At 49.2% G+C, this 64,779-nt stretch overlaps 1 protein-coding gene and 1 pseudogene across 2 annotated transcripts; both read right to left on the bottom strand.

Annotated features, from left to right (window-relative positions):
- Positions 1 to 41,106: 41,106 nt before the first annotated feature.
- Copz2 (COPI coat complex subunit zeta 2) lies at positions 41,107 to 54,165 on the bottom strand. 2 transcript variants are annotated; one of them, XM_040749576.1, is made up of 9 exons: positions 54,013 to 54,165; positions 53,266 to 53,340; positions 49,457 to 49,538; positions 48,837 to 48,928; positions 48,358 to 48,413; positions 47,487 to 47,564; positions 45,658 to 45,709; positions 44,572 to 44,610; positions 41,107 to 41,445 (listed from the first exon to the last, which is right to left on the bottom strand). In XM_040749576.1, the coding sequence occupies exons 1-9, from the start codon at positions 54,112 to 54,114 to the stop codon at positions 41,398 to 41,400; spliced, it is 624 nt and encodes a 207-aa protein (XP_040605510.1). In that variant the 5' UTR covers positions 54,115 to 54,165; the 3' UTR covers positions 41,107 to 41,397. The 2 variants fall into 2 exon arrangements, with proteins under 2 accessions (XP_040605510.1, XP_040605511.1); XM_040749577.1 differs by lacking the exon at positions 45,658 to 45,709.
- Positions 54,166 to 60,619: 6,454 nt separating this feature from the next.
- On the bottom strand, positions 60,620 to 61,031 carry LOC101832725 (annotated as a pseudogene).
- Positions 61,032 to 64,779: the final 3,748 nt, after the last annotated feature.

Genomic DNA, 64,779 nt, shown 5'->3' with positions numbered 1-64,779 from the left:
CCGAGGGCTGGTCAGGGGCATGTGACCCCTGCTCAAGTAGAAGCCATCTGTTCCCTTTGCCAGCACAAAGCAGGAACGAACTGCATTATTCAGATCAAACACAAACTCACCATCCAAAGAATGCAATCACCTGCTCCACCCCGGGGCCTAGAGCTCAGGCCAAAAGGCAAGCTCACCCAACCCAGGGAGCGGAGTATGGGACTGTGGCCCTGCTCAGTCTCTTGCCCTCCGTCAGCATCCCCAGATGTGCTTACAGAAACCATGTGCTGTGGCTCTCTGCCTTTTCATACACTCCTGCCTGTCCTGTTACTAATGTGTATCTCATCTTTTGACCACCATTTGTGTATTCTCTCCAGTACAAGTCCATTTAATCTAATAATAATGGGAAGACACTGGGAGACAGCTCCGTGACATAGATGTAACCTATGTGCAGAAGACCCTGAATTCTATCTGAGCACCAATAGCATGAATTGGGTATGGTGGCACATGCTTGTAGTACTTGGCACTTGGGGGTGGAGGCAGAAGGACCAGAAGTTCAAGGTAACCATTGGCTGTAGTCTGAGACGAGTCTGGCCTACTCGAGATCCTGTCTCAGGAAGCAAAACTATAACAACAACAACAACAGTGTAGTGCGGTTATAGACTGGGCTCCTGGCCTGAGTCCTGTCCTTGCTGCTTGTGTGACCTGAGACCAGCTTCTGGACCCATCTGTGCTTGCTTTCTGTAAAACAAGGAAAGGCGCTGCTGACTGTAGGGGCAGGGTGGGTGGATAGCACTTGGAACAGACCTGACATAGTAAAGCCCAAATGTCAGTTGTCATTGTGTTGTGCCAGTGACATAGGGGAAGAATGTCCTAGACTAAAGCTGGCAACTTGCGTCTGGTCCTGGTCCCAACCTAAGTTCATTATCCCCATCCATACTCCATCTCTGATACTCCCCATCTCCTCCCAGTCTGTTGGGTTTTTTTTTCTTTCAGCTGTGCCTTTTCTGTTACTATGGCCCTTGTTGCCCTATTTAGATGGTCCTGCTCATTTTCCCACGGTCTGGGATTACAGGTGCATGGCCTCATACTTTGGACTTATATATTGCACCCATTTTAACTGAAGCAGAAAGATCGTGAGTTCCAGGACAACCCAGACTACCCAAGGAGACCTTGTCTCCAGGAGTTAGGAGTGTGGGAGAGGCACAGACATGGCGGCACGGTCATTAATCCTAGCACTCCGGAGGCAGAGGCTGAGACAGGCAGATGGAGTTCCCAGGCAGCCAGGCTTCCATAGTGAGAGACCTTGTCCAGAAAGTAAGCAGGGAGAGGGCTGATTGCGGACACGGGCTCAGTGACGGAGTTCTTACCTAACATGTTCCATCCCCAGCACTAGGGAAAATGGCCTCATTGGCCAGCTTAGACTATACAGTGAAACCCTGTCTCAACACCCCCACCAACCCTCACCAAACACACAAACAAAGAAATACAAGCAAACTAGACTGCATTCCTGTCACCAGTAGGGAAGGGAGAACACGGCCTCCAAGAACCTCTCGGTCCTGTCTCTCCTCCCCTTTCCCTGTCTGAGGAGAGCAAAGGGCTAGTGCTTTGTTCTCCTGGCAATACCGTTGCCGTATAGGCCCAGTTTGGCTGGCAACGCTGGGTCTCACGAGTGCCACCCACACGCTGCGCTTCGGACTGGCTGCACTGCGCTTTGAGCCCCAAGCTGTCTTCATGCTGCCATCCTGCCTGGCAGAGCCCAGCGCAGCAGGGGGGGGTGTCAAGCCTGCAGCAGGGCTGTGGACCCCAAGAGTACCAGCTGACCCAGATCCTGCCTGTGTCCTCCAGATGCCCTTCCTCTCTGGTGACAGGGTCGAGCCTCTGAATAGACTGGCCCTGAGTAAACTCTACCTAAGCCACCCTGCCACCCTCCTCTCCTTCCCCAGGCTCCAAAGAAAACCAGTTTGAATATTTAAACTTCTCCTGTGTGTCTAATAAAAAGTTCTGCACTATTTAACTTCCCAGCTATCCATTACTGTCTGGAGCTGCCCTCTCCTCCCAGTGTCCCCCTCCCTCCCTCTCGCCCAAACCATGGCGTACAGCAAAGCCATTTGTCAAACTGATCCCGCCGCCGGCTGCGCTTGGCTGTGTCTGAAAGGACAAGCCGCCCCACAGGGGAAGGTAGGAATGAATAAAGGGGCTATGCAAATTGCTGCTTAATCTGCAGAGAAACACCCAGGCTTTGGGGAGACGCTCATTACTTCTTTTAACTGTGATTAACGGGCAAATTAAACCCAAGCCCTTAACTCTCTCCTGGCAGAGGACTTGAACGCAGAGCCCCACGCCGGTGCCAGTGGCTGGGGTGTCTCCTCTATAGTTGCTGGTGTCTGCTGCGGTGAGAAGCAGGAGCTTGGCCTGCACTCAGTTGCCTTGCGAGGCAGGCCTGAGGTGTGCAGACCCTGCCAACTCACCTTAACTCACCAAAAGGGAGAACTTAGCTGTTCTTCGAAGTTTTTTTCAGACATTCAAAAAAGAACAGCCACTGGCTGATGGGTGTGCTGACATCCTTTCCCTCTACCAATGATTACCAGAAAAAGAAAAAATGTTAATCATTAACCCCGACCTTCAATTGCATGTTGGGAGTGGGACGAAGGTGGCTTTAGCCACCATGTCTGAGTTAGTTGCTAACCAGTTGCCAACTTCATCAACTCCAAACCTGGCTCTGGAAAGGGACGTATAGAGCCCCCCAGTACATAAATCTAAAACTGTGCTCGAGGCCTATTAACCAGGCATGTGAGGAAGAGACCGACGGGGTGGGGGCGGGGAGAGGATTTCAGTATGTTTCCAGTACAGACCCTGGGAAGACCTTGCCACAGGGTGCACAGGTCATAGGCACACAGGGCCAAACGCAGACACTGAGAGAGACTGCAGTTCCCAAATATCTTTGTTATTTACTCTGTCTGTGGGCTTTTGATGTAAGTTGTGCATAATATAAAACTTGTCATTTGATTCTTCGTAGGCATCTAGGTCAGTGGCATCAGCACATTACCACTGTCCACGCTGCCTTTTCACGGTGGCTAGCTGTCCTCCCCAGCCTGTATCAGTTCTTGCAAACACTGCCGCAAAGACTTGGGGCTAGAGCTCAGTAGAGCACTTGCCTAGTGGGCCAGAGGCCCTGGGTTCAACTCCAGCCCTGAGTTAAGGCTCTCTATAGAAGAGTGACCTGTCTAAAATCCAAAAAATCAAAAATGCCACATGGAACTTGGGATGTGGCAGGGGTGGCTTGAAAGAGGTCATCGTTTGTTGAGGGAGGAAATACTGTAGGAACTCCCGGTTAAACACAGGTTTCCCCTAAGCCTGAGTGATTAGGAGGTGAAAGATGACACACGATGGTGACAGGCTGTCTGTCAACCTGATGGGGCCGAGGAGAGACACGGTCCCCTATTTTATTTTGTCGCTGAGTCCATCAGTGGGTCTGTCATAGAAACCGGGCCTGACAGCTCCCTCAGCCGCTCCGCTCTCTTTTCCTAACTCCTGAAGCCCTGCTCTACCATCTATTAAAACATCCTGGGCTGTCAGGGATATTAAAAGGCTCTGTCACTCCTTCTTAAAACAGTCATAAATACAACCTGGACACCAGCATTTGGGCAGAAGCCTCGGTGTTAAATGAGAAGAGGCGCACAGCAGGGCTGCCTGCCGCTCTTGACAGCCCGGGAGTCAAAGCTTCACCAGTTCTCTAGATGCAAGAAAGGCTTCCCCAATACCTGCTGGCACCTGGTGCATTGGAAGGCCCTATTCCTGAGCATGAGACTCAAGCATTAGCTTCACCAGTTCTCTAGATGCAAGAGAGGCTTCCCAACACCTGCTGGCACCTGGTGCATCGGAAGGCCCTATTCCTGAGCATGAGACTCAACCATTAGTGCTGTAACCACAGGTACCAGCTCATCTCTGGCTCTTCTGCTACCTACACTACACCTGTTCTGCCCAAGGAACCTGCTTCCCAGGCTGGTCCAGACGATGGGACTCAGGAAAGGAACAGAGGGAACACGGGAGCCAATGCTTTCCTCTAAGCTGAAGTTTGCCACTTTTTCCCTTCTATGTTCTGTGTCCAACTTGACCCACCTAGCCACAAAGTCTAATGGGGGCCAGAGGCCTCCCTGAGGCTTCCCAGAGAGTGGGCAGGAGCTTGTCATCTTGCTACTGGAGGACCACCATCACCTCTGAATCCTTGAACATCTCCAATATCAGGCTGAGCATCACCCTAGGATAAACCCCCTCTTCTACTTCCAGTAAGAGGAAGAAGTCAGATGCTCGCCAGGCTGTCCTCCAAGAGCGCCCCAGTGGAGATGGAGGAAACTTCTCCAACTTTGCAAGGCTACCAAGGCATGGAACCACAGAGTGTGAACACAGGTCCTGCACAGGGGCTTTGTGCATCTCACCCAGGACGCCAGCATCTTCCCGCCCAGTGTTCCGTGGCCACAGTCACTTCCCACTCGAGGACTTTCACTAACCTTTAGATCTTCTCTAAACTATGGACTGTGACTCCCCACGCCCAGCAGTTGTCTCCCCAGGTGGCCTTTTTCAAATATTTCACTTCAGGAACCCTCAGACTTTTGTCGTTCCCTCTAATGTTAGATGCCGAGCTGTGCAGCCATGGGTTCGTGAGACTGTCAGAAGGAGACGTATTTCCACCTAGTGGAAGGACGTCCTCTTTAGCAGCCAAAGGTGCCTCACGAAGGCACAGGTAAACGGACCTTCGGCTGACATCATATCAACATTTGCTAGGGTGCTGAAGATGAGGGTAGGTGGAAGATGAGGGTAGGTGGAAAATGAGGGTAGGTAGAACGTCTCGAAGAGTCAATGATTTGGGGGCACTTGCTGTTTCTAGGGCTGGGTGAAGCCTAGCAGCTGTTCTCCAGCTGTCCTCCATGTAGCCATCTTGCAGTTTAATCCCAGAGAGTCAGACCCCTTCATCCTCAAAGGTCACAGGCCCGACTCCAGCACAGCGAGCAAACCTTTCTTTGCCCTCAAAAGCCCCAGGCAGTGTCTGACCCAGCAGGCCGGACATGGAAGGGAAACTTGGAGACCCCCACCAGCCACTCTAGTTGAGAAGGGCGGGCAGGAGTGTCAGTGGTCGTGTGGCCCCCTCCCCCTGCCTCTCCCCCCTCCCCTGCCGCTTTCCCCTCTCATCTCCTCCCCTGCTTCACCTGCCCTTCTTTCTCGTCTTTTGGCTCTGTACCACACAGTGCCCACCCCTCATCTCCATGGCAATAAAAGGGGAGGTGGGGTGGGTTGTGCCCTGTATTTTTAGCCGGTCCATAATAGCCCTTTTCTCTGGAGACACAGGCATTGCCTGTGGAACTAATCTCCTCCTGTTCCTCAGCTCACAAAGGGGCAGAGAGCCCCTCCCTCTGCCTAGGCCGCCCTCAGTGACCCCAGCCCGTTTCCGGGTGTGCTTTTGCCCTCCAGGCCTGCAGCTGGGCCTCTCTCACGGGATCCTACACACAGGCAGGGTCACCCCGGCTGACCTCCCCAGAGGACAGAGGTCAAGCCCCTCTGGGGTCTCTGATGTGAGATTGGAAGGGAGCTGGGGTAGGGAGGGAGGGGGAGGAATGTGGGGGGAGGGGACCTTCTCTTTTAATGTAGAATTAAATGACTCCTTGTGCCTCCTTGTCTCTGTCTGTCTCAGGGCTTGAAATCCCACCCTTAGGAGTCCAGGCATCATAGAAATACTTAAACTTTTGTACTGGAGTTTGGTAAGTTGAAGCCTGTGCTATGAGAATCATAACATCTTGACAGGAGAGTGAAGGAGCTATATATAAAGGGTAGTGGGCTCTGCTTTGTCAACCCTGCTTTTGAAGCTAGACTTTGCTTGCTCTTGGGGCAGGATAAAAAGATAAAGGAAAACGTGGGGACATGGAGAAGGAAAGGAGTCCTCAGGCCAGACTCTGGTTGAAGCTTCCTCCCAGCCGAAAACCAGATTCAAGCTGTCACAACTGCCAACATAGAGGCCATTTTTTGGTTTGTTTGTTTTTGTGTTTTGAGATAGGGTTTCTCTGTAGCTTTGGAACCTGTCCTGGAACTCTCTTTGTAGGCCAGGATGGCCTTGAACTCACAGAGATCCATCTGCCTCTATCTCTGGGGTGCTGGGATTAAAAGTATGTGCCACCACCACCACCTGGCAAGGCCATATATTTTTAACTAGAGAAATATTTTAAGGTAAAAATGTTAAAGTAGCTAAGCATAGTGGCACACACCTAAAATCCCAGCACTTGGTAGGTGGAGACAGGAGGGTCACGAGATCAACATTATCGGAGGCTGCTTTACAAGTTTAAGGCCAGCCTGGGCTACATAAGACCCTGTCTCAAGAGAGTAGTAATAGAGAAGGTTTATGCACATGATCTTGGGTGGGGTCTCCTGTTGAGAGCATCTCTGGGCATCTTGCAAACGAGGCTGCTAATTTTGATTCCGGTGACAATGCCCTAACTTCTTGCATGTAGAGTTTTGCTTTATGAATACCTAGCTTGAGACACCTCCAACCGGGACATACTTATCTGCTTATGGGAATAAGATCCACACATGGTTAGTGTACTAACGTACAAGTCAGTTCCTCAGTCGGGAGGACAGTGGTGGCACACGCCTTTAGTCCCAGCACCCCAGAAGCAGAGGCAAGCAGGTCTCTGTGAGTTCAAGGCCAGCCTGGTCTACAAGAGCTAGTTCCAGGACAGCTAGGACTACACAGAGAAACCCTGTCTCGAAAACCAAAAACCAAAACAAACAAATAAGCCAGTTCCTCACGACGCTCACCTTGCAGAGAGACACATGTCTCCTCAGCTGCAGCTGTCAACCAAGACAGAACATTCTTGATCATGACAGACAGATAAAGTTCCCTCCCTAGACAAGCCTATTCTATACTATCTAGTGGGTGGAAACAGACCAGCATCCAGTCAGCCTGGCCGAACCGCACTCCAGTCTCCTCACTCCTGGCTGTGAGTGTGGCTCTCCTCAGGTCAGAAGCGACTAAGGATTAGAGTACCTACTGCCTAGGGTGAGAGGATCCACGGCTCCCACCTGGAAAAGCACTCAGGAAAGAGCCCACCCCTGGACGTGCCACGGAAGTGTCATCAAGTCTGTGGATCTGATTTCCCAGAACAGAGCTCATTCCAAATACTCCAAAAATCCACCCCCCCTCTCTCTCTCTCACACCCTGTGCATGTTCTGATTTCTGATAAGAAGTAATACACGATCGGCCGGGCGTTGGTGGCACATGCCTTTAATCCCAGCACTCGGGAGGCAGAGGCAGGCGGATCTCTGTGAGTTTGAGGCCAGCATGGTCTACAGAGCTAGTTCCAGGACAGCCTCCAAAACAATACAGAGAAACCCTGTCTCGAAAAGCCAAAAAATAAAAAAATAAAATAATACACGATCATTCTTGTTGGATGATGGGAAAATGCCCATTTTGTCCTTGTCAACTGAGGCTCTCTGAGAGATGAACACAGCTATCCCAGAAGGGAGGAACTGGCCCAGGACAAAACAGGACCAGGCAAAAGACACATTGGAAAGGTCAGCAGAGGTGGTCACGTAGGCCATGCCAACAGTGATTCTAATCTGCCCAACTTATTACTGGCATCATTTCAAGAGATAATTCAATGCTCTCCTCTGTGGCCCCATTTGCTCCTGAAGGGAAAAAGCAACCACCACTAACATTGCACCCAATCCCTGTTTTATTTGAACATCACTTGCTTGTTTCTAGTGCATAGTTATTAATACCCTCGTCCCGGACCCTCCTCTAAAGCTGATCACCAAGGAATTATGGACCTCGGATTCTAGTTGCTGCTGCCACTCCTACAAAGCCTTCCACACTGTCCTACTGGAGGGAAGAACTGGACTCCTCTGCAGATGGGGTGCAGAGCTCAGGAGCAGCTGGGAGCACAGAGAATGAGGGAGGCAGGACCAAGTCAAGGAGCAAGAGAGACTGGGACTCCCGTGCAGTCTGGGAGTTTCAGCATCTTAAGCCCTAGGATCTAGCCGGCCTCCTCAGTTTCCTAAATTTCACTCCCTTCATCTGCAAGACAGAGAAATGTTTTTGAGCATTTCATTTGTTTGTTTTGTGTGTGTGCCACAGAGAGAATGTGACTGAGGGTCAGAGGGTGACAAGTGGGAGTTGTTTCTTTCCTCACCATGTGGGCTCCCAGAGTTGAGCTCAGGTTGTCAGGATTTAGAGTGGCAGGTGCCTCAAATGCTGGCCTCTTACCAGCCCGACCCAAAAGAGGATTTTTTAAAAATAATCTAGCCTCACTGGGCAGTGATGGCACACGCCTTTAATCCCAGTACTCTGGAGACAGAGGCAGGCAGATCTCTGTGAGTTTGAGGCCAGCCTGGTCTATAGAGTGAGTTCCAGGACAGCCAGGACTACACAGAGAAATCCTGTCTCGTAAAACCAACCAACCAAACAAACAAAAAAGAATCTAGCCTCTGAGTTTCTCTTTTTTAATTTTACTATTATTGTTAGTGTGTGTGTGTGTGTGTGTGTGTGTGTGTGTGTATGACATACCATATGTATGTGGGTTCCCTTGGGGGCCAGAACACAGTGTCAGATCCCCTGGACCCTGGAGCTTGAATCACACAGGTAGTTTTAAGCCACTCAACTTAGTATTGGGAACCAAAAATCTGGATCCTTGGGAAGAGCAGGAAGTGATCTTAACTCCTGAGCCATCTTTCCAACCATATATATAGACTTTTTTTTTCTTTACAAGATCTCTCTAAGTGGCACAGAGTTAGAGGCTCTTGGATTATAGACATGAACCACCATACCAACTTCCATGGATTTTTAAAAAGTTTTATTTTTATTTTTTATTTAGATGTATACATGTGCGTCTGAGTGTGTGCCACATGTGTTTGGGTGCCCATGGAGGCCAGAACAGGGCAATGGATACCTTGGAGCTAGAGTTACGGACACTTGTGGGATCACCTGATGTGGGTACTGGGAACTGAACCCAGGTCCTCTGCAAGAGAGGTACATGCTCTATACTGCTAAGCCATTTCTCCAGCCCACTGGATATGATGCTAATTTAATAACTTAATGAATACTATCTATATAATTTAATAAATGCTAATTTAATTGTTTAGCATACTCAAATCCTGAGATATTAAGAAACATACTTAAACTGGGTATGGTGGTAGACCCCTCTAATCCCAGCATTTAGAAGTTAGAGGTAGGGCCGGGCGTTGGTGGCGCACGCCTTTAATCCCAGCACTTGGGAGGCAGAGGCAGGCGGATCTCTGTGAGTTCGAGACCAGCCTGGACTACCAAGCGAGTTCCAGGACAGCCTCCGAAGCCACAGAGAAACCCTGTCTCGAAAAACCAAAAAAAAAAAAAAAAAAAAAAGAAGTTAGAGGCAGGATCTGGATGGAGTTCTAGGCCATCTTTGGCTACTTAGTGAGTTCAAGGCCAACCTGGGCTGTCATGAGACCCTGTCTCAGAAGAAAAGGACAGGGGTGTAGCTCGCTGGCACAGCGGCACTTAGAAAACACTGGGTCCTGGGTCCGTTATTCAGCACTGCATAAAAGACTTTCAAAGATGCATGTGCATAGAGACACCATGATGAAACCCATTGCCTTGTATATTAGCCTACATTTTTTTGTTGTTTTTTTGTTTTGTTTTTTTGAGACAGGGTTTCTCTGTGGCTTTGGAGGCTGTCCTGGAACTCACTCTTGTAGGCCAAGCTGGTCTCTAATTCACAGAGATCCGCCTGCCTCTGCCTCCCAAGTGCTGGGTTTAAAGGCGTGCGCCACCAATGCCAGGATTAGCCTACATTTTTCATTTTAAAAAATTAAAGAATTCATTCAGCAGGCATATTGTCACATGTCCTATAATCCCAGCTACTGGAGAGGCTGAAGTAGGGCTGTGAGTTCAAGGCCAGTCTGGATTATATGATTAGACCTTCTCTCAAAAACAAAAATCCAAAATAAATAAATGTTCACTTCCTTTTGTCTGGCAGTTGTGGCTAGACAATAGAAGGGAGGGATGGGTGTGCTCCTGTTCTGGGTCTTTCTACCTCTATCAAGGATGTGGCTGTTTCTGCGCTCACTGGGTCATGCTGTGTTCTGAGGTGGCAGTGGCAGCATTAAAACGGGCCTCTGGTCCACTGAAAGGAGGGATGCTGCTGTTTCATGCTCCCTGGGTCCCTGGAACCACACAGAGCTAACAGCTTTGGGAAGGTGAGAGCAGAAAGGTTCAGCCACAGCGGAGAGCTGTAAGCAGCGGGCATGCTTGCAGGAGAGCACAGAAGGACAGGGATCAGCCAAGGTCTGGGACCAACGGCCTGAATCTCAGACAGGCACAGGCTTGCAGGCTTCCTGTCCTGCCTCCTGGTTCCCCTACCAGCGGGGCCTCCTCCCCAGCCCACCAGGCCATGAGTTATCCTCGCAAGATTGAGGACCTAATGGAGGCGATCAGCACCCTGGGGAAACCTCTCCATCCAGGCTGAGATGGAGAGCAGAGAAATGCTAGCTAGCTGGTTCTTGAGCCCATCCTGAAGTGGGGGTGCTCTTGAAGGGATCCCTGGAACTGAACTGAGGAGGGGTTCCCAGTACCCCCCAACACACACACACACACACACACACACACACACACACACACACACACACACGGTTCCAGAGGCTTCATGGCAACAATCCTTCTTCACAGAAAACTTTAAACAACCTGGGTACCTCTAGAAAGAAGAGGCCATGGCCAGCTCTTGCTTTCAGGTTGGAATGAGGGTTGGGGAGAGGGCTGGTGGGGAGGGAGGACTCTCATCCCTCCTTATGGTTTGCCTGCCAGTTGGGCAGCATTGGGGCCAGCCCTCCACACCCATGGTCCCCTCAGCCAGGAGTACAGGGCAGCACATCCCCTGTCACTCCTCTGACTTCAAAGGCCATCATGGTCTAACTCTGGCCATGGTGGGCCTCCTTCCTGGGAACCATGACAACCACTTCCCACCACCACACAGCACTCAACAAGAGTCCCCGGGAGGGAACAGAGGAGACCCCAGAGGGGTCCTGGGTATGAAAGAGCCCAGGGGAGGGAAAACTCAGAAGGAGCATGCCTGGGGAAAGGCTTGGGCCTGGGACAGAGTCAGCAAGGGGATAGCCAGGATGGGACGGATGCTGCTGCTAAAGGCTTCCCCGCACCCAGATGCTTTGCTTTTCACAGGACTGCGGTATTTTATCTTCCCAGCGGCTAAGAACCAAGCAAATTGCTGGGTGGTGGTGGCGCACGCCTTTAATCCCAGCACTCGGGTGGCAGAGGCAGGCGGATCTCTGTGAGTTCCAGACCAGCCTGGTCTACAAGAGCTGGTTCCAGGACAGCCTCCAAAGCCACAGAAAAACCCTGTCTCGGAAAAACAAAACAAAACAAAACAAAAACAAAAGCAAAAAAAAAAAAAAAAACAAGCAAATTGTACAGATCGAGAGAAATCCGCTCACAGTGGTTCAGTAACCTACTCTGGAGTCACACAGCTGAACTAGACTTCAATCCACATTGTGGATTCTAGAAACTTCTAACCTCAGTGCTGGGCCACTATGCTAGGCACCCAGCTGGGAGTGGGGAGGACAGACAGTAGTCACAGGTAGACATCTCGAAACACAAAGCTGACTTTCTACACGTCTATGCTGTAGGTGTTGCTTGCCAAAGAGCATGTGGGAATCTCATAGGTTCACTGAGCTCACAGACACAAGGAATCATTCTTTCCACACCTTTCTCTACTCCTGGCCTAACACGGTCTTCCACCATCTGCTCCCAAGATGGTAGGTCCTGCCTACCTTCCTTCCCTGGGGACGGAGGTCTAGGGCTCACCCCTCCCCCAGGTGCTGTAATTTGAGGGGCTGCCCAACTGGAATGGACCCAGGGCCTCCTGAGAGTGCCCTCCCACCACTGTGAGCTTGCTGGCCTCTGCCCTCTGCCCCCTTCTGCCATTAACCCTGTCACCTGCTGGACATCAGCCCCCAGGCTCAGTCTGTCATCTGTGGCCAAAGATGGATGGGGGGCGGCTGGGAAGCATAAGCAGCGACCCTTTAATGAGATCTGGCGGGGGAGGGCTGGGCTCTGTCAGGCAGTGGCAGGCCCAGGGTGGCAATAACAGGCCCTTGTTGAGTGTGACCCATTTTCCTCATGTGGAAAGGAGACCCTGAAGGCTGGAGGGGCAAAGGGCCCTTTTGTCACCATTCCTCCATCCCTGAAAACCAGCCTGGGGTGGGATGGGCAGGAGCTGGGAAGAAAGATGACCCCCCTCTCATTCCATCTCCTGGGTGCGGTTACCCAGACTCCAGAGGAAGACTCCCAGGCGAATCACAGGGAAGCAGACCAGCTGCCTAGCTGGGGCAGCTCCATGTCTCCTGATCACATGCAGAGCGATCAGGAGGGAGGGAGCCAGAGTGACGAGACAGGCATTGTCTGGGATGGGGAACATCTTCAGAGGTCTAAGGAAGAGGTGCTTCTATAAGCACATGGGGGTGAGGGCTCAGAAACAAAGGCGGGTTTCACTGGTGGCTTCCTTAACGATTGTCCCCAGGCTGGTGACTGGAACTCTGTTTCTTCCCTAGTGTTTTGTTTTGTTTTCTTGAGATAGGGTCTTTCTGTGTAGGTCTGCCTGGCCTGGAAATTATTCTGTAAACCAGGCTATCCTCACACTCACAGAGATCTGCCTGCCTCTGCTTCCTGAGTGCTGGGTGTAAAGGACTGTGCCACTATGCCCAGATCGTGTTTGTTTTTCCTTTCTTTTTCAGTTTTTTTTTTTTTTTTTTTTTTTCTGAGACAGGGTATTTTCCGAGACAGGCTGCTCTCAAATGTACTATGTAACCAAAACTGGCCTTGGATTGTTAATCCTTCTGCTTGTGCCTTCCAGCTACTGGGATTATGAGTGTCTCTGCTCTATGCCTAAATGGAATTTTAAAAGAAGGGGTCAGGCAGAGTGGCACAGGCCTGTAATCTTAGCACTGAGGAGCCTGAGACAGCAGGATCACAATTCCATGCCAGTTTTGGCTATACACTGAATTCTAGGCCAGCCCTAGATACATAGCGAGGAGGCCCTGGCTTGAGAGAGAATGACAGATACACGGACAGACACTATGGGGATGACTCAGCTGGTAAAGTGCTTGCCTTGCAAACACGAGGACCTAAATTTGATCCCCAGAACCCACATCGGGTGCAATGGCACACAAGTGTGTTCCCACCCCTGGGAAGATGAAGACAGAGGGTCTCTGAGGCTGGGCAGTCAGTCTAACCTAACTGGTGAACTCCAGGGCAAGGAGAGACCCTGTCTCAAAAGAGGACGATTGTGTTCCTGAAGATGGCATAGGAGGTTGTCCTCTGGCTTTCCCAATACACACACACACACACACACACACACACACACACACACACACAAAAGATTAACAAAAAAGAGAGAGTCATTGGTTAAGATAGCATGCTGCAGGGGGCTGGAGAGGTTGCTCAGTGGTTAAGAACACATACTGCTCTTCCTGAGGATCTGACTTTGATTCCCAGCATCCACATCAGGTGGCTTACAACTGCCTATAACCCCAGCTCCAGGGGCATCTGGCACCTCAGACATCTGAGCACACTTGTACATGTGCAGTGTGCACATACCCCCCATAAACATAATTAAAATAATGAAAATAAATCTTAAAATCACATGCTGTTCTTACAGAGAATCTGAGTTTAGTTCCCAGCACCATGTTGGATGGTTCACAACTGTATTTAACTCTAGTTCCAAGAAATCTAACCCCTCTTCTGCACCTGTGGGCACATACACATACCCACACAGAGATACACCACATATGCATAACTGATAAATATTAATCTGAAAATTTTTTACTTAAAAGAGGGAGGCAAGAGCCAGGCATGGTGATCACACGCCTTTAAGCCCTGTACTAAGGAGTCAGAGGCAGGTGAATTTCTGTGAATTTGAGGTCAGCCTGGTCTACAGAGTGAGTTCTATTAGTGAACTCCACCAAGGAAAACATCTGACATCAGCCTCTGGCTTCAACATGCATGTAAATTCATGTCTCTGTCTCTCTCTGTCTCTGTCTCTGTCTCTCTCTCTCTCTCTCTCACACACACACACACACACACACACACACACACACACACAAGACAGGAAACGGGGTGGAAGTAGGGGAGTAGTAGATGCTGGACAATTCAGTCCTAGTCTTTCACTGTGAATATGGGGAAACTGAGGCTGAAGGGAAGGGTAGATGCCCTATTGAGTAGCTGGGCCAGAAACAGAATCCAGGGCTCTTAACAGACCCAGTCCTCCCCTTAGCACTGCCAACTTGCTCCTTCCTCTGGGAGAAAATACAACAGCTGTCCAAGTCATCAGTCCTGGATTGTCTGCTCCTGCCCCATCCCTTCCTGGGCGCACATACCAAGGTCACCCAGGGCTGTGCCTGGGTGTGGGAGACAAACATGGGAGGAGGAGACATAGGAGGAGCCTTGGATGGATCATGGGTGGGGCTAGTTGAAAAGCTTGCCTGCTGATGGTGAAATATGAATTAATACAGCCCCAGTGGAAATCAGAATTGAGGTTCCACCAAAGTGCTAAAAATAGAACCACTGTACAATCCAGTGATCCCACCACCTGCCTGCAGGGATCTAAGTCAGCGTAAGAAAGACACACACTGGCACATCTGGGGCTACTGTACCACTATTCACAATGGCCAAGTTGTGGCCTAGAAGCCCAGGAGGAGTGGCTAAATAAACATAGTATGAATGCACAATAGAGTTTTATTCCTTCATAAGCATAAAATTATGACATTTGGCCAGGCAGCGTTGGTGGCGCACACCTTCGATCCCAGCACTAGGGAGGCAGAGACAGGTGGATCCCTGTGAATTTGAGACCAGCCTGGGATACAGAGAGTTCCAGGACAGCCACAGAGGGCTATACAGAGAAACCCTGTCTGGAAAAATGAACAGACAAACAAATGACGTTTGTACTGAAACAGGTGAGACTGAAGAGCATCGAGTCAAGCGAAACAAGTCAGGGCCTGAAAGGCAAATATCCGTGTTTCCTTTCAGGAGCAGATTCAGCTGGGCGGTGGTGGCGCACGCCTTTAGTCCCAGCTCTCGGGAGGCAGATGCAGGCAGATCTCTGTGAGTTCGAGACCAGCCTGGTCTACAGAGCGAGTTCCAGGACAGCCTCCAAAGTCACAGAGAAACCCTGTCTGGAAAAACCAAACAAACAAAACAAAAAAGCAGAATCTAGGCTGAAAAACTGATGTGGAAGTACTAGGGAGGAAATTTGGGAAGAGGAAAAGGATGGGGTAAGGAGGTATTAATATGATTAAATGACATTAAATACATTTCAACAAGAAAAAAAGTGGTTTTGGTTTTTGTTTCCTTAAGTTTGGGGAGTCACCCTCCATGAAGAATAAGAAGAGCCAGGCACATCAGCACAGGCTTGTCATCCCAGCTACTCCAGAGACTGAGACAGGAGGATGGAGGATATAGATCTGCCTGGGCTTCAGTGTGAATTCAGAGCTAGACTGAACAAGCAATGTAGTAAAACTGTCTCAAAAGAAAAAGGGTCTGGAGATGTACCTCAGTGGCCAAGCATAACAAGGCTCTGTGTGTGTGTGTGTGTGTGTGTGTGTGTGTGTATAATTTATTTTACGAGTGGGTGTTTTGCTTACATGTATGTCTGTCTGTTCACCACTTGTGTTCATGGTACCCAGACAGGTCAGAAGAGGACGTTGGAATCCTTGGGACTGGAGTGAGTTATAGTCACATGAATGTGAGCCACCATATGGGTGCTGGGAATTGAACCTTTGCAGCAGTGAGTGAAATGGACATGATCCCTGACCCCATAAGGCTTACAGAGGCCATGAGGGAGTGGGATAGCCCAATCAGTAACAATAGGGTTTTTGATAGGGGAGATGGAGGGACAAGGAGGATGTTAGAATGGGGAAATGTTGCAACGGAGGATACTGGCATGGGGTGGGTATTGGGATGGGTGATGCTGGAAAAGGGGAAATTTGGAGGTAGAAATATTGGCATGGGGGTGGATGCTGAAATTGGTCGGGGTGAGGGAATTGGAACAGGGAACATAAGGATAGGAAGGATGTTGGGATAGGGGATGCTGCGGTAGGGATATTGGAACACAGAATGTTGGGTTGGTGGGTATTAGGTTGGGCAGGTGGGACAAAGGTAGCATCCCAAATAAACGAAGGCTTGAGCTGGAGAGATTGCTGAGTGGTTAGAGCTCCTGCTGGCCCTGCGGAAGACCCAGGTTCCACTCTGGGCACCCACATGGCAGCTCACAAGTGTCTAACTGCAGCCCAGGGGTCTTCTGGCCTCTTCTGGCCTCCGTGTCCACGGTACACACATGCATGCAGGCAAAACACTCACACACATAATAATAAACACATAAATAGTAAATATGAAGAGAAATAATGACGCAAAGGCTTGGCTATGACCTAGGGACAGGTAAAAGGCTAGTCCAAGAAAGCAGCCTGTGAGGGTGGGAAGCATAGTTCCTGGCAAAGAGACCACAGGCGCAGGACTGAAGGTGAATGAGAAGCCCCAAGGGAGTATGAACCCTGAGAAGCTATGCCCCAAGGGAGTATGAACCCTTGGAGTCTAGCATCGTGCCTCATAAACCTTGTGTCACGTATGTTTACAACGCTCTCCAGAATCCTCTGGAAACTCCTTCAGGACTCCAGGCCTCACCAAGCCCAGAGCAAGACAAAAAAAATGGTCTGAGGGGCTCAGAGGTTGATAACAAGCCTTGGTGCCTCTGGCTTACATGGCGTGTAAGTGTGCCTCTACGCGGCTGACTCACAGACACAGCTACACAGGATGCTGTGTCTGCCCTGGGGATTTGGTTTTCCTTCCTAACTTTTCTTTCAGTTTTGAAGAAAAGAAAAAAAGCTCTTCTTTTTGTTCTGTCTCTCTCTCCCTCTCTCTCCTTTCCTTTCAATCTAGATTGTGTGAGTGCGTGTGTGCGTGCGTGTGTGTGTGTGTGTGTGTGTGTGTGTGCCTGCACAGCAATGCTACACCTGCTGAGGTCAGAGGACAATTTACATGAGTTAGTTCTCTCTTTCCACCATATGGATCCTGGGGGTCAAACTCAGCACTGAGCCATCGCGCCAGCCATCATTTTGCGTCTTTCTTTAAAGTAGAGTATGTTTGAGAAGATGGGGGTTTCTGAGCTATCTGCTTTCCTAGGCAAGGGTGTGTCTTCAAAGAAACATATCTAAGATTTGGGTAGAGAGCTGGCCTGTCTAAATACCCACACCTTAGGCTGTCAAACCAAACTCTCTGTCCCGCCAGGCTGTTGACCCCGTCCGTTCCCATCCATCCCACTTGTAGAGGAAGTAAAGGACAGTGTCAAGGTCAGATGGATACTGACAGGCCAAGCAGAACGGAATCTGTGCACATGACTCCTGGAACAGATACTGGGTCTGTGTAGTTCCCCAGTTGAACCAACTAGCTCTCCCTAAGCCCGACAACCCGAAGGCTCAGTATCCCATGATTCTTCCTGAGACACCCCCCCCCCCCCACACACACACACACGCCAGAAGCAATAGTGATCCGGTAGGAATTCCCTGGTCAAGGCTAGTTTGACGCGTGGCAGCAGGAAGGTTGGAAAGCGGTGGGCACAAGGCAGGTGTGCTTGGCTTGGCCCCTGGGAGCTGAGCCAGTCCCAGCCAGGGAAGAAGGCTTGCTTTGGCATTTGTTCCCCTGCAGTTACCAAGCTGCCCCGCCTGCCAGGCTGCTGGTGAGCAGAGCACAGCCCCCTCCCCAAAGGGCCCCTGAGAGGGGCCTGGAGTGGGGGGAAGGCCACCCGTGGCCTTGTGAGGCTGAAGCGCCAGCTCCTTCCTCAGCTGCCAGGGAAGAATTTAATTACCAATTAAAGCCCCCTCCATCTGTTTCGGGCCTGCCAGAGAGCTCTCTCTACCCTTTAATTACATCTCTGACAACAATTTAACTCAATTAGCTAGTAAACACAGCAGAATGCAGGCAACCCAGGGCACCCTCTTGTCCCTGCCATCTGTCTGTCTGTCTTTCACTTTCCCAGATCGCTCTCAGTCTGTCTGTCCCGGGCCTGCTTTCTCTGTCTCATTTTGACACCAGCACCTCCCCTTCAGGTCCTTTTTTTTTCCTCCTGCCTCCTCCGCACCTCGTGTCTGTTTCACACCAGCTGTGCCTTCTCCAGGCTCTTCGGTGTTCTGTCTCCCTTTCCCATCTGCTGTCTGTCCGTCCCTTTCCCTGTTCTGCCTCGTTCTCTCCTGCACACTCTCCTCTTTTTCCCTGCCTCGGTCTGTCTCCTGCAAGCCCTCCTTTCCCACTCCCTGGCCTCTGGCCAGTCTTACTCCCTGTCTGCCCCGGCCTTGCCCTCAGCAGAGCCATCGCCTGCCTGACTTCTTCCTTGCTTCTGGGCTCGCACTCACTCTGTCTGTTCCACACAGACGAATGTGACCTCCAGGGTCACAGCTATCATATTCTGAGCACTCACTTTACTGGTCACTGGCTAACAACTTTATGTAGGTGATTTTGTTTGCTTTTGTTTCTGCTTTTTTATTCTGTGACGTAAAAACTGGTCACGATGGTACACGTGTGTAATCCCGTCTTCAGAGACGGAGACCGGAAGATCTTGAGTTTGAGGCAAGACTGAGCTACATAGTGAGACCCTGTCACAAACATAAATAAATAAAAACTAAACTTGTTCCAGAGACATGATGGTTCCTACTTCACAAAGACAATAAATGATGCTTGAGGTATTTTACAACTTGCCAATGCCGAAGACCATAGAGTTTATAGCTGACAGAACCAGGTTTGAAACTCAGGTCTACTGGCCACGCCTGGTGGTATAGGTCTGTTATCCTAACTGCTCAGGAGGCTGAGGCAGGAGGATTGAGGGTTCACTGCCTGCCTGGGAAATTTAGCAAAACTCTGTCTTAAAACAAAAGGTAAGGCCCGGTGCACACCTTTAGTCTTAGCACTAGGGAGACTGAGGCAGGGGGATCTCTGTGAGTTCAAGGCCAGCCTGGTCTACATAGTGAATCCCAGGCCAACCGGGGCTTACATAGTAAGATCTTGTCTCAAAATAAACAGCAACAACAAACCCAAATAAATAAATAAGGTAAAAAGAAGGCTGGGTGTAGCTCCGGACAGAGCACTTGCTAGAGTGTGTGAGGCCCTGGGCTCAATATCTTATACCCAAAGTAAAACAGTACAACACAGCAGGCTACTCCAACACTGAACAGAGAGGTTGTCTTTCCGAGGACAGCAGCTGTGTTCGTACTGAAAGAGCCTGAGCATTTAGGGAAAGGCTCTGGTTGCTAACTGAAGGGCAGAGCAATAGGCAGAGCAATGGGTTCCTACTTAACACGGGGAAGAAGGTAACAGAGAGGGACAAACAGGAAGGATGGCTGCGGAGAATCGCACCTGTGAGTTCTGCTGAAGGAAGCCTTCCCGATTCTAGCTCCTCATGGTGTGGTTGAAGTGACTCAGCCCCCCTAAAAAGGAAAAAAAAAAAGAGAATAAAAAGATTCTAGGACCCAAAGGAACGGGAAGAGAGAAAGAAACAGGCAGGCTATAATTATCCCAGCAACCTTCCCCTGGAACGGAAGGGGCAGGCCAGCAAGAAGGGCAGCCTGATCCGTCTTGTGGACAGGTAGGGACATGATGGAGACCCCAGGTCAGCCAGGTAGTCACATGGCTACAGCTCAGGGAGACCCCAGCCAGATAAAAACACATCTGCTTTCTCCTGCCGTCCTTCCTCAGCTGCCTAATCATTCTTCCAGTGGTTAAAACAGGAAAGCCTAGGGGACAACTGCAGGGTCTTTGATGATTTCTCTGGCGTCTTTGTTGTTGAGATGTGCTGTCCATTCTCGGGACCTAGAACTCACTGTTCCTCCCATCCCACTACCCCACTTCCTGCCATTTGAGCAAGAGTCTGGGCCCCTAGTTTACTTTTTCTTCTTCTCCTTTGTTTTATTTATTTTTAAATCTTGCGGGTCTAAGAGTGTTTTGCCTTCAAGTATGTATGTGTACCCCATGTGCCTGGTGCTCTAGGAGGTCAGAAGAAGGTGTAGTTCACTTGGAACTGGAATTCCAGATGGTTGTGAGCCACCATGTGGGTTCTGAGAACTGAACCCCAAGTCCTCTGCTAGAGCAAGAAGTGTTCTTAACCACCTCTCCGGTCCCGAAGTTTGCTTTTGTAAACGCAAAAATTATGCTCTGAGAGTAAATGACAAATACAGTCAGCCTCAGGAGAGAAGGAGCTGGATGGGTAGAATTTACTGCATTCCAAATGTCCAACAGGGAAGTCCTGTCTTGAAACAGGCATGGAAAGTTCTAGGCAGACTAGCCACGGTTGGTGACTCAGGACTGTAATCCCAGCATTTGCAGGACTAAAGCAGGAGGATCATCATGAGTTTGAGGCCAGCTTGGGCTCTACAGTGAGTTCCAGGCCAACCTAAGCTACATAGTGAGTGAGACCTTGTTTTTTATTTTGTTTTGTTGTGTTTTAAAGGGGGCTGGGGGGCTACCTTAGCTGGTATAGAGTGCTTGCCTGACACGTACGAAGATCTGGTTTGATCCCTAGTATCACATAAACCAGGTGTGGTAGCACTCGGGTGTGGTGGGAGCAGGAGGATCAAGAGTTCAAGGTCATCCTCCAGGACACAAGAAGTTCAAGGCCAGCCCCAAATATATACCCTGTCTCAAAAAAGTCCTGGCCAGAGATCAGCCAGGGACAAATGAGAGACTGGTAACAAGTCTGGGTAGGAAAGCCGGAAATTCAAAATGAGGGGTCTTCTGTCTGGGGTTCCCAAGTTGGGTGCAATCAGTGGGTTTGTGGGCAGTTTCTGTAAACTTGATATAATGCAGACCACAGAGTAATGAGGCTGTGGCTGGTTCTTATTTCTAAACAGAGACATGATGGTCTAGAATTCAGAGTTCAGCAGACCCAGCTAACCAAGGTGCGTCTTGTTGCAAGGGCTCTTATTATGGTAACCCTGACAATGTCCTTCCTCAGCTACTCTGAGTGACAAGGTAACCCCTTTCCAGTTTTCAGACTATAGCACACACTAGCCTCTAATTCGTATGTAGCCCAGGAGTGGCCTCAAACTACCTTATCTAGTTCTGAGTGTTTTCTTTTAAATTTACATTGTATGTACATATGTATGCATGCATGTATGTATGTATGTGTACATGTGGTGGTGGCATGCACCTGCCATAGCACTCCTGTGGAGGCCAGAAGACAACTTGCAGGAGTTGGTTCTTTCCTTCCCCACATGTTCTAGAGGTTGGACTCAGGTCATCAACAGACTTGACTGCAGGTGCCTTCTCGAGTTCTCCAGATAGCCCTGGTGACTGCAAGTTTTCTTAATGTAGTTTCTATACTGTAGAAGCATATGGAGGCTGAAGAACTAGGTAAACTCCTTCCCCCATCTAATCTGGATCAACGCTTTAGCTGATGAGTACACAGCTTTTAGGGTCTCCTGCTATAGCCCTCCGGTTGGCCTAGAACTTGCTGTGTAGACTAGGCTGGCCTACACACCTTGACATCCAGTTCCTTTATATCTCATACATCTCAAGTCAAGCAAACACTGGTGCCGACAACTGCACTCCAATGTTTGGCTTCTGTCAATATCCCCATCCTACTGAGCTCCTCCCTAGTCCTCAGCCTCTCATGCCATGTGCTAAGTCTCTCAGTTCTGCGTCAACTGCATAGGTGATGGGCATGTTTTCCCTGTCTTCATCTAACCCTGCTGGATGGTTAAAGAGCACAGTGGATCATGAGAGAACTGTCTGGAAAGAATTGTTTCACACAGAGTCTATAACCAGCTGTGGTGACGACTCACGCCTGTAATCCCAAAGAGCCTGTAGTCCCAGCCGCTGTGAGACAGAGGAGACGGAGGAGGACCATCACAAGTTTGAGACTAGCCTGGCCTACAGTGTGAGACTTGATCTCAAAGAGGCAGGTGGATCTCTGTAAGTTCAAGGTCAGCCTGGTCTACATAGAGAGCTCCAGGACAACCAAGGCTATACCGTGAGACCCTGTCTCAAAAAGGAGGAGGAGGAGAGCGAGGAGGAAAAAGTAAGGAATGGAGGGGAGGGAAGAAAGGGAAAGAGAAGAGGAAACACTATGAGTCTGCTGTGTGTGTGTGTGTGTGTGTGTGTGTGTGTGTGTGTGTGTGTGTTTGACAAAGTCTTGCCCCGTTTCTCAGGATGGCCTTGAATTTCTCAGGCACCCCTCCTATCCAACCTCAGCCTCCTGCAGGCACCACTCTTCCCGGCTATGATTTCATTTCAACATTTTGCCATTGTTAAAAGCAACCTGGAAACTTCATTTTTTTTTTTTTTTGGTTTTTCGAGACAGGGTTTCTCTGTATTGTTTTGGAGCCTGTCCTGGAACTCACTCGGTAGACCAGGCTGGTCTCGAACTCACAATGATCCGCCTGTCTCTGCCTCCCGAGTGCTGGGATTAAAGGCGTGCGCCACCAACGCCCGGCTTGGAAACTTCATTTTTGAAAGATGTTAGCACTAAACCATCCCACTTCCCAAAAATGTAGATCTAGAGCCTCCAAGGGGATCAAACCAAATGTGCTACAACTGAGGATAGTTCCCCCAGAGCCTGCCCACATGCCTTCAGCCACGGAAGCATCTGGAACAAGTGCAGCCTCCTGGGGGGGGGGGTGGCACGTTGGAAGGGATATCCTCCAAGACAGAAATGGCTCCTGGGGTATTTGCTTATAAATTTGCCTCATTACTTGATAGTCAAACTGCACACCATCTTAGAGTTGCAGGTCCCGGTGGACAGGACCTATGTGATGGGCACATTCTTCTTGGCTCATTTGTTAAAGTATTAGACTGGTGGAGCTCAGCCTTAAGCCCCCCAAAAGGGCTATTTATATTCACCACGAGACGAACCCTCAACCTCTAAGATCAGTCATGGGGAGGCAGGTGGACAAAGGAAGATATCCAAGGTGATCAATTCCCAACATCTCAAAACACGTATCAGACTGATGGAAGTCGGGTACCATTGACTTCCTATCATAACGGATGTGCAGGAAATATGAAGCCATGATAAGCTCATGCAGTGATCAGCTGAACTGAGGCAGCTTAGACTCCAGCCAGAGCTGAGGAAGGTTGACTAAACACTGTTTCTTTGGCTTTTCTTCCCATCACTCAAGTTCAAAGTCTTAGGGCTCAGTGCCTCTTCCCTCTCTCCCTAACAGGCATTCTGTCACCATGCTTTGCCCTGTTTCTGCAATCAGTCTTTATTTTCTCTTTTGGCTCATGTCTTCCTTTGCTCATTCCTGATTTCCATTCTCCCCCTCATAAGTGTATTCTAGACACCACCATAATACTTCTAGATTCATCTTCCCCTTTAAAAAAAAAAAAGGAAAATGAGCTGGGCATAGTGATGCACACCTTTAATCCCAACACTAGAGAGGCAGAAGCAGGTAAATGTAATTTTGAGGCCAGCCTGGGAGTGGAGAGTTCTAGAACATCCAGGGATACAGAGAGAGACTCTATCTTAAAAGGAAAAAGAAAGGCCGGGCGGTAGTGGTGCATGCCTTTAATCCCAACACTTGGGGAGACAGAGGAAGGTGGATCTCTGTGAGTTTAAGGTTAGAGTGGTCTACAGAGTGAGTTCCAAGACAGTCAGGGTGATTACACAAAGAAATCTCATCTCAAAAAACTAAAAAGAAAAAAAAGAAGAAATAATAGAAGATTTGTGGTTATTTATTCATGGAGATGGCACATATGCCATGGACTGTGTGTGTAGGTAAGAGCAGAGCACAGCTTGAGACAGTTTTCTCCGTCTACCATATGGGATCTAGAGATCAAAGTCAGGGTTTTTTTGTTTTTTGTTTGTTTGTTTGAGACAAGGTTTCTCTGTGTAGTCCTGACTATTCTGGAACTATGTCTGTAGACCAAGGTGGCCTCAGACTCAGAGATCCACCTGCCTCTGCCTCCCAAGTGCTGGGATTAAAGTCAGACACCACCAGTGCCTCGCTTTCAAACTAAGATATTAAGACTTGGTGGTAAGCACCTTTACCCAGTGAACCATCTCACTGGCGCAGTTTGTAAGTACTTCCCCTTTTTTCCTTCCTTTTCTTTTTTTACAGTGGAACTTGAAGATTGGTATGGCAGCATACATATGTAACCCCAGTACTTTCAAAGCAGAGACAAATAGAGTCAGGAGTTCAAGGTTATCCTCAGCTACACAGAGACTTTTAGGTCAGCCTAGAGTACATGAAACCCTAAGGAAATGAATGAAAGGATGAATTAAGGAAGGGACTGAAAAACCCTTTAGAGGTCAGAGTTGGGTGTGGCATCTCTGGCACCCGAGAATTCCTAAGGTTGAAGCAGGAGGATCTCAGGGTGCTTGCCATTGGTTTCATGTGGAATGAATAGCTCACATACCCCTTCAACCACCCGAGGAATGAAAAGCTATCACAAAGCCCATTTTACTGACAAGCAAACTAAGGCTTAGACATCAGCTAGCGAGAATGGAAACCAGTGTTGAACTCGGTTTGATATTAGCCCATACCCTGCTGCGGTTACATTTGAACCAGGTTGCCCCTTCACCCCAAGACTTTAGCAACAATGGTGTTGCATTGCTGGTGATAGTGTAAAACTTCCACAGGAAATGAAGTATGATCTGCTTAAGCAACTGTTTGGTGTTTAATAACGTCACTCTTTCAAAGCTCTTCATGTGCATGGATGCAACCCTTTCTTGAGCAAGCAGGGAAAATGAGCCACAAAGCTCATGTTAGTGCTTGTGTTGGGCTTTAAAGGGCTGCGTTTTTCTCTTCACTTTATATTTTTAGGGACATGGGATTGTCAAGAGAGAGCCTCTGCTCAGAGCAGCCTGAGTTTTGGAGACGCCTGTGTTTCTGAGTCCCAGGCCTGGCCAGAAGTCTGTCATTTTCAGCTTCTAGGTACCTAGTCGGCTAGGGCTGAGAAGCATCTGATGAGAGAGCAGCAAAGGGGTAGGGTTGCATTCTCTCAAGAACCTGGTCAAATTAGGGTTCCAGCGGGAACCTCAGGGTCTTCACCGCTTCAGAAAATAGTAAGCATTGCATGTGCTCAGGCTCCCCAGACGGCATCTTAGCAAGGCAGGACCGAGCATAGGCAGCTGATGTCACCCAGCTGGGGCGGAGGAGAAGGAGGAAAGAAACAATAGCAGAGACAAAGAGAAAAGTACGCAGGAGGCACCAACGTCCAGACAGGAAGGCCACAGAGGGCTTGAGTGGAAAGAGAGCAGGAGGCAAGGGACAGACTGTTGGCCACCTTTCCTTTTCAACCCTAAGCTTGAGCCTGCCTGTGATTCCGAGGTACCTGCACCGGCACCCTCTGGTGCCAGTCTCTAAGACCCAGAGGACAATAGGGGGGTAAGGAGACACTTGTAAACAGCCAGTGCCATTTTCCTATAGTTTCCCCAGGAGTTGTCCGTTTCCTAGGGTCATTCCCTTGCAACCCTCCAAGAGTCCCCTCCCCAAAGATCCCCAGTCAGGCTCCTACAGTCCTGTCTCCTCGATTCTCCCATTGCTCTGAAGGGCTCGCGTCTCCCTAATGTTCTCCAGTGTCTGTCTGAGCCATCCATCAAGGGTGGCAGGCGGAGGGAAACATGAAAAAGAGCCTATTTGGCTATTAACATCCCCTCCCGCTTTGTTGTCTCTCTCCTCCCCACTCCCCTACCAGCCCCCTACTCCCCAGCTCCCCATCCCCCCTTTGCAGGAGACAAAACCAGACTGACAAGCTGAAGACTCAAACATTAATCAAACTGCGCTCCGGAACAACCTTTCCCTCGCATTAATAAATACATTTGCGGCCCCTCATTGGACAGTTGGCCTAATTTGTTTCTTTTTCGCAGGGTGGGGGGAACCACCGAGCCTGCGCCCCCCCCCCCAACTCCCAGCAGCCGGGCGCAAAGCAGATGTTCGGCCGCGGACGCCGAGCAGCGCAGAGCCTAGCGCCCCGGAGGCCGCGGTTGCCATGGCGACGGCCGGGCCGCCTGCTGTCGCGGAGCACACTGTCTCGCCCGTTCAGTGATTACCTCCATCTCTGCAGCGTTCGACATACGGCCGGGATTCTAATCAGTTCCCCTCCCCCCTCCCCTCCTCTGCCCAGCCCACTACCCCTTCAGCGCCCGCATCACCGTCCTGGGGACTCATTAAGAGCTGCGGCTGAATCCCAGCAAGCGTCCAAGCAAACAGAGAGCTAGATGCCCTGCGCTCACCTCTCTGTTTAGCAATGCCTGGCCCTCGTGTGGAAATGGTTCTGCACCCCACCCCCCTCCCTGGCCATTTTTGGTAGCACGGGGTCTCCAGAGCCCAGCTTCCAACACTGTCTCAGGACATTCCATCTTCTGGGTTACACGGAAGCAGGTTCCTTGAGGTCCCTGGGAGAAGAAAGACGGGCATGGTTACCCTTCTTCCCTCTAGGCCAGTGGCTGTCAACCTTCCTAACACTGTGACCCTTTAATACAGTTCTGCACGTTGTGGTGGCCCCCAACCATAAAATGATTTTCGTTGCTGCTTCTTAACTGTAATTTTGCTACTGTTATGAATCATAATCTGTGTTCTCCAATGGTCTTAGGCGGCCCCTGTGACAAGGTCATCTGACCACGAGGTTGAGACAGGCAGGCCTCTGTCATTTTGTTAATGAAAGTGCTGGGAATGGGAGAGAGGGGTGGGAGCAAAATGCATGCTTCTGGGTCCTCTGGACTGTGTGCCCTGTGGTCTTTCAGACTAAGGAGAAGGTCAAACATGGTGGCTCAAGCCTCAATGTAAGTTAAAAGCTTTGGAGACCCAGGCAAGTTCAAGGCCAGCCTGGGCTACATTGGGAATGCCAGGCCAGCCTGAACTACAAAGTAAGACACTGCCCCTGCCCCAAAATAAAACAGCAGCAACAACAGTCTAAGAGGAAGAAGGGAAAAGCACACTCAATCCATGCAGACTGGGCCTGGGTTAGTCCAGTGGTTCTTGGGACCATTTGTCAATAATCGTATACACTATGACATCAGTGTTCCCAGGCTAAGCTTGGTTCCTTTACAGGTGGCCTCTGATGTACTCCCCGCTGGTAGCCCTGCAAGTAATGGCCTGCAAAACCACTCCCAGCTTAGTAGAGGCAAGGGACATCAATGCTCAAGGATCCGAGGTGCCTGGAGATCCTCCCGTTGGGAAAGATAGTCCTCTCTTTGAGACTCTGGGGTTTAGCTGCTAGACCTCAACTTCCCAAACCTCCCTGGTTTCAAGAGACATGGGGTAAAAAGCAGAAGCCACGGGCAAGACAGCCCCCAAGGAGCTTGGAGGCGCGGCCAAAGCAGAGAACAGGCAGGGATGATAGTGGACTCCACAACCCACCCTAAATCTCAAATCAGGAAGCCCAAGGTGGCTGGAGAGAAAAAAAAAGTTTTGGTTTTGCTTTAAAGGGATGGTCCCCTTGGAGTGATTTAAAGCAGAAACATGCATGTTCTAGAAGCATTATGGATGCAGGAAAGCATCCTTGCCTTTAAACACTCCCGGTGGCCCCCAAACCAGCGTCCTCCCATTGTTTGCCTGTGGCCAGGACAAATGTGCCTGTCAGGTGTCGGTGGAGTCTGCTAAGAAGCTTCATATTAGAGCTGGAAGCCTCCTTCCAAATTTAGAATGATCCTTCACGCTATGGATGAGAAACTGAGGACCAGAAAGGCATCCTTGCTGGCCTTAGACCCCATATCGAGCAAACAGTAGGATCTGCCTGGCTGTTGCTGCTAGGGACTGGGGGCGGCCCCCTTTCTTTCCTTGGAGGCAGCTGGCTGGGAAGATCTGGTTTCCAAGAGCCACAGACAGAATCCCAAAAATCTCAGGCCTTCCCAAGCTCTAGTCACCCCTGTCCCCTGAAGGCCTGTCACCTGAAGACAGCAGGCACCAGAGTGACAGCTCTGGCCTTAGCTGGCCTGGGGCCTCTCTGCAGGGGTTGGTGAGTAGGGAGGGAGCTTTTTGTGGGGCCTCCTTCAGTCGATTGTCTGCAACTCTGTCTTTGTCTGTCAGTCAGAAGGGAACCACTGAAGAGAGGGGTCAGACTGGTCACTGGACAAGCAGAAAGAGGCCTGTCCCCATCAGAGAAGGGTTGGGAAGAAGGCTCCCACCTCTTCTTCACAGCTTCCCCACCCCCACCCCAGCTCCTTAGCTGTCTCCCCTAGGGAATCACAGGCCCTGTTAATTTCAGAACCAGGGCAGCAACTGTGCCCCCAAAAGCTCTTGTCTTTATGCCATACAAAACCTTGGGTCCCCACTGGAAAACTGCTCCCTTGCCCTGGCCTGTCCCTAGCCCCCCACCCTATGACTCATTCCAGCCCCTGCCTGTCTCCCTGAACCCCAGGCTCTCACACACCCCTACTGCAGTCATACTCATTGCCATCCCCAGAGAACCCATTTCCTGGCCACCCCAGGTTCTACTGATGCATCTCCCCAGACTGTGAGGTTTCCAGTCTCCCCAGCTCCCACTGCACATGAACTTATCTCCCCAGATTCAACCGTTTCCAGGCCTCTCACACACCCTCTCTCTCTGCCCCCCTGTACACGAGCTGTCTCCCCAGGTCCTGCTGTTTCCAGGTTCCCCTATATTTCCCTGGTACACAAATTGGCCTCCTTGGATCCGGCAGTTTCCAGAACCCCACTTGCTCTCTCACTAGGCGTTCTAGCTCCCCAGATCCAGCTGTTTCCAGGCTGCCCTTATTTGCCCTGTACACGGGTACCTCTCTCAGGTTCAATCGTTTCAAGGCTCCCCCGTTTCCCTTGTACACGCATCAGTATCCAACTTCTGTTGATGCCAGCTGCCTAAGGGATTCAGTGGGTTTAAGGAGAGTGGAAGAAAGGGAGTCGGGAAGAGGAGGAGAAAAAACTGGCATCAGGGATACTCCTTATTCATTTCTCTTGTGACGCAGAGCCCTAAGCAGCTTGCACACAGAGCCTCTGGGCCTCTGCTCCTACAAATCCATCCCTTAAGACCATTTGCTCTGAGACACTCTAACTCCTTCCTTGCCACTGCTCCAGGTCTGAGCTTAAAGCTGAGCGTCCCCTGAGACCCATCTTGGTGGGCAGCTTGTCCCTGCCCTCTGTGTAAACTCTAGCTCTCGTTTGTCTTCCTGCTAATCTCAGGCCCATTGTCAATCATTCTCACTACCCCTTAGCTCCCCTCAGTTTATTCACGTAGAGCTTAAGGGAGACTCCAGTTGTCCCTACCCCAACAAAGAGGGCTTTGGAGTTAAAGATCCACACTTGATTTATTTTCCCCTTTGTTGGGTAGAAGGAACATCACCCACAGGCTCTGGAAACTAGCACGGACCAGCAGCCCAGCACTCTCTCCCGGCTGTGTAAACAATTGCTTGATCCTTGTCTCATAAAAGCAGAGGGTCTGCATCCTGACCTTCCTAGGCACCGCAAGGCTTCTTAGGATTCTTGTATTGGAGGGTTGATTATTAACTCACTAATTTATTTGTTTATTCTCAGTATCTCAATCTGTACCTGGGTTTGTGCACCGTTTTGGAGCTCAGGTTGGCCTTGAACTGGTGGCAATCCTCCTGCCTTGAGAACTGGGATTACAGGTGTGAACCACCACGCCCAGCTTTGGGCTGATTTCAATGCTGCCCACAAAGTTTCTGCTCTGCTGGCTCCTCCCATCTCTCCTTCGCTCACACCTCCAGCTGCCCGTTGGTCTAATGCCAGCCATTTTGGCAGCCATGATGGAGCCATCTTGCTGGCCCTAGGAAACATCCTTAGTGCACCAGGGAACAAATAGGAAGGGCAGTGGCCTAACTGAAGGCTCCCCTTCTTCATGGGGAAGCCCGCACCTGGATTCCTGCCTCGTTGTTTCTGTTCCCAGGAGCACAGACTCAGTTTTCCCACCCGTCAAGTACGGATGACAACATCTGTCTACCTCACAGAGGTCAGGGGTGCAAAGAAAGTTATAAAGGTAAAAGGAGCACAATAGTTCTATGGAAAAAAGGAGTGTTTCTATGGAGCTTAACAAATGCAAATTGGCTTAAGTCTTACTAAACTTTGTAGATTTTTCTCTTTGGTTTATACATTATTTCCCTTTGAGCAGCCCCAATGGGGAGGGGGCAACAGACTGGCCCCCGGCACTCCATGGCCAGTCGGTGTAACTGACACTGTGAGCTTCAGGGTAGTGAGAGATCTTGTCTCAAAACATAATGTGGAGTTGCTAGATGACTCAGTGGTTAGAACACTTGTTCTCAAAGAGGACCCAAGTTAACTCCCAGTACCCACATGGTGGCTCACAACTATCTGTAACTCTAGTTCTAGGGGATCCCACCCTCTTCTGGCTTCCACAGGCACAAGATACACACATGGTATACACACAGACATACCGGCAAACACTCAATACACAGAATAATAAAACGAATCTAAAGAAATAACAATACACACTCGGGAGACAGAGGCAGGTGGATCTCTGTGAGTTCGAGGCCAGCCTGGTCTACACAGAGAGTTCCAGGACATCCAAGGTAACAAAGAAACCCTCTCTTGAATAAACAACAACAAAACAAAAAACAAACAAAGATGTAGCTTAGTTGTATACTGCTTGCTTACATACACAAGGCTGTGAGTTCATATCCAGGGGACAGAAAAACAAACAAAAACAATTATTGGACTAGATATGGATAGAAATGGCACAAAGTGTCTGTACACAAGTATATCTATATCTATATATCTATATGTATATATCTATCTATATATATACAGCTAATAAATAGGTTTTGAATATTTATTTTAAAGCTTAAGGGGTTTAAAAGGAAAGAATGCTAATGTGTATAAATCAGTAGCTGGAGATACAGATGACTGGCAGAGTGCCTGCTCAGCATACACAAATCCCTGGATTCAGTCCCCAGCCCCACAGGAACAGGGTATAGTGGCACACATCTATAACCCCAGAACTTGGGAGGTAGATGCAGAGGGTCAGAACTTCAAGGGCATCCTAGGCTACACCGGGACCCAAGTCTACTCACCCAGCTTCAGTGCAGCTTGATGTTGCAATATAAATATAAATATAAATAAATATATATACATACATACATGGAATTAAGCCTGGAATTTCATGCATGTTGGCTAATCGCTCTACCACTGAGCACATCCCTCACCTTTCAGGAAACTTATCTGAAAAAAAAAAAAAAGAAAACTATGAATTTGGATTTTTAAAAATTCTGCCACCATTTTAAATGCTTAGGAAGTCACTCTTTGTCAAGGAAATGCCATATATAAATTGTAGATGCTGGTGTCTTACAGAAAACATGGGGTAAAGAAAGACAAGCAAAAACTGTTAGATAAGCCAGCATAATGTTGTGATTGTCAGCATGAGGGCACTGCGACTGGAAGATTGTGAGTTCAAGACCAGTCAGGGATACATAAGGGATTCTGTCTCAAAAACCCACGTGAGAGTAGTGACGGGTGGGCCCCCTGTCACTCCCGCCAAGCTCTGTTCCTTGTTAGCTGTGTGACATTGGGCGAGTCAGTCAGTCACCTTTGGGCTTCACTTTCATCTCCTGAGGGTGGGTCCCCAGTTTCTTCACCCAGCGTCCTTCAAATACCTTTCCCTGCCTTGCAGTGTGTTGAGTGTGGGAGTTCCCCGTCCCCTTCTCCAACCTGCCTCTACTCAGAGAAAACCCAGTCTCCAGAGCCGGAGTGGAAGGTCCGGTTTTCTTAGTTCTTTATGTTTGTTCAGTAGAGTGGCTGTCCCAGAATCCCGGGATCACGCACCTTCTCATCCCCACCGGGATGTTCATAGCTTTGATGCAGGACCTGCACACTGTGGTATTTACCTGGAGTTTCTAGGATGTCTCTAGGAAATGGGCTGCACTCCTGAGCTCCTTCAAATCTGATTCCATAAGGCCGGGTGCTTCATCCCAAGCAAGCTAAGGAGAATTGAGCTGGCCCTTGTCCTACAGCGCCACCTTCTGGGCAAACCTTCGAGGGTCTCATTTTCTGATTTCCATTCCCAGAACACAAAACTAAGATGGGGTTTTGTGTTTTGGGTTTTTTTCTGCTGTTTTTTTTTTTGCGGGGGAGGGGGATATTATTATTGCTGTTATTACTATCACTATTAGTGTGTGCACAGTCAGTCATGCGGATGACTTGGTGTCCACGTGGAGGCCAAAGGACAATTTTCAAGAGTCAGTTTTTCTTTTTTTTTTTAATATCTTCTTTATTTTTTTAAAGATTTACTTATTTATTACATATACAATGTTCTGCCTACATGCCAGAAGAGGCACCAGATTGAATTGTAGGTGGTTGTGAGCCATCATATGGTTGCTGGGAATTGAACTCAGGACCCCTGGAAGAATAGTCAGTGCTCTTAACCTCTGAGCCATCTCTCCAGCCCAAGAGTCAGTTTTTCAACAGTCAGTTCTTTCCTTCCTCTGAGGGTTTGGGAAATGGGACTCAGGACTGCTTGACATGTCTTTCCAGCCACTAAGCCGTCTCTCCAGTCCACCAAAATGGTTCTTGATTATTGTTTTTATTTTAATCAATTAATTAATTTTTAAAAAGATTTCCTTTTTTTCTGTGCATTAGGGCTTTGCCTGTATGCTGCACATATGTCTTTGTGAGGGTGTCAGGTCCCTGGAACTGGAGTTACAGACCATTGTGAGCAGCCATGTAGCTGCTGGGAATTGAGCTCAGGTCCTTTGGAAGAGCAGCCAGGGCTCATAATCACTGAGCCATCTCTCTAGCCCCAATTTCTGTTTTCATATTATCTACTCGCCAAGGTCTGAATTCTTGGATTTCCCTGCCATCTTCTGGGAGGGGCTGTTCCATGAGCCTGTCAACCATCTAGCCACAGGGAGGACTCTCAGAGGGATAGTGATGGATGGTCCTAAATTCATGGAGGCTGAGAAACAGCTGTGACAGGTCTCTCCAATCACCCATCCAAGGCTCCCTCATGCTCCTACAAGGCTGCTGTCGAGATGCAGGAGCTTCCTTTTTGTGACATCTGGAGTTTTCTTCTATGCTAGGGGTGTATAAAAGGCTTCACATGTGCTAAGCACAAGTACCTAGGTGGGCTTCAGCCCTAATCCTAATATTTGTAAGTTAAATCATAGGTTCAGATAAAGAGAAACCACACTGGCTGGTCAAATACCATCATATTTTCTCTCTTGCTGCAGTTTCTTTCTTTAGGGTGTGTGTGTGTGTGTTCCTGTGTGTACACAGTGTCCCTATTTTCAGGATGGTGCTATGTGGGTGACAAGAGAGCACTAAATACAGAGATATTGGTGAAATTGTTGTTTTGTTTTTTTGAAACAGGGTCTTACTGTGTAACTCTGTCTATCCTAGACCTCACTATGTAAACCAGGCTGGCTGGCTTTGAACTCACAGAGATCTACCTGCCTCTGCCTCCCAAATGCTGAAACTACAGGTGTGTACCATCATACCTGGCTTTTGAACTTATTGTTCTAAAGCTAACTTCCAGAATTTAAAATGTCTAAATCATCATTAATACAAAGTGGTCCCATTGGAGTGATTGACAGGAACAGTGTTTCATTCATTCAAGAACAGCAAGTCTTCAAGCTTTCAGAATGGATTGATATCTGCAAGCTGTATGGTGGTTAAAATTGGCAATAAAGCTGGAGGGTACTATTTTATTTTACTTATGTATCTATTTTGATTTTTGGCGAAGGAGTCTCATGTAGCCCAGGCAGGCCTCAAACTTGTACGTAGCTGAAGCTGGTCTTGAATGCCTGATCTGTCTACTTCCATTTCTCAAGTTCTGGGATTACAAAAGTATGAGTATATCTATATCCAGTATCTAATCCATACTGAATACTCATTTTAAAGCATGGGCTTCAAAGGAAAAATTCTTCGAGGCTTTGGTGGCACACATTTTTAATCTCAGCACTAGGGAGGCAGACACAGGTGGATCTCTGTGAGTTCGAGGCCAGCCTGGTCTACAGAGTGAGTTCCAGGACAGCCTCCAAAACTACACAGAGAAACCCTGTCTCTGAAAAAAAAAGGAAAAGAAAAAGGAATGAATGCTGCTGGGCGTTGGTGGCGCACACCTTTAATCCCAGCACTCGGGAGGCAGAGGCAGGCGGATCTCTGTGAGTTCGAGGCCAAGCCTGGTCTACCGAGCGAGTTCCAGGATAGGCTCCAAAACAATACAGAGAAACCCTGTCTTGAAAAAAAAAGGGGGGGATGAATGCTAATGTGCATAATCTAAATTCACCTGAGGAGATGCAGCTCAGTGCTCGCCTAGCCTGTGTATCATGCACAAATCCCCAGAGTTCCCCAGATTCAGTCTCGAGCCCCAAATAAACAGGGCATGGTGGCATTCACCTGTAATCCCAGCACTTGGGAAGAGAATCAGAACTTCAGGGTCATCCTAGGCTGCATGGGGAGCTCAAGGCAAGCCTAGGCTGCATACCCAGTTTCAATGCACCTTCAACTAGATAGTTTCAGAATTTCTACCTATAGACTTCTCCATATATGATTCAAGCTATGGATAAGCACTATACCACTGAGCCCTTTAACTATTGGAAGGCTGGGCAGCGGTGGCATATGCCTTTAACCCCTGCACACAGGAGTCAGAGGCACACAGATCTCTGTGAATTCTGAGTTGAGGTCAGCATGATCTACAGAGCGAGTTTCATGACAGCCAGGGCTGTTACACAGAGAAACCCTGTCTCAGGGGGAAAAAGAAAAGAAAAGAAAAATAGCAAGTCTTCAATTGATCCTTGTTTTTCTTAGAGTACAATCCAAGCTCCTGGGGGCTGGGGTGATGGCTCAGGGATTAAGAGCACTGGCTGTTCTTCCAAAGGACCCAGGTTCAATTCCCAGCACCTACATGGAAGCTCACAACTGTCTGTAATTTCAGTTCCAGGGGACTTGACACCCTCATACTGACATATACAAAGGCAAAACACTAATGTACATAAAATAAATAAGTCTTGAAAAAAAAACCAATCCAAGCTCCCTAGCTTTGAGATTGGGATGAAGAATAATAGGCAAAGAGATGGGCCGTCAAGGGCTTAAATCTTGCCCTTTTCGTCAAGGGTTTAAATCTTGCCCTTTTGTCTTAAGAGGGGTTACTCTACTTCACAGGCCCTCAGTTGCCTTATTTGTTAAACACAAGGCTAAGAGTGTCTACGTGGCTACACTGTTCTGAGGGACTACTACAGCTAGTGTGCAGAGAGACACAAAATAGCCGTGACTTATTCATCACCCACTGAGATCCACTCACCTCCTGTCCAGGAAGAACTGCCTATTTCAGCTCATACCAGGGGAAGACACACCCTTTATCAACTCTCCAGACAGATGCACACCTTCTGCAATTACAAACGACATGGAGGGGGGCTGGAGAGATGCCTCAGTTGTTAAGAGCACTGGCTGCTCTTCCAGAGGTTCCTGGGTTCAATTCCCAACACTCACATGGCAGCTCACCACTGTCTGTAACTCCAGCTCCAGGAGTTCTGATGCTCTCACACAGATACAAATTATAAATACAGGCAAAACACCAATGCACAAGAAAGAAAGAGAGAAAAGAAAGAAGGAAGGAAGGAAAGAAAGATGGTTGGGATCTGGAACCCTTGTTAGAGCTTGGAGAACATATGTGCTGTCTCTCTCCCCAGATGTTTCTTTTTAAAAAGATTTATTTGGCCGGGCATTGGTGGCGCACACCTTTGATCCCAGCACTTGGGAGGCAGAGGCAGGTGAATCTCTGTGAGTTTGAGGCCAGCCTGAACTAAAGAGCAAGTGCCAGGACAGGTTCCAAAGCAATACAGAGAAACCCTGTCTCGAAAAACAAAACAAAAAAAGATTTGTTTATTATGTATACAGCGTTCTGCCTGCATGTGTTCCTGTAGGCCAGAAGAGGGCACCAGATCTCCTTACAGATGGTTGTGAGCCACCATGCGGTTGCTGGGAATTGAACTCAGGACGTCTGTAGCCATCTTTCTTCTTAACCTCTCCCCAGATGTTTTCGGTCATCGTGTAATTTGAGGTCTGTTCTGAATGTTTGTAGACTCCCTATCTGCAAGCATAGTTTCACACCCAGTCTTGATCTGAGTCTTGATCAGAAAGTGTGCCTTCCGATTCATTTTATAAGTTCCTGGGGGCGGGGGTTGGGGCTGGGGTGGGGGTGGGGATGGAGGTGGCAGTGGTAGAGGGACAAGGGAGGAGGAGTGGGAGAGGGAACTGGGATTGACATGTGAAGCAAGCTATTTAAAATTAAAGTAATAACAAAAAGAAGTTCCCATCAGGAGCTGGGGAGACAGTTCATCAATTAAGAGACCTCACTGCTTCTCCAGAGGGCAAGAGTTGGGTTCCCAGCACCTGACCTGACAGTTTACAGTCTCCTGGAACTTTAGCGATTAAATGCCCTCTTCTGTCCTCTGAAAAGTATGCTTACACAACACACACACACACACACACTAAGTGTGGTAACACACACCCTTAATTCCAGCACTCAAGAGGCAGGGGCAGGCAGATCTCTGATGAGAGCCAGTTACAGGACTGACAGAGTTAGCCTTTTCTACATAGCAAGTTCCAGGACACCCAGGGCTACAAAGAGAAATACTGTACCCCCCCACAAAAAATAGACATTAATTTCTAAAAGAGAAGCTCTCATCAATCTCCAGCCAATTATGAAATGTCTGTTGGGAAAACTTCATCTCAAAAGGATTTAAATTTCAGTATTATGATCAGTATAGATTTTTTTCACCAAACAGCCTATGTGAAGGGACCACAGTCATCTGCGTGTACATAGAAAATCTACACCCTTCACAACCAATCTCATTTCTTGGGTCTTCATCTAAGATGAAGGAGAGCCTAGGGCCTAGAAGAAAGCCAGCCAAACGATGCTAGAATTGAACATGGCAACTGTTTGTTTAACTTCTTGTTGAAAATTCTCACTAAAAAGAACACACATCTTGTTATTGAACCTGCGTTCCCATCACTGCTCAGAAAGAACAAGATTGGGTTTTGTTTTTGTTTTTGTTTTTGTTCTTTTTTTTTTTTTTTTTTTTGGTTTTTCGAGACAGAGTTTCTCTGTGGCTTTGGAGGCTTTCCTGGAACTCGCTTGGTAGTCCAGGCTGGTCTCGAACTCACAGAGATCCGCCTGCCTCTGCCTCCCGAGTGCTGGGATTAAAGGCATGCGCCACCAACGCCCGGCGTTCATTTTGTTTTTTAAGGTAGGTTTTCTCTGTGTAGCATTGGAGCCTCTCCTGGGAACTCACTCAGTAAAACAGGCTGGCCTCGAACTCACAGAGATCCACCTGCCTCTGCCTTCCATGTGTTGGGATTAAAGGTGTGTGCTGCAGCCTCCATCACCACCACCACCACCACCACCCAGCTGGGATTGGATTTTTTTAAAGGTATTTATACCTTGACATATCCCTCAAATCTAACCCTTTCTTTGAACCCTCCACATCAACCTCACTGGTACCCTCATTTCATCACCTAAAATAGTGAATACATTGAGTCAACAAACAAATAAATGAATGAGACCCGGGTTGGGAGGAAAGAGAAGTCAATAAGGTTGTGCCCAGTAAATTATTCCCATTGCCAGAGTAGAAGGATCCCTGCTCTAGAAGAGCTCAGAATTAATTTCTCCCCACAGCATAGAAAGAGTTTTCTTGTTTGTTTGTTTTTAAAGATTTATTTATTTATTACGAACACAACACCCTGCCCCCATGTATGTCTACACATCAGAAGAGGGCACCAGATCTCATTACAGATGGTTGTGAGCCACCATGTGGTTGCTCGGAATTGAACTCAGGACCTTTGGAAGAGCAGTCAGTGCTCTTAACCTCTGAGCCATCTCTCCAGCATCCTTCTTGTTTGTTTTGAGACAGGCACTGCCTCACTATGCAGTCCAGGGTAGCATCAACTCCCTCCCCTCGCCCCCCCCCCCCCCCGTCTGAGCCTCCGGAGACCACATCGCGCTTCAGGTGAGTTTCAAAGGGCAAAGAAAGTGTGGGTTACCGCTGCTTTGCTTCGCCCCTCTCCCTGCCGGGCTGGCTCCGCCCCCACCAATGAGTTGAAAAGAGGCCCGTCCCCCTGCCCACTCCTCCAGACTACAGTGGTCCAGTCATCAGGCATCAGGGTGTCTGTCGTCCATCAGTGAGAACCAATGTCACAAGTCCTGCCTGTCTGCCTGCCAGCCAATTGGAGGGAGGCAGGAGGAGCACAGCGTGCATGCACCGTGTGTGTGTGTGTGTGTGTGTGTGTGTGTGTGTGTGTGTTGGGCGTGGGATGGGGCTGAGTTGACTCCAGGTATTATAAAGAGGGTTGAAAGGTCTAGACATGACTGGCATTCCCCGGTACCAAGTCCCTGAGTTTGTATTTCTCCAGTTCCCTCTTTTCCCTCTCGCTGGGCCTAAGTTCCCGAGGTCTCAGTTTCTGACCTGATGCTAACTAATTAGCTGCAGGAAAGGGGTGGCCCTAAGGCTCCTTGACTGAGTACCCTCGGGATCTACTGGGTCTTTCCCTGGTCAGGGGGAGGGGGGTGGTGAGGGTGGGGAGCTAGACAAGGAAGGACGCCAGGATAGGTAGACACGGAAAGACAAGCCCTGGTTCAGCAGTGCGGACGCCCTTCCCGAAACCCCTCGGGCTCCGGCCTGCGGCAGCGCTGCTGAGGCTATCCTTTCAGGAAGTTGGTGCGGCCTGCCAGCCAGGCGAGCTGTCTTGGCGTCTCCACTACTTAGCTGCAGGAATGGAGGCGGGGGGGCAGAGAATCAATAGCCAGAAGACTGGGCCTGCAGGCTTGGAGTCCTGGACACTATGGGAGTTCAGCACAACCCTCTCTGTGCAAGCCACTCCGGGCTGCTTAGCCAAACCTACCCTGTGGGATCAGGGTACCCTTTAGCATAACGGGTGAAGGGACTCTTTCTCGTCACCCTTACCCCGTGACCGTGTTCGGGTTTGGGTTCTTTTAAAGACCCATCCGTAGCGCAGGGCGGTCTCAAATTCACTAAGTAGTAGAAGACGACCTTGAACTGGTGCTTCCACAGCCTCCACCTCTCAAGTGTGTCTGACCGCGTCTGCGGTCCAAGTGTGAGCAGGAGTCGATATTCTAGGAGAGTGAGGAAGTTACTGTCCCCCACAGAATGACTTTGTGGAAGCTGCCGCACACATGGAAGTTTCAGGGTCTCTATGTCCCCCTTAATAAAACGTAGACAGACCCAAATTCGTGTGGGTCAAAGAATTGCCAGCTTGCGAGAAGTTTCCAGCTCCTCCTTGACGCTTCCGGTCCCCAATCTTACTCAACTGAAATTGCAGGGCCACACCGGGTTGCCAGGGAGCAGTAACCTCCAGGCCTTGCGGTCACTTAGGGACCATGGACAGCGCCAAGTGGCAGAATGTTTGAGTTTCTGAAGAACTTCTTTCCTGTCTCCACACCGGCCTCTGAACTCCACAATTTAACTGCACCATCTTCCCTCTCTCTCCTTTCAGAGTTGCCTTTTTGCATGCACAGTGACTCGGGAAAGGGTTGCATACACAGTCACTCTGGAGAGTCAGCGTTTATAATGAAAAGATTTATATTCCTGTACTGTGGCCGAGTTCCCTAAGTAAAGATGGAGCCATAGCCAGTATAAATATCCGGTCTGCTTTTTTGGGTTTGTTTTAAGAAAGTGTCTCATGCAACCTTGGCTGATCTCGAATTCTTTACGTAGTAAAAGATGACCTTAAGCTGGGCGTTGGTGGTGCACGCTTTTAATCCCAGCACTTGGGAGTCAGAGGCAGGCGAATTTCTGTGACCTCGAAATCGGCCTGGTCTACAGAGTGAGTGCCCGGACAGGCTCTAAAACTACACAGAGAAACCCTGTCTCAAAAAACCAAAGGGGGGGGAGGGGAGAGATGACCTTGAACTTGTGATTCTCCTGCCTCCGCCTGCAAAGAGCTGTGATTACAGGCGTGTCCTACATACCCGGCCTGGAAGTGACAACCACAGGGACAGGTTTTTATTAAGATCCAAAGCTCACTACTATCTTTATTATAGCAGCTGAATTAAAGCCCTGAATTGAGAGGGGAGTAGCGCCTGCTGGTTGCTAGGGCAACGCACTGGCGCTGGTGTCAGAGATCAGCACACCACGAGGAGGTTCCATCCCACTCCAGGGGAGGAGTTAATCCAGGCCTTAGACCCTGAGGCGTGCCAGTCCTTCCCTCCAGGTGGCGCTGTAGGACCACGGATGTTGTGCGGGGGCGGAGCTTCCTGCTGCGCTTTGCTCCTGTGAGGGGCGGGGGCTGGGGCGGGGCATGGGAGCCAGCGAAGACGACGACTCCCCTTGCGCTGCCGTAGAAAAGTTGGTGACGTGGAGATGCGGAAAGCATACGGGTCAGAGAAAGACCGGGAGAAAGTGCAGAGACTGGGACTAGGATAAGCAAGAGGGTCAGGATGCTCAGGAAGTTTGTTCATTTCCATCCTTGAGGTTTGTCCCTGTGAATCTCCTCTGTGGCCTCTCTGGAGCCCCGATCCTTTGCAGCCTCAGAGGTATACAGATGCTCTGGATACACGCGCAGTGGGCAGAAGTCAGTGCCTCCTCCTCGCCCCCAGGATCCAGACAGAACCAGTAACTTTATAGGGCTCTAGTGCCCAGGACATATGCCAAGACAGAATTCCGCGGTCTCAGGCACGCCAAGAAAAATAACCAAACTGTTCCTCACTTTGTCAAAGTAAGTCTGACTCTGGCTTCCTTTCTGGAAGCTGGTAATGGAAAAAATGACTCAAGGAATCCCTAGTGGAGCCTTCCTGTGTGTACTGCACACACAAAACGGGGGTACCATCTTCACCCCGCTTTCCTGGAAGACTATTATATTATTCCTGTCACTAATACCGCACCACACCGTCCTGTCCAGTCTCTCAACCACACATGGAACCCCAAGCTATCAGCGTTGTACCCCTCCCTGTCCTAAATACTTCCCTTTCCCTCGACCCACCCCGACGACCCCATTCACAGGTATAGCTCACCCGGGAGCACGGAAAACCCGCAAAGAAACACTGTGGAAACCCTCTTCTGAGCACACACGCACACTCGCACATGCACACGCACACACACGCGCGCGCACGCACATGCACACACACACACTACACGCACGCACGCACATACACACACAAAGCCAAGGAAGGAGATCTTTGGCAAGAAATGAAAGTTTATTAAGGCTTGGGGCTGAGAAAGACCGAGGTCGGAGGGAAGGAATCTTTGCTTGTTCCCATGGCCCCACGAGCAGGCCAGGGTGCTGAGCAGGGTTAACAGAGCTGGGACCAAACTTTTGCTTCTCAGAATCCCTGGCAGGAGACCTCAGGGATCAGTTCTGGGAGAGGCCTGAGGAGGCAGAGAGATCTCTCCTGCCCCTTGAGGTCTCGGGGATTTTGCAGAGACTGGGAAAAGGTTCTCTGGAGAAGGAGTCTCTACTCCAAGGTCTTCATTTCAGTAATGACCACTTAATTTGTTCCTTGGCTGACTGAAGAACCTGGGGGAAGGGTAGGATGGTGGGAGAAATAGTTGAGGAGAATGTCAATCAATGATGGTTTTAGTGGAGGTCCCTGAGACCTGAGGGCGCCTCTCCAGGCTCGATCACTAGGTGGCGGCAGCCTGCCTCTACTTAGTTTAAACGAGACCAGGCGAGCCCAGCGAGCCGCAGGCAAACCTCTGCTCGCTGCTGCCCAGGCCTGCCCACGTGCGGGTGTGGCAGCGCCCCCTGAATTCCCCGATCAATGCCAGAAGTTCCTCCTTACAGTGCCATCCCTAGGCAGGGGCTGGGCTCAGCCTCAACCCTGCCGGTGCTCAGGTACTCGGCACTTAACAAACCCCTGATTCTGGCCTTTATTGGGTTGTGTTCCCAGAACCCCATCTTGTGCTGATGGGGCAACAGCTGTGGATGTGTGGGTGCCTACAGCCAAGAAAAAAACACCTCAGTCCAGCGTATGCCCATATCCGTACCAAGATCACTTCGAGGCATGAACTCCCTCTCTCTCCCCCACACGTGCAGCCCATACTACCCATGTCCCTTCCTCCTGCACCCCCCTCCTTCCCGGGGACAGTGAACTCCCCCATCTCTCCTAGGGAACCCTTTCTCCACATCTCATTTTATGGTCACTACTATAAGCTTCATTTTTATTTAAGACTTTCACTAACACATGGGTGTGATGCCTGTAATTTCAGCTCCTGGGAGTATGAGGCAGGAGGATGACAAGTTCAAGGCCAGCCTGGGCTACATAGCAAGACCTTACCAGTCTTCATTCTTTGTTCATTTAGAAAATTAGGAATAATGTTTCCTGAGAATGTATGACTTAATGTTCTAGGCTCTTTCCGTCCATGAACTGGTTCATCTAGTTCTTTATTTATTTATTTTTCTTCACACAGGGTTTCTTTGTACAACAGTCCTGGTTGTCCTGGAACTCACTGTGTAGACCAGGATGGCCTTGAATTTAGAGATCCACCTGCCTCTGCTTCCACAGTGAGTAAAGGCATGGATCACCATGCCAGGTCTTGTTCTTTGATCCAAATCTGAAACACTGGAATTACAAGCATGCACCAGCACAAATGAACTATGCAGTGCGGGAAATCACCTGAGGCTTTGCACATGTTGAGCAAGCACTCTATATCACCAGTCCCAACTTATGCTATTCTTCTTTAATTTTTAAAATTTGTATGTGTGTTGCCAGGAGGTGGTGGTGGTACACACCTTTAATTCCAGCATTCAGGAGGCAGAGGCAGGTGGATTTCTGTGAATTCAAGACAAGCCTGGTCTGAAACCCTGTCTTCAAAAAAAATTGTATGTGTGTGTGTGTGTGTTTTGCCTATATATGTTCTGTGTACCATATGTGTGCCCGGGGGCCTGCAGAGGCCAGAAGACAGCACCAGCCTCCCCAGAACTAGAGTTGTAAATGGCTGGGCCACCATGTTTATGCCTGGAATTGAACCCGGGTCCTCTGTAAGAGCAGCAAGTGCTCTTAACCACTGAGCCATCTCTTTAGCTCTCCCCAACTTGTGTTCTATCCGCTCTGTTCATCAACACCCCACCTTTTACAATGCTTAATGTTTCTTTCACTTATTTACTTCAGTGTGTTTATGTGGAGGCCAGCGAACACCTTGTGGTGAGTCCGTTCTCTATCTTAGCAATCAAACTCTGCTCATCAGGCTTCTAGGAAAGTGCCTTTACTTGCCAAGACATCTCAATGGACTACTTATTTATTTTCGTATTTTTAAGACAGGGTCTCGTGTGGATCACTCTGGCCTCAACCTTGACAAGGCTTTGAACCCCTGATCATCCTGCCTCCACCTCCTAAGTGCTGGAATGATAGGTGTGTGCCACCACACCCAGCCTGGTTTATTTTACTTTATTGTTAGATAAAGTCTCATGTTATATCTCTGGCTAGCCTGGAACTCACCGTGTATGTAGCTCAGGCTGGCCTTGAATTTGAGATCCTCAGGCCCCAAGTGCTGAGACTAGGCCAGGCTCTTCCAACCTCCTTCCACCCCGAAAGCCACCATGCAAGCACACTCTTTCCCAGCAGAGCATGGGGAACCAGAGGGCAGATGGGGCGATGACAGTAGTGCGGATAATGGGTGTCACTCTTGGCGCTCCACACTGATGGCACAGCCCATCTCTGCAGGGCTGCCACGCCACATTAGGACCAGTTTACGTCAGACAATGAAGCCCCTTGGACACAGTAAGTCTGAGCAAATGGACAGATGGACAGACTAGCAGGAAGTCTGTGAGACTGGTGACCCAGTCTGTGAAGAGTAACCAGGACACACACACACACACACACACACACACACACATACACACACACACACAATGCCATCACATTATGCATGCAACCCAGATAGGGTTGTGCAAGGTGTGTGGTCGGCTCCTTTTCAACAGTCCAGCTACTAAGGGCAGAAGTGACGAGTGTGGAAAGTCAGAATCTACCGCTGAGTAATAAAGCCCTTAACAATGCCAGCATGGCCCCTGAGTGGTGAGGGTTAGAGCTGCAGACAAACTCCCCCATGGCATCCTGTCCAGGTTGAAGGAAATATGAGGGATCTGGGCCTCCACATTGCTTTGGGTAACAAGTAACCCAGGCATCATCAGGGTAGCTAGCTGAGGGTAGGAGATGAGGTGAGCAGGCGGTAATTTGTCCACTCATCCCTTTTACAAAGTCCTCAGGATACAGAGGCAGAGCTCTGTGAGTTGGAGGCCAGCCTGGTCTATAGAGCTAGTTGACACACACACACACACACACTCTCTCTCTCTGTCTGTCTCTCTGTCTGTCTCTCTCTCTCACACACACACACACTCTCTCTCTTTCTCTCTCACACACATACTCACTCTCTCACACACACACTCTCTCACACACACTCTCTCACACACATGCACACACACTCTCACACACTCTCTCACACTCTCACACACACTCTCTCACACACACATGCACGCACACACTCTCTCTCTCTCACACACACACACACACACACAGACACACGCTCACCAGCTCTCATCCCTTCTATCCCACACCTCTGGTTTCTTAACTCTGTCTCCCCTGGAGCCCTGGGCTCTCTGTGTCCTCTGGCCTGTTTCTGGACAAGGCAGATGCTTGGGGCTTACCTGGGCCACACTCTGTTCTGTTAGGCCAGTGTCATCAGTCTGTGGGGAAGGAGAATCACAGTCAGGAAAGAGTTGTTGCTAAGTCAGAGAGGTGACAGCTTGCAGGGTGAGGGGTGCAGTAGTTAGCATGACCCAGAATGGCACCCCTCGGGCGTTGGTGGCGCACGCCTTTAATCCCAGCACTCCGGAGGCAGAGGCAGGCGGATCTTGTGAGTTCGAGGCCAGCCTGGTCTACAGAGCGAGTTCCAGGACAGCCTCCAAAACAATACAGAGAAACCCTGTCTCGAAAAAACAAAACAAAACAAAAAAAAAAAAAAAAAACCAGAATGGCACCCCTGCCTCTGCTTAGCAGACAGAGGCCCAGCAGTCTGTCATCTGGAAGCCAAGACCTTTGGTAACTCATCTTCCATTGCTGGGGATTATACCTAGAGTCTCGAGTGGCCATGCCGGCACATGCCTTTAATCCCAGCACTGGGGAGGCAGAGGCAGGTAGATCTCTAAGTTCAAGGCCAGCCTGGTCTACAAAGAGGCTCCCTGGACAGGCTCCAAAGCTACACAGACAAACCCTATCTCGAAAAACCAAACCAACCAACCAACAAATAAATAAATTGAAACAGAAAAAAAAAAACCTAGTGTCTCACACATGCTAGCCAAGTGTTCTACCACTGAGCTGCCCCCTTAGTGAAACTGAGGGAGGCTGGAAAAGGAACAAAAGTTGGGGAAAGGTATCACCCATGCTGCAGGCATGGAAAAGCCAAACCAGAGCAGAAGGGTCCATCACAGTCCCCTAGGCTGCCTCCTGCGGTCGTTTTGACCATGCAGTTAGTTATTGCTCCATCCAAGCTTCTCACTGGAGGATGGGGAGGAGCTGTTTGTTTTATTTCATTTTTTATGGGGAATGAACTGGAAGCTTTCCTTTTAGCAACAGACACCTCCCCCCAAGCTGCCACCAGTAACTGCCTGTCAATGTGAAGCCTGAGTGACAGGACTCCCACCATCTGAGCCCTGACAGCCTGGTGCCCAGGAAGGACAAGGCGAGGGAAAGGCAGCCTGGAAAAGATAGGGGTGGGGTACAGAAAGGCTTACCCTAAAATTCACTTTCTGGATCACTTGCTGGGGGTCACTCTCCAGAATCACACTACAAGATGAGAGAAAATTTTGGCCTGGCTTGGTGATGTGAGCTCCCTCCAACAAGCCACTTTCTGATTTTTAAGATATCCTGTAGTGTCCCTCCTTCGGGGAACCTTCCCACAAGTGGTCCTGGTGTCACACCTACCAGTCCCTCTCCATGGGGGACTCTCGTCTTTGCTCCCTCTGCGCTTTATAGCACAGTCCACCTTCATGATCCCCTCTGGGTGAATACTCAACTAGGGGCTTTGTGACACAGCACAGCAGTTAAAGGTGCAGCCTGCCACCAAACCTGACAGCCCGAGCTCCATCCCCAGAGCCCACATGTAGAAGGAGAGAAGTGAGGTGAGCAGCTGGCCTCTGACCCCCACCCAGACTCAATGCTGTGCCACACACAGAGATCAAAGATTAATAATAATAATAACAATAATAAATGAAAAAACAAAAAAACAACTGAAATCAGGACAGCCCTGTCGAACAGAGGAGACGCTGTGAGGAGGGGCTAGGTCTTCTCACATTTAGAATCCAGCCATCGGTACAACACCAGGCAATAGCAGGCAGTTAATAGAACAGGAGAGCAGGGCGTTGGTGGCGCATGCCTTTAATCCCAGCACTTGGGAGGCAGAGGCAGGCGGATCTCTGTGAGTTCGAGACCAGCCTGGTCTACAGAGTGAGTTCCAGGACAGGCTCCAAAACAATACAGAGAAACCCTGTCTCGAAAAAAACAAAAAACAAACAAACAAACAAAAAGAACAGGAGAGCTGGTGGTGGTGGTGCAACACCCTTAATCCCAGCACTCGGGAGGCAGAGGCAGGTGAATCTTTGTGAGTTTGAGGCCAGCCTGAATTACAGAGCTAGTTCCAGGACAGCCTAGGCTACACAGAGAAACCCTGTCTCAGGAAAAACAAAACAAAAACCAGAAGGAGCGGTGAGGCATTCGCAGCACCCCACCTCCCGGAGGCCCCTGCTCTCAGGTTGGATGGTGCAATCCATGGGAAGAGCACAGCCTCTCCTGCACATGGTTTTAGATCTTGGCCCTGCCAAGGTGTGTGACCTCGGATGAGTTACTAGAATCTCTGAGCCTGTTTCCTCCTCTGTAAAATGGGCAGATGTTTCAAAGTGGCTGTAATCCCAGCACCTCCGTCTCTGAGACAAGAGAGCAAGGGGAGGGAAGCTTCTGCTATCATTTGTCCCAGAGTCAGAACTTTGTTCTTCCCTGATTATTGTCCCCTCTTCAAGGAATTCTACTAACCAACTTTTCTCATAAAGGCTCCCAACCATCCAGGAGTCTGCTGGCATACTAATGAGAGGCAATATTTACTAATGAAAAAGATTAAAAAAAAATCCCCAAATTGTCAATGAGAACTATGGGCTTTATACACATAATTTTGTATGACTCTTGCCATCCTGTGTGATAGCGTCCTTTTATCCCCGTTTTAGTGACAGGAAAAGAGGACTCAAGGAGAGTCAGTATCACGTGTATCCAGCTGGCATCGGAGGGGATGCTCTGGCTGAGGTCCTCAGAAAAGGACAGGTGTCTCTATTCCTCCTTAGCACTGAAGATCAACCTGGATTTCCCCAAACTAGATCTATATAGTTGCCTTCTGTAGGTGGCTGTCAGGCTACCTTTCCGTTTGGCTTGCTAAGCTAGAAATGATAAAGGAATAAGGTTGGGGGCCTAGTAGGAATTCGTGGGAGAAGGGAGGACGAGTTGGCCAGAGAGGTGACCACTATGACAAGGTCATTCTGAGCACCCTCAAAGTCTCTCCTCTCTATCCCCTCCTCACCCGCCATCTACAATCTCATCCAGCACCAAGAAGGCTCCATCCATGTTCTCCAGCAACCAGCGTTTCTCCACGTTCTTCCTGTGGGCAGACACAAGAGCCTGAGCCTCCGGGTGGCTGAGAGGAACCATGACTCCTCTAAGTGAGGCAGCCAGCGCCTCTCTTCCCAATACCCCTTCCCAACAAGGCCTGGGCAGGAGAGTGCAAGGCAGTGGGGAGCAGAGCCAATGCCAGGGGCTAATGAGCACAGAGCAGGCTAGGGTCATCCTAGGTTGGTTTGCCCAGTTTGTCAACCTTCCTAATGCTGCCACCCTTATATACAGTTCCTCATGTTGTGGTAACTCCCAAACATTTTTGTTGTTACTTGTTAACTGCAGTTTTGCTACTGTTATGAATCATAATGTAAACATCTGATATGCAGGATACATGCGACCCCTGTGAATGACCCTTTCACAGGTCCATGTTCCTGGTGTAGGTATCAATACTGATTGGGGATGCAGGGAAAACCAACTCTGAGTTTAAAGTTAAAAACACTGTTTACAGCGGGGCACACACCTGTAATTCCAGCACTCCGGGGACCAAGGAAAGAGGACTGAGTGGGAAGCCAGTGTAGGCTGGGTAATAAGACCTTCCTCTCCCTCTCTCCCTGCTCTCCCTTAGTTTGGAATTTGTGTGGATTTGCATACTGTGACCTCTAGCAACTCTGTGTCTTGAGATTTGATATCTGACCACGGGCATGGCTCTACTTGTGGCTGCATGGAAGTCAGGGGCCTTGCAGAGATCCCAGGAGGACTGCAGGGCGGAAGAGCCTTGCCTCTGGGACAAAGGGAAAGGCCTGGGGCAGTGGCCCTGGAGTGCAGAAGGTCTCACTTACCTTAAGATGTGGCTGAGAGAGTCGAACAGGCAGGCAAGAACAGACATGAGCATCAGCTGAGGAGGAGGTGGGGGAGGAGGAAGAGAAGAGAGCTGAAGCTGGAAGCTGAGAGACCCACAGCAGGCCTCTGAGCTCCTGTGTGGACCAGGTGGGAGCACTCCCTCCTCAGAGAGGGCTTGGCTGGAGGCTAGCAGCACTTCCCAAGGTTTGGCCTGGGGGACACTGCAGTGCTCCCCTGGAGGACACACTGGGTGTCTCCTCTAGATATGCTTAGGAAGAACTAACAACTCCCTACAGAAGGTGTGATGATTACATTTCTAGTTCCCAAGGCACCTAAGGGCCATTATGGGTGTGCACAGTTGCAGAGAGACCTAGTCTGGCTGCCCTCTCCCCCAAAGGAAGGATAGCAACAGTGAACACCCCGAACCCACCTCCACCCCAGGACAGACTCTCCTTGTCACCCAACCTCCTAAATTTACCTCGTTCTCCGAGGAGGAGCCCACCACATACAGGAGGAGGTCAATGCTGCTCTTGTAGACAATGGTCATGCCCCCTAAAAATGCGATCTCACCTAGAAACAGGAGGGCTTTCAAATCAGCATAACTCCACCCCAGCCTGGGGCTAGCCTGGTCTCCCCATGCCTCTTTGTTTCCTACTTCCTTTCCCAAGGAACTCTAGTCAGACCATGACTACTGGGAGGCAAACTGTGTCCTTAGGCCCATCCCAAGTGCTATGTGTTGAGAGGGCCCCCTCTTGAGGGGTCAACAGACTCAGCCTACAGCTGACCTCCTTGGACCCTCCATCCCATGCAATGCCCTGGGACCAGATCCAAGTGTGTGTAGGGGGCACACAGCACAGTTGGCCTCCGCAACAGAGAGGAGGGGCAGGGTTGAGAGTGATGGGGAGTGAAGGTTCCGGGGTGAATGAAAAAGGGGGGGAAGGCAGCTGCGGAGGAGCAGACAAAGGGCCTCAGAGGAGGAGGGATGGCCTGTGGGCGTGCAAGGCCAGCAAGGACAGATGTGCCCAGATGGGGAAGATGACAGCCAGCCAGCAGTGGTCAGTCATCTGAGAGGCGCAGGGGAGGAAGGGCAGGCGTTACTTTCAGCTCGGCTGGTCTTGTTGAAGACATTTTTCTCGAAAACCATCTGCTCCTTCATGGAGGGAAACGTGTCGTCATAATACTGTGAGAAGGAGAAGGAGAAGGTATTGCCCGGAGCCAGCTCCAGCCTTGGGAGGGGGCTAGCAGGGACTGTGAGGCTGTGCCTCCTGGTCACCTCCCTCCAGGCCCTGCCTGCTGCCAGGTCCCCATCAACAAATTCCAAGCAAAGACAATCGAAGTACGGAGATATCGGGGCTGCCTTTGGGGTCCTCATCTGGTTTTCTTCCTCTCTCCCTTTCCTCCTTCTCTTTCTCTCCCTCCTTCCTCTTTTTTTTTTTTTTTTAAGATTTATTTATTATGCATGCCTGCAGGCCAGAAAAGGGCACCAGATCTCATTACATATGTCTGTGAGCCACCAAGTGATTGGTGGGAATTGAACTCGGGACCTCTGGAAGAACAGTCAGTGCTCTTTACCTCTGAGCCATCTCTCCAGCCCCCTCCATCCTTCTTTTTCTTCCTTTCTCCTGTGTTTCCTTCCTTCCAGCAGCGCTGGATTGCAAACCAGCGCTTCACACATGGCTAGCTAAGTATTCTACCACTGAGCTGAGTCCCAGCTAGTGTTCTCTCTCCCAATCCTTCCTCCCTCCTTCCCTTCCTTCTCTCCTTTTCTCCAGGTCTGGGGATGGAACCCAGGGTATTATGCATGATAGGCAAGTAAGTGCTTTGCCGCTAACCTACATTCTTAAGCCTCTGTCTCAATTATTTTATTTTATTTTTGAAATAGGGTCTAACTGTGCCACCTAGCTGGCCTGCTATATGTAGACCAGGCTAGCCCAATTTCTTTCTTTCTTTTTAAATGTTTAGGTTTTTTTGGTGTGTTTTTTGTTTTTGAGAGTTTTGTTTTGTTTTGTTGTTTTTTGAGACCTTTCCTCTGTGTAGTCCTGGCTCTCCTGGAACTGGCTCTGTAGACCAGACTGGCTTTGAACTCACTCTGCCTCCTGAGTGTTGGTTTAGAGGCATGTGCTACCGCTGCCCAGATCATCCTCAATTTTTTTTGCTTTTTGTTTTTCCAGACAGGCTCTCTCTCTCTCTCTCTCTCTCTCTCTCTCTCTCTCTCTCTCTCTCTCTCTCTCTCTCTCTCTCTCTCTCTCTTTTGAGGCAGGGTTTCTCTGTGGCTTTGGAGGCTGTCCTGGAACTAGCTCTTGTAGACCAGGCTGGCCTCGAACTCACAGAGATCCACCTGCCTCTGCCTCCCGAGTGCTGGGATTAAAGGCGTGCGCCACCAACGCTGGGCCAGGGTTTCTCTTTGTAGTCTTGGTTATCCTGGAGCTTACTCTGTTGACCAGGCTGGCCTTGAACTCAAGGGATCTGCCTGCCTCTGCCTCCTGAGTGCTAGAATTAAAGGTGTAGGCTTCCACCACCCGGAAGTCCTCAATTTCTTAGCATATAACAAGGATAGGCTGGGCAGTGGTGGTGCATGCCTTTAGTTCCACCACTCAGGAGGCAGAGGTAGGTGGATCTCTGTGAGTTCAAGGCCAGCCTGGTCTATAAGAGCTAGTTCCAGGACAGCCTCCAAAGCCTGTCCTGAAACTAGAACAGAGAAACCCTGTCTCAAAAAACCAAACCAAAAAAAAAAAAAAAAGAAGAAGAAGAATGAAAAGAAAAGAAAAATCAAGCAACCAACCAAACCAAGGATAAGACCTTCTAGGAGGCTCCAGAGGCTTGGTAATACTGATTCACCCTGCCCATCTGCTAAAGCACAGTGTGGCCACTCAATTTTCTTTCTTTTTTTTTTAAATTGTTCTCTTTTATTTTTTTAAGATTTATGTATCTATTACATATACAGTGTTCTGTCTACATGACAGAAGAGGGCACCAGATTGAATTGTAGATGGTTGTGAGCCACCATGTGGTTGCTGGGAATTGAACTCAGGACCTCTGGAAGACCAGCCAGTGCTCTTAACCTCTGAGCCACCTCTCCAGCCCCTGCCACTCAATTTTCTAAATGTGAATTTTCGGTAGTTAATTCTGCCATTAAGTTAGCAGATTCTCTGGTGGGTCCTACCATGGTGAACAAACTCATTTGAATGTTATGAAGACTAAGTTTCAACTCCAAAAAAATGAAAACATAATTCACATCTAATTTAGATGCTGTAGCAGGTGTGGTGATATAGGCCTGGAATCCCAACACTTGGGAGGAAGAATCAGGAAGAACAAGATTTCCGGGCCAGCCTTCACTACATGAGACCCTGTCTCAAAAGAAAAGAAAAAGAGGTATGGTTCACACAAATAGTCTCAGCATTTGAGAGGCTGAGGCGGGATCATAGTGACTTGCAGGCTAGCCTGGGCTACACAGTAAGTTCCAAACTATCCTTGGTTATAGACTGAGTCCCTGTTTCAAAAAGCAAAACAAACAAACAAAAAGTATCTAGGGGGCTAGTTGTGGTGGTGCCCTTTAACCCCAGCAAATCTCTGAGTTTGAGGCTAGCTTGGTCCATGGAGTGAGTTCTAGGACAGTTAGAGCTACACAGAGAAACCCTGTCTTAAAAAGCAGACAAACAAAAAAGTTAGGGTGTGGTGTTATATGCTTGCCTATGATCTCAGTCCTTAAGATGTAGAGGCAGGAGAAGCAAGACAAGTTTAAACCCAACCTGGTCCACAACAAAACAAAAAAGTATTATATTTCTACTACAGTTAATTGTATCAGTGGCAGGAATATTATTTAGTGATTAATTGATTGTGATTGTTTTGGTTTTTTTGTTGTTGTTTTTTTCCCAAGACAGGGTTTCCTTGTGTAGCTTTGGAGGCTGTCCTGGAACTTGCTCTCTAGACCAGTCTGACCTTGAACTCACAGAGATCTGCCTGTCACTGCCTCCTGAGTGCTGAGATTAAAGAAGATATATGCAACACTGCCTGGCCTTCAGTGGCAGGAGTTTTAGGGTTTTTTCCCTTTTCTTAAACACTTTAGTGTGTGTGTGTGTGTGTGTGTGTGTGTGTGTGTGTTTGTGTGTGTGTGTGTTTGTGTGTGTGTGTTTGTGTGTGTGTGTTTGTGTGTTTGTGTGTGTGTGTGTGTGTGTGTGTGTGTGTGTGTGTTGGGGACAAGTGTGGAAATCAAAGGACAACCTGAGGGAATTTGTTCCTCCATAGTGAATTCAGGATCCAACTCAAGCTGTCAGGCTGGTGGCAAGCACCCTTACCTGGGACTTAGCTTCAAATTTAGTGTTAGCTCATCTCAGCCAGGCCATGTAAAATGGATGCCAGACAACTCAAAGAGAGTTCCATGAAAACCACCGGAATCCCCAAATCTAAGTCCTGAGTCTGGGTGTCATGGCACTAACCCTGTGACCTCAGGCAGCCTGCTTAGCTTCTCTGCACTTCATTTTCTCCATCTGTGAAGTTAGAGAGTAGGACAATACGGCCTCCCAAATCCCACCTAATCCTAAATACTCATGCTAACAAACTCTTTGTATTTACCACGCTAGAATACAGAAGCACTCGGGTCCCTTGTCTACAGTTTAGGGATTTGGACTCCTAGGTCCCAGCTCGGATCTCCCCTGATCCCTTTGATGGCGTTTCCCTTCCCAAGCCCGGTTAGGTCAAGGACAACGACAAGACATGTTAGAGGACATGAGCAGAAACAGAGGGAATGGCCCCCTTTCTCTGCCCGCCATCAGATTGATAAAGCATAGCAAGGACAGAGTGACTTCTAGAGAATCCAGGCTGGGCTGCTCTGCCATAAATGGGCTGGGTGGGGACCGTTTGTCTTGGACATGTGGCACTGTCTTCGGGGTTTCTGTGGTGAGGGGTTACCTTAGCCAGCAGCCTTCGCCCATCATTATCTAGGATGAAGACAGCCTTGATGGTGTAGAGAGAAGGTTCCTGAAACTGACACAGGAAAGAAACCCCTGACTCAAAGTGGACCCATATCGTGGGCTCTATGGAGTCAGCTAGCCCCCAATCCAGAGCTGGTTCCAGCCCATCCCTGTGCCACATGGACTATTTCCGGTGCCCACTCTACTCCCAAGCAGATGTTCCACGGCAGGTCCGAGGCGTGGGCTCTGTGCCCGCTGGGTGCAGAAAGTCCTACCGGGCCCAAGTTCTGTCATGCACTGACTGCTCCAGAGCCAGAGTCGGAGTGTATCACAGAACCTGGACCAGGGGAACAGCGGCGCCGAGCCTCCTTGTGTCCAGCCGACCCCAAGCTCCAGAAGCGCGGCCATCACCCTGGAGCAAGGGAGCCCAACCAGACCACCGCGCCACTCCCACTCCTCCCTCGTCCGTCCCGCTAGAATCTCACCCTTAATCCCGCCACCGCAGTCAGTCCCTATCACTGCCGTGAGTTCCCCAGAACTTCAGCCCCACGACACTCCACTCGGGCCAGGCCTCCTCGGCCGTGCGCTTCAGGACGAACTTTTTTCTCCCCTCTTTGGGCCCGGGCTCCCTCTCCGGGGCTAGGTAGTGGTGGCACAAAGTTCCCAGCCCTGGAGCCCGAGGCAAGTCGGCTGCCCCCCCACCCCAATCCTGCTGCCCCGGGACCCAGCACTCCATGATCCGTACCCTCGGTTCCGTGGCTCGGGTGGGCGGCGTTGCGCCCCTGGCTTGGGCGGCCGAGGCCCCCTCCCCCGGGTGAGGACGTGGCCAGGCCTCCGGCCGCTGCATTCCGCTCGCTACTTGCACTGACAGCGCCGCCCCGCCCTGCGCCCGTCCCCCGCGGCGCCGCCCCTCCGCCCAGTCCTGCGGGGCTGGCCTCTGTCTGCGTCCCCTCTCTCTGAGCGAGCTTTCCGCCTGACCCCCACTCCACAGAACCGCCTCTCCCCACCTGGCTTCTTTCTCATTCTTCTCCCGGGGCCCCTCTCTGCGCCTCCAAGTTTCTCAGTTAATCCAAAGCCCCTCCTGCCTCTTACTCCCTCTTCTGGCCCGGGGGTCTGTGACTTTGGTTCATAGAGGTGTCCACGTGGCTGTCCAGGGCCAGGCTGGATCATAGGTGAGGCTCACTTTTTTCTCAGGACCCCCAGGTGTCATTGGGACAAATATTTTAAGTCACCTTTTTGGATCCCAGGACAAAGCCTATCAGAAAGACCAGGTGGCGACCTCTTCCATGGAGAAGAGTTCTCTCGTACTCACTGGGGAAAAAAACATGGGCTGAGGGACACTTCCCCAAAGACATTTTTCAAGACGCAGAGAAGGAAAAGGCAGGTAGTTCAAGCCTGTAATCCAACCTGAGCCTGCAGACTCCTGGCCAGAGTGCAATCATACACGATGGAGTAGTTAATGGTGCCTGGCCAACCATTCAGAACACTGATGGTGTGCCTTTTACTCTGAACACTCTCATTGTCTGTGGGAAGGAGGCATTTTCAGACAAACTTCGTGTGACTTTTTCAAGTTGGTTGGGCTAATAGGTAATTGAGTGGGAGAGTCCTAGGCTTTGAACAGGAGTAGTTCCCCCCATTTTGTCCTTGAGGGCCACAGGGTGGAGTGTCACAATCACTCACCTCAGATGGTCCACCAGAGGCTTCCTTCCGCTGAAAGCATCAAGCCTTTCCCTTCCCAACTTTGCCTCTTTTATTTTTAAAAGTTACACTATCTATCTATCTAATTTACTTATTTATTCATGGGAGTGTGCCACAGCACTCAAGTGGAGGCCAGAGGACAACTTATAGGAGTCAGTTCTCTCCTACTTTCTGGGTCTTGGGGAATGGATTTGGTTTGTTAGCCTTTACCCGCTGAGCCATCTTATTGGCCTGAAAGCTTCTTCTTAAATATCCTCATCAAGGGGGCTGGAGAAATGGCTCAATCATTAAAAATTATTTGTTGCTCCTGTACAAGACCCAACTTCAGTTCCCACTCCCACATCATGTGGCTGGCAAGCACCTGTAACTCAGGTTCAGGGGATCTGGCACCCTCTTCTGGCTTCCACAGGCATTACACACATGTGGAGTACATACAGACAAGGAGGCACACACACAAAAACAAACAAATAAATAAATTTTCCTGGGTGTGGTGATACCAGTCTTTAATCCCAGGATTTGGGAGGTAGAAGCAGGTGCCTCTCTATAAGTATGAAGCCATCCTGATCTATATAGCAAGTTCTGGGCCAGCTAAGACTGCATAGTCTATGGTGGCACATTTAGCTTTGACTGTCTTGGAACTCACTCTGTAGACCAGGCTGGCCTCAAATTTACAGAGATCCGCCTGCCTCTGCCTCCCAAGTGCAGAGACTAAAGGCATGCACCACTACCGACAGGTAGGTTCAAATTCAACCTCTGAAGAATTTTTTTTTTTTTTTTTGGTTTTACGAGACAGGGTTTCTCTGTATTGTTTTGGAGGCTGTCGGTCCAGCCCGGCCTCGAACTCACAGAGATCCGCCTGCCTCTGCCTCCCAAGTGCTGGGATTAAAGGCGTGCGCCACCACTGCCCGGCCACCTCTGAAGAATTATATGTTGGGTTTGTAGAAAGGGCTCAGTGGTTAAGAGCACTAGGTGTTCTTCCAGAGGATCAGGGTTCAGTTCCCAGCACCCACATGGCAGCTCACAACTGTCTGTAACTCCAGTTCCAGGGCATCCAATGCCTTTGTTTGTCTTCTGTGAGAAGTGCAAGTGTGGAGCCCAAGCTTTGTGCAAGCAAAAAACCCCTACAGACAAACAAATTAATTTTTAAAAATGAGATATTTGGGGTTGGGGATTTAGCTCAGTGGTAGAGTATTGTCTAGCAAGAGCAAGGCCCTGGGTTCCTCAGCTCTGAGAAGAAGAAACATAAGATGTTCATCAATGACAGCCCCTCCCAAGCCCTCAACAGAACCCTTGGATTCTCCCAAATAATGGTTACTATGAGTGATGACACGGAGAAACCACCAAACTAGACTGCTTGGTGGGCAGAAAGAAAGAGTTGTTGGGGAACAAATTGCCGAGGCCATCTCTTGGGTGGCAGAGGAAAGGGACAGAGAGAAAAGCAAAATGACAGAAGAGCAAGATTTTATTTGATAGTTGCCAGGGTGGGGATCTGGTAATAGAAGCTGATCAGGAACTAGGTATCCTTGCCAGAGGTGTTTGACCTTCGGAGGAAGGTTAAGGGAAGTTCCCAGTGGACATAAACAGCCTTTAAGCGCCCTACTTTTCTAGTGAACAGGAACCTTTAGGCTTGTTTGCCCAATAACAGTCCTTCTGTTCACTGGGTCAGAGTCCTTCTGTTTAGGACAATGTCACCAACACTGCCATTTTAGGGAAGAGGGACATTGGACCTGACAGTTACACCTTTCGTGAGCTTCCAAGTGCATATACAGACCCTCAAATGGAGATGGGGTTGGGCAGTGTCATCCACACAGTATCACCCTAAGAGGACTTTGCAGCTCACAGCCAGCTGTGGAAAAGCGCACAGGCGCAACAACAAACAGTTAGTTCGTAGCCTGCCCAGAGGGAAGAAGCCCTGGCTGGGTTTAAAACCACTCAGTAGGCAGTGGTGACATGTCTTTAATCCCAGCACTTGGGAGGCAGAGACAGGCAGATATCTGTGAGTTCGAGGTCAGCCTGGTCTACAGAGTGAGTTCCAGGACAGCCAGGACTACACAGTTAAATCCTGTCCCCCCCAAAAAAAAAGAGAAAAGAAAAGAAAGAAGGAAAGAAAAGAAGAATTACCTGCTTCTCTTGCAGAGCACCTGAGTTTAATGCCCAGCACCTAAGTCAGGCAGTTTACAACCTCCCATAACTTCAGCTGCAGGACCCCTTCCAGCCCCCACCAGCCCACTAGCACTGCATACACATGGCATTCACACACAGACAGACATCGACACATGGATAAAAATCAAAATAAGTCCTTAAAGACAAACCCAACGTATTTCTTTGGGGTTCTTCCCTCTGCTTCCTCCAGGATTGTGTGATTGTGATATTGGGGGGTCTGTGCCTCTCTAATTCAGGGTCTGTGCCTCGGCTTCACGTCTTCTGTTCTTTTTCTTGTGGAGCCCCAGGAGACTGGGTTTCCAGTGGAGCTCTCCTGTGGGCCTTGGTATTTCTTGGACAGGAGATCATTGCTTTTCCTCTGACTCACCCTCCTGCTGCTGCCATGCCTGTGCTGTCTGTCCGTCCTGGGCTTCCAGCATCTGTTCCTGTGTGACAGGAGGAAACAGCTCTCCCGGGCATCAGCCCCCGTCCTTCCTGCTAGAATGTCAAGAGGGGGAGGTGTGTGTGTTCCAGAATATGAGACATGGATGGGCTGCCCTGGACAGAAAACACAAGTGTCCCTGCTCTGTCTGCAGGATGGGCTTCATGAAGCAGGCCATTCTGGGGACAGCTCTCCCTTCTGCAGAGCCCTTGGTTTCACTGAGACAAAGCTGCTGAGTGCGTGGAGAGGTGGAGAGAGAGAGCTGGCCATGAAAGGAAGCCTGGTGGGACGGTACAAGTCTACATTCCCAGCACTTGGGAGACAGAGGCAGGAATAGCACGAGTTGAAGTCACCTCGATCACCTAGGAAATTTGAGACCAGCCTCATCTACATGAGACCTTGTATAAAATGAGTAAATAAATCTTTTTTTTAAAAGATTTTATTTATTATGTATACAATGTTCTGTCTGCAGGTGTGCCTACTTGTCAGAAGAGGGCACCATACCTCAGTATAGATGGCTGTGAGCCACCATGTGGTTGCTGGGAATTGAACTCAGGACCCCTGGAAGAACAGTCAATGCTCTGAGCCATCGCTCCAGCCTGAGTAAATAACTTACATTCAACTTACCCCATTCATTGAATGGCTGTGTACACACATTCTGATTTTTTTCTTTTTTTGAGACAGTGTTTTGCTATGTAGCTTTGGCTGGCCTGGAACTCACTACACAGTTCTGTCTAACCTTGAACTCATAGCAATTCTCCTACATCAACTTCCCCAGTGCAGTGGCTACAGGTGGACACCCCCATGCCTGGCTGTATTCTGAGTTTTAAGATTTATGACTATGAGCCAGGTGTTGGTGGCGCACGCCTTCAATCCCAGCACTTGGGAGGCAGAGACAGGTGGATCTCTGTGAGTTCAAGGCCAGCCTAGTCTACTGAGCAAATTCCAGGACAGTCTCCAAAACAATACAAAGAAACCCTGTCTTAAAAAAAAAAGATTTGTGACTATGTATATTGTTGCCCTCACTTAACTAAGGCTAGTCTAATTAGTGAGTGACAAAGTTGGGATTTTAAACCTACTAAATCCAAAACACCCACTCTCTCCATTTCACAATGCACCTGCCTGATTGTGACATGTCACACTGAGACCTACACAAAGATTATTACCCAATTCTGTTTGGGGCAATTCTGGGAGACCCATGGGATGGTTGAACCCAGCTTCAAAAAATTTATACAGAGACATGAATGAAAAATGAGATGTTTTCTTGTAGAGGTCAGGAAGAATGTGTCCTGAAATCGGCTGATGATTCTAGTCTGGCCCTTAGCACTGCTGCTGTTTCCATCCCGCCAGGATTCTTGCTCCAAGCTAGGGAGTAATTTTCTACTCTGTCCACACTTAACAGTCATGCTGATTGTCAGTTCTGCAGGGGATGGGGAGTGGATCAGATCAGGCTGGGGTGGGACTGGGTCACTGTTCGTTTTCATAAGTCCCCTAGGTGGTTCTCTAGTGCAGCCAAGATTGAGAAGCATTATGGTAATGGATACCGGGAGGAGCTGGCAGCAAGCAGAGGTATGCCTCTTCTGATGGGTTTATGGGAACACACTTTCCAAGAATGATTACCACCCAAGAAAAGAGACCAGATGTCTGCAGTAGCTGGAAAGCCAATTGATTTCCTTTGTAAGACATGTTAACATTTTAGTATTGACAGGATATAACTCTAGAATCCCTCAGGAGGGCTGTAGGAAAGCAATCTCAGGCAGTCATCTTGTCCATCCCCCTGGATTACATAGTTTTGGAGGGGGAGACACTTCTATAAGTGGATTTGTTTTTTAAGGACAGGTCTTATGTATCCCAGGGTGGCCTCAGAGTCTCCTCACACTTGCTGTGGAAGGAAGCTGACCTTGAACACCTTATCTCTCTGTCTCTACCTCCAGAATGTTAGGATTTTTTAAAAAATATTTTATTTATTAGATATATGGTGTTCTGCATGTATGCTTGCATACCAGAAGAGGGCACCAAATCTCATTATAGATGGTTATGAGCCACCTTATGGTTGCTGGGAATTGAACTCAGGACCTCTGGAAGAACAGTCAATGCTCTTAACCACTGAGCCATCTCTCCAGCCCTGAAGGCTAGGATTTTTTTTTTTTTTTTTTTTTGGTTTTTCGAGACAGGGTTTCTCTGTATTGTCTTGGAAGCTGTCCTGGAACTCGTTTGTAGTCCAGGCTGGCCTCGAACTCACAGAGATCCACCTGCCTCTGCCTCCCGAGTGCTGGGATTAAAGGCGTGTGCCACCAACACCCGGCATAGGATTTTAAGACATGTACCACCACATCTGGCTACTTTTGCTTGTTTTTTATTTTGTTTGTTCGTTTTTTGTTTTTTTGTTTTTTTCAAGACAAGAGTTTCTCTGTGTAGTTCTGGTTGTCTTGGAACTTTCTCTGTTCTGTAGACCAGGCTGGCCTCAAACTCAGAGATTCTTCTGTCTCTACCTCTCAAGTACTGAGATTAAAGGTGTATGTCACCACTGCCTGGCATGTACGTGTGTGTGTGTGTGTGTGTGTGTGTGTGTGTGTGTGTGTGTTCATTTATTTATTTATTTAGTACAGGGTCTCATCATGTAACCAGGTCTGTTTCTAGCTCTCAGTGCCCCTGCTTCATGAACTTCCTGAAGGCTTGTGATTGTAGGCTTTCATCACTATATCCAGCTAAACAATTTTGTTTTGAGACAAAGTCTCACCAGGTAGCCCTGACTGGCCTGGAACTTGCCTGCTTCTGTCTCCAAGTGCTGGGATCTGCCTCCAAGGGTGTGTCCCCACCCCAGCCAGTGAAACTTTTTTTGTTTTGTTTTGTTTTTTGTTTTTTCGAGACAGAGTTTCTCTGTGACTTTAGAGGCTGTCCTGGAACTAGCTCTTATAGACCAGGCTGGTCTCAAACTTACAGAGATCTGCCTGCCTCTGCCTCCTGAGTGAGGATTAAAGGCATATGTCACCATCGCCTGGCCAGTCAAACATTTTTTTCCAGTTTTTGTGGTTTTATTTAAATGCAAATAAAACATGCACACCATCATCTACTCATTTTCTTCACTGCAAAGCCTGGCGTTGGCATTGGTGATTCTGATGGCCAGCTGTGCTGCTCTTTCTATGATGGATTTTCGGTTCTTGGAGGAAACATTGTGAGCAATCTCAGCACAGTAAGATTTGTTGCACATCAGCAGCACTTCCAGCTCTTTGACGTTGTGAACCAGAAACTTCCGGAAGCCACTAGGCAGCATGTGCTTAGTTTTCTTATTGCTCCCATAACCAATGTTGGGCATCAGGATCTGGCCCTTGAATCTTCTCCGAACCCTGTTGTCAATACCTCTGGGTTTCCGCCAGTTTCGCTTAGTTTTGACATATCGGTCTGACTGGTGCCTGCCTGATGAACTTCTTGGTCCTCTTCTTGACCATCTTGGGCTTCATCAGAAGGCGGAGGGCAGCCATGATGCTGCGAAAGAGATGACAGCCACATCGCAGGTAGCGCTGAAGAAGAAGTCCAGTCAAACATTTTTAAAGAAGGGAAGATAACAACCAGAAAGGCAGTATTAGAGGACAGAGCCATTTCCACTATTCCTGGTGTGAGTTCCAGTCATTCTACCATCCCATGAGCCCTTCTCTGAGCATGTCCTGGTTGGCCCCATCCTTCAGGGATGACAAGAGGACAGAAGTGCCTGCAGAAGCCGCCTTCCCAACTGGAGAGGTGGCAGAGTCGGTATGAGTCTCCAGGAGGAGCGGGCAAAGGCATTGCATGCCTTATAGTTAGCTAGTCCTTTTCAAATTTTGATTTACTTTGTGCACACATGCCCAGTTGTACACACGTGTCCCAGCAGGTATGTGGAGGTCAGAGGGTAACTTTGTGGAGTTAGTTCTCTCCTTCGTCCATGTCAGTCCTAAGGGTCATCCTCAGATGACCGGGCTTGGCAAGTGTCTTTACCTGGTGAACCATTTGATGGCCCCTTAGCTATCTCCTTTATGATCCCAAGTCCCTGTGCATTATAGCAGCTCTCATGCTGGCTTCCCACTGCTCTTCTCTGTTATTGTGGCCTGCAGTTGCCAGGCAAAGCCTGGTTTTACTGATGACTGTCAGCCCCTCCCTTAGGAAGCAAGGGCATGCTCTCACTTTTTCCAGCTGTCTTCTCAGTCTGATTTAATGGATATACAGGGACTGATGACACATCGGCATGGGATCTTTCTTTTGCTTCTTGGGTAATTGTCCTATTAACAGCTGTCCCAGGCAAAGAGAAGGGGGAGGGCCCAAGGGAGGAGGAAGGTGCTTTTCTGGGTGAAGAACACACCCTGGATTTTACAAGGTTAACCAGCAGGTTCTGGGAAGGAGCTATTGCACCTGCTTAGACTTGATCTGGAACTCTAGACAGAGTGGAGGCTGGCTTTTGGTCTGATCTCCCAACTACTGCATATTAAATATCCTTAATGCCTGCACCCTGCCAGGCAAAGTTGCCTGACATTATGACTGAGGTTGTCTGTGTTGGTTAATCTCAGCAAATTTTGAACTTCCCTTTTTTTATACTTCTTTTCCTTGCTACTGAGAAGCAAACAGGTGGAAATTCTCTTCCTCTTTTTGGGTAATGTTGGGAATCAAATCCAGGGTCTTTGGCATGTTTTTTTTTTTTTTTTTTGGTTTTTCGAGACAGGGTTTCTCTGTATTGCTTTGGAGGCTGTCCTGGAACTTGCTCTGTAGACCAGGCTGGCCTCGAACTCACAGAGATCCTCCTGCCTCTGCCTCCCGAGTGCTGGGATTAAAGGCGTGCGCCACCAACGCCCGGCTCAGGGTCTTTGGCCTGTAAAGTATGTGTATGTTCTACCATTAAGTTAAGTTCCTAGTCGGGCGTTGGTGGCGCACGCCTTTAATCCCAGCACTCGGGAGGCAGAGGCAGGCGGATCTCTGTGAGTTCGAGGCCAGCCTGGTCTACAGAGCGAGTTCCAGGACAGCCTCCAAAGCCACAGAGAAACCCTGTCTCGAAAAAAGTTACGTTCCTAGCCTGCCCCAGCCATAATGTCTAATACAGTCTAACTCCACAACAGTTTCTAATTTCTCTGTTTTTCCTGTTTGTTTATTTATTTATTTATTTATTTTGGGTTTCGAGACAGGGTTTCTTTGTGACTTTGGAGGCTGTCCTGGAACTAGCTCTTGTAGACTAGGCTGGTCTCGAACTCACAGAGATTTGCCTGCCTCAGCCTCTCGAGTGCTGGGATTCAAAGTGTGTGCCTTGGCTCATTCCTATGGTTTTTAAATATGTGGTTAATAGTTAGTTATATTTAATAGTTACAGTTACATTTAATCCCCTCCCCAATCATCCAGAGACAAGGTTTCTCTGTATCCCCGATTGCCCTGGAACTTGCTCTGTAGACCAGGCAAGCCTGGTACTTGGAGATCCACTTGCCTCTGCCTCCCCAATGCTGCGTTTAAAGGTGTTCACCACTACCACCCAGCTCCAAATCTCTTTCTTTTTTTTTTTTTTTTTTTTTTTTTTTGGTTTTTCGAGACTGAGTTTCTCTGTGGCTTTGGAGCCCATCCTGGAATTCGCTCTTGTAGACCAGGCTGGTCTCGAACTCACAGAGATCCGCCTGCCTCTGCCTCCCGAGTGCTGGGATTAAAGGCGTGCGCCACCAACGCCCGGCCCAAATCTCTTTCTTATTGTAATATTTGTATCTAGTCTCTGAGAATTTCATATATTTTGTGCTGGCTAGTTTTATGTCAACCTGACACAAGCTAGAAGCATCAGAGAGGAGCAAGCCATAACTGAGAAAATACCTCTATAAGACCAGGCTGTGGGCAAGCCTGCAGGGCATTTTCTTGTTTTTGTTTTGTTTTGTTTTGTTTTGTTTTTTTTTGGTTTTTCGAGACAGGGTTTCTCTATGGCTTTGGAGGCTGTCCTGGAACTCGCTCTTGTAGACCAGTCTGGCCTCGAACTCACAGAGATCCGCCTGCCTCTGCCTCCCAAGTGCTGGGATTAAAGGCGTGTGCCACCAACGCCCGGCTGCAGGGCATTTTCTTAATTATTGATTGCTGTGGGAGGGCCAGCCCACTGCGGGTGGGGCCACCCTGGGCTGGTGGTCCTGGGTTCTATGAAAAAGCAGGCTGGCAATCTAAGGGAAGCAAGGCAAGGGGAACAAGCTGGTAAGCAGGACCTTCCAAGACCTCTGCATCAGCTTTTGTTTCCAGGTTCCTGCCCTGTTTGAGGTCCTGTCCTGACTCCCTTCAGTGATGAAGGGTGATATGGAAGAGTAAGCTAAACAAACCCTTTCCTTTTCAAGTTGCTTGGTCCTGGTGTTTCGTCACAGCAATAGAAACCCTAAGGTATGTAGGTGTGTGTGTGTGTGTGTGTGTGTGTGTGTGTGTGTAAAATCCATTTTGAACATATCCAGCCTGAATTCATTCTCTCCAAATCTTCTGGAACCCTTCCATCCTTAGTCCTTTTCTCCCACCTTCATGTGGGTTCTGTGAATGGAATTGGGTTGTCAGGCTTGCATCATCAGGGGCAAGTCTTTTCCCAATGAATCATCTTGTTCCCCCCCCCCCCCACTTTTCTTTTGAGACAGGGTCTTAGCCAGATGTGGTGGTCAATCCTGTAATCCCTTTCCTTGGGAAACTAAAGCAAAGGAATAGATATCAAGGGATGGATGAACAGACAGCAAAACATTAATTAAATCAAGGCTCAACATCCAGCAGAAACTGGCTAGGGAAGTTGGGACAGTCAGTCGGAATTACCAATTGAGCGTTCTCTCTGTGGGTCAACTTCCTGTAGCTGGACTTCTGGCTCCTCTTTCCCACTGCTGCGCCCCCTTTTGTGAGACAGGGTCTCAGTTTGTAGTTCTGGAACTCTCTTTGTAGACTAGGCTGGCTTCACACTGAGGTCTCCTACTTCTGGAGTGCTGGAATAAAAGTCCTGGGCCACCATGCTCCGCTGTAGACACTTTTGTATCACAGCAGCAATAACCCTGCTGGGAACAGTTTACCTTCTAGCTGTTCTTAAGGGTACAGTAGTTTTACTCTTGGACTGTTTACTGTTCTCTCCCTCCCTGTCACAATTCTGGGTCAAGCATCCCAACCCAAAGGCAAGGGAGGACACTTGACATAAGGACGCTTGGGTCTAAAAGGGAGGGCATCTCAGCTTTCACAGCCGCCTTCTCAAGTGAACTCAAACGGCACATGACCATTCGAGGACACTTG

This window comes from Mesocricetus auratus, unplaced genomic scaffold (genome assembly GCF_017639785.1).
Source record: "Mesocricetus auratus isolate SY011 unplaced genomic scaffold, BCM_Maur_2.0 Super-Scaffold_100007, whole genome shotgun sequence".
NCBI classification, from domain to species: domain Eukaryota; kingdom Metazoa; phylum Chordata; class Mammalia; order Rodentia; family Cricetidae; genus Mesocricetus; species Mesocricetus auratus.
Note: the sequence above shows the minus strand (reverse complement) of the source record. Positions and strands in the feature narration are given on the sequence as shown.

Coding starts and splice junctions, on each gene's coding strand:
- Copz2 (XM_040749576.1), bottom strand. CDS start 54,114: ATGCAGCGGCCGGAGGCCTGGCCACGTCCTCACCCGGGGGAGGGGGCC. Junction 49,539..53,265: donor GGCGAAGGCTGCTGGCTAAG/GTAACCCCTCAC, acceptor TCCTTCTCACAG/TATTATGACGACACGTTTCC. Junction 48,929..49,456: donor CAAGACCAGCCGAGCTGAAA/GTAACGCCTGCC, acceptor TCCTGTTTCTAG/GTGAGATCGCATTTTTAGGG.